The 72,089-nt window shown below is 37.8% G+C and overlaps 2 protein-coding genes across 3 annotated transcripts; one reads left to right on the top strand and one right to left on the bottom strand.

The window, feature by feature from the left end:
- Positions 1-44,528: 44,528 nt before the first annotated feature.
- LOC107761451 (glucan endo-1,3-beta-glucosidase, acidic-like) lies at positions 44,529-46,317 on the bottom strand. The gene is made up of 2 exons (XM_016579670.2): positions 46,235-46,317; positions 44,529-45,582 (listed from the first exon to the last, which is right to left on the bottom strand). Exons 1-2 carry the CDS (start codon positions 46,296-46,298, stop codon positions 44,636-44,638), a joined length of 1,011 nt encoding a protein of 336 aa, XP_016435156.2. The 5' UTR covers positions 46,299-46,317; the 3' UTR covers positions 44,529-44,635.
- Positions 46,318-61,755: 15,438 nt separating this feature from the next.
- LOC107761450 (uncharacterized) lies at positions 61,756-65,512 on the top strand. 2 transcript variants are annotated; one of them, XM_016579668.2, is made up of 2 exons: positions 61,756-61,889; positions 64,757-65,512. In XM_016579668.2, the coding sequence occupies exon 2, from the start codon at positions 64,782-64,784 to the stop codon at positions 65,325-65,327; it is 546 nt and encodes a 181-aa protein (XP_016435154.1). In that variant the 5' UTR covers positions 61,756-61,889; positions 64,757-64,781; the 3' UTR covers positions 65,328-65,512. The 2 variants fall into 2 exon arrangements, with proteins under 2 accessions (XP_016435154.1, XP_075093488.1); XM_075237387.1 differs by lacking the exon at positions 61,756-61,889 and adding an exon at positions 61,995-63,586.
- The last annotated feature ends 6,577 nt before the right edge of the window (positions 65,513-72,089 follow it).

Genomic DNA, 72,089 nt, shown 5'->3' with positions numbered 1-72,089 from the left:
ATTTTCTTAGGATCTTTAAAAACTCAACTGAGTTGACTTTAGTCAACATTTTGAGTAAACGGACCCGGATTCGTGATTTGACGGTCCCGAAGGGTCCGCGGAAAAATATAGGACCTGGGCATATGCTCGGAATCGAATTCCGAGGTCCCTAGCTCGAGTAATGAAGTTTTACTAGAAATTGTTAATCTGAAGTTTTAAGGATTTAAAGAAACTAATTAATGATTGATATCTCGGGTATCGGGCTCGTATGTTGGTTCCGAAGCCAGGTACAGGTCCGATATATCATTTAAGACTTGCCCGTAAAATTTAGTGTCAATCCGAGTAGTTTAAGGGCATTTTGGCCCGTTAGAGGAAAATTAAGAACTTAAAGTTCATAAGTTTGATTGAATTGGTTATAGGGGGTGATTCTTAGATTTAGCGTTGTTTTGGGTGTACCGAAAGTTCGAGTAGGTCCGTTTCGTGATTTCAGACTTGTCGGTATGTTCGAGCGGGGCTCGGGAGCCCCAAGCGTCAATCGGCCGAGGCTCGAGTGAAGTTGAAATTGTTGAGAAGTGCTGAAGCTGCTGCTTCTGTCATAACCGCACCTGCGGTTGGTGGACCGTAGGTGCGAGACCACAGATGCAGTCCATCTATCGCAGATGCGGCCCAGGGAAGGCTAGGACAAACCGCAGAAGCGGCCCTCGAACCGCAGAAGCGGCTCCGCAGGAGCGGGCCTATCCTAGCACTTTTTTCCCATTTCGCAGATGCGATCCTTTTCTCGCAGATGCGGGACCGCAGATGCGATCCCTGACCACAGATGTGGAAATCACTAAGGCAGTGAGTTCATTTATTACGGGTTCTAAGTCCATTTTTGCCATATTTCACTCCTCTATTGGGCGATTTTAGAGCTTTGAGAGAAGATCTTCACCTAGCATCATGAGGTAAGTGTGTTCTACCTATTTCTAGTTTAATATTTATGTCTTAGGTAGATTAAGCACTAGTATTAAGGTGAAATCATGGGGTTAGAGCAAAAACCTAGGGTTTTAATAAAATTTAGATTTAACCACGAAATTTGTTATAGAATAAATTAGAAATCGTTTATTATTGATCCTTAGGTTGTAGAGAAAAACTTCCTTCGAAAAATTTCGCAATTCGAGCATGTGTGCCCGGGGTCAGATTTTAGGAAACTTGTGTTAAGGGTGGGAAATTGCTTAAATAGCTAGAATACAATCTTGTGAGTCTATATTGACTAGTTCCTACCTCATTTAACTAGTTTGGGATCGTTCGGCTCCGAATTGAGGGCTTTGACTTGTTCTTGGTATTGGGAGTGCACTTTGGAGCGAGGTAAGTCTCCTTTCTAACCTTGTAAGAGGGAATTGTCCCCATAAGTGTAATAATTGAGTAATTTGCTACTAAATGTGGGGGATACGTACGCACGAGGTGACGAGAGTCCGTGCGTAGCTACTATGATGTTAATTGTCCGGGTAGCCTAGGACCCACATCATGCTATATTTGTGAACATCTCTATATTTTCTTGCTAATGTGATCACTTAGTATATGCTAGAGGCTTGGAAAGGGATATAAGTGAGCATATATACTTGTTGAATCCTTGTATAAGTTTATTTGAATATAAATGTGCCTTTGTGTGTTTCCTTGATATTATTTGATATTTGCGGATCGGGCCGATTGCCTCGGTATAAATAGATGCATCTATGGTTCACGCCATTCGACCCTCTGGAAGTGCACAGTTTATTTTCTGTTGGATCGGGTCGTCGACCTCGGCATAGTGTGTGCATGATATCTATGTGAAATCTTATCCATGACTTGACCAGCTAAATACTTGTAATGTAAATGGCTAATTGTAAAATTGTTAAGAACATGACATATTGCCTCTTGCTATAAACTATTGATTACTTGTGACTTCCATGCTTAGTGTAACTCTATATTGTATTATTAACCTTAGTAAGTATCAAGTCGGCCTCTCGTCTCTACTTCTTCGAGATTAAACGGGATACTTACGGGGTACATATTATTTATGTACTCATACAACACTTTTGTACTTAATTGTACAGGATCTGAGGCAGGTATATCTGGCTATCAGACTGGTGCGCGCCCCTGATTCATAGACCGAGAAATCCACGGTGAGCTGCTCCCTTCCTGCATCGTTCAACAGCTTGATGGGGTCTTTCTTTAATTTTGTTGTCTATTCTATCCCGGACAGTAGGATAGTATTATTCTTTTGTACGTTCTACTAGTTTCCCACTACTTGTGACACCAAGTCTTGGCACACACATTAGTAGACAGTTCTTTTGGGTTGTATAACTATTATTAAACATTGCTTATCGTCACTTGTTTTAATTGCAAATTAAGAAATGTTGTAACCGAATTGGGTAAGTAAAATAAGAATTTACTAATACTTCCGCGTTGGCTTGCCTGACAACGGTGTTGGGCTCCATCACGACCCTTAGAGGATTTTGGGTCGTGACACTCCTACAGTCCAAGCGCTACCACAATCATCAATATAACCGTTGCGGCATGCAACCCGATCCCATAACTGTCACTCATAACCAGGCTCTCGGCCTCACTCGGTAATCAACCTCTCCAGTCTCACCACAGGCTCACAATGTCATGAAAACAACCCGGAACAATGATATGATGAATCAATAAATAACTGAGGCTGAGATATAATACAAAAAGGCATGATCATGGCTTAGTATGGAATATTAAATGAAAACTAGTGAGATGACAGCAAGAAACAACCGCTAAGGGTCCAACAATACCGGCACAAAGCCTGAACATGATTCTAGCATGATTTACAACTCAACTACTTTATCACATGATGAAAACATGGATATCAACAGGATAGAATCACTAAACTGTACCATGGAATCACCCAGGTCACAATTCTAATGGTGCACACCCGCACGCACATCACTTGGCATGTGCATCACCTCAATACTAATCACATAACACATAGTTCGGGATTTCGAACCCTCATATCTAAGTTTAAAAGTGTTACTTACCTCAAGTCAAGCAAAATCCTACTCCTGGATGCCTTTGCCTCTCAATCGGCCTTCACATTACCCGAATCTAGCCACAAGAAATACAATACAATCAATATAGGCTAAAGGAATCAATTCTACAAGAAAAATACCAAATTATAGCCAAAATCCAAAATCGGCTCAAACCTGGCCCCCGGGCCCATGTCTCGAAATCCGACAAAAGTCACTAAGCCTGAGAGCCCGTTCACTCATGAGTCTAACCATACCAAATTTACTCAAATCTGACAATAAAATCTCATTCAAAATGTCAAAACTCCATCTCAAGAACACCTCCACTTTTTTCCCCAATGCTTCACCCCAAATCACAATTTAAATGATAAAATCAAAGATATAATCATTGGATTTAACCAAAACCAAGTGAGAAACACTTACCCTAATCAACTCCGCAAAAATCCCTTCAAGAATCACCCAAATCCGTGATCTTTAGCTCAAAATATGAAAAATGAGCTCAAACCCTCGATTCTGAATTTAACACTATCTGCCTAGATTTTCTTCTTCGCGAATGCGACCATCATCTTACATTCGCATAGAACAACTTGACTTCCTCTTCACTTTACTCTTCATGAACACGACACAACCTTCACGAATACGACCACCACCTCACGAACACGTAGAACAAGGACATGGGGTCCCCAACTGCCTCATTCCTCTTCATTAATGCGACCCTGCTCCCGCGTTCGCGATGCACACACAGGCCACACCTTCGCATTCGTGTCTGCCCCTTCGCGAACGCGAAGCATAAATCCTCATCATCACAAAAACACTCTTCACGAAAGAGGAAACCAGAAAAATGGTTCAGCAAATATCAACAATCTCACCAAGGCCAAAAATGATCTATTAACCACTCAAAACTCACCCGAGGCCCTCGGGACCTTAACCAAACATACCAACACGTCCCATAACATCATACGAACTTAGTCGAACCTTCAAATCACTCAAAACAACATCAAAACACCAAATTATACCCGGACTCAAGCCTAAAGAACTTCTAAACTTTCAAATTGCACACAAGTCATAAATGACCCGACGAACCTATTCCAACTTCCCGAAATCCAATCCGACCCCGATATCAAAATTTCCGTTACCGGCCAAAACCACCAAAATTCTAACTTTCGCCAATTCAAGCCTAATTCTACTACGGACCTCCAAATCACATTTCGGACGCGCTCATAAGTCCAAAATCAATTAACGGAGCTAACGAAACCATCAAAATTCAAATCTGAGGTTGTTTACATATAAGTCAACATTCAGTTAACTTTTTCCAACTTAAGCTTTCAAATAAGAGACTATGTGTTCAATTCACTCTAAAACCACTCCGAACCCGAACCAACTAACCCGGTATATCATAATATAGCTGAAGAACACAAAAAAAATAGGAAATAGGGAAACGGGGCTATAACTATTGAAACGACAAGTCGGGTCGTTAGATCCTCCCCCTCTTAAACAAATGTTCGTCCTTGAACAGGTCTAGAAACATACTTGGAGCCTTGAATAGGTGTGGGTATCTGATTTGCATCTCCCGCTCGGTCTCCTAATTATCCTCCTCCACGGGCTGACCTCTCTACTGCACCTTCACTGAAGCTATATCCTTTGACCTCAACTTTCGAACCTGACGCCCTAAAATAGCCACCAACTCTATATTATAAGTCAAATCACCATCCAACTGAACCGTGCTGAAATCCAGAACATGAGATGGATCGCCAATATACTTTCAAAGTATAGAAACATGAAATACTAGATGCTACTCGATAAGCTAGGTGGCAAAGCAAGCTCATAGGCCACCTCCCCAATCCTTCGAATCACCTTAAATGGCCCAATAAACTCAGGGCTCTACTTGAACTTATTCCCAAATCTCATAACACCCTTCATAGGTGAAAACTTTAGCAAGACCTTCTCCCCAACCATGTAAGACACATCACGTACCTTTATGTCATCATAACTCTTTTGTCTCGACTACGACGTATGAATCCGCTCCTGAATCAATTTCACCTTGTCCAATGCATCCTGAACCAAGTCTGTACCCAAAAGCATAGCCTCACCCACCTCAAACCAACTCACTAGAGATCTACACCGCCTCTCATATAAAGCCTCATACAGAGCCATCTAAATACTTAACTGATAACTGTTGTTGTAAGCAAATTCCGCGAGTGGAAAAAACTAGTCCTATAAACGCCCAAAATCAATGTTACAAGCGCGTAACATGTCCTCCAATATCTAAATAGTGCGCTCGAATTGTCCGTCCATCTGAGGGTGAAATGTGGTGCTCAACTCAACCTGAGTGCCGAACTCTCGCTGCACGGCCCTCCAAAACTGCAATGTAAACTGTGTGCCTTTGTCTGAAATGATGGAAACTAGCACCCCATGAAGGCAAATAATCTCTCTGATGTAAATCTCAGCCAACCACTCTGAAGAATAGGTAGTACTCACAGGAATGAAGTGTGCGGACTTGGTTAGCCGATCTACAATCACCCAAATAGCATCGAACTTCCTCGGAGTCCGTGGGAGCCCAACTACAAAATCCCTAGTGATCTGCTCCCACTTCCTCTCTAGAATCTCTATCTTGTGAAGCAAGCCACACAATCTTTAATGCTCATATTTCACCTGCTGACAATAGAGACGCCAAGCTACAAACCCAACTATGTCTTTCTTCATCCTCTTCTACCAATAGTGTTGCCTCAAATCCTGATACATCTTCGCGACATCTGGATGGATGGAATACCGCGAGCTGTGGGCCTCCTCAATAATCAACTCCCGCAACTCATCCACATTGGGCACACATATCCGGCCCTGCATCCTCAATACCCCACCATTACCAATAGCCATATCTTTGGCATCACCGTGTTGAACCCTGTTCTTGAGGACAAGCAAATGAGGATCATCATACTGGCGCTCTCTGATGCGATCGAATAAGAAAGACCGAGAAACCACACAAGCTAGGACTCGACCAGGCTTCGAAATATCCAATCTCACGAACTGGTTGGCCAAGGCCTGAACATCAACTGTAAGGGGTCTCTCACCAACATGAAGGAATGTAATTCTACCCGTACTCACTGCCTTTCTACTCAAGGCATCGGTCACCATATTGGCCTTTCCCGGATGGTACAAAATGGTAATATCATAGTTCTTTAGCAGCTCCAACCATCTTCGCTTCCTCAAATTGAGATCCTTCTGCTTGAACAAGTGCTGGAGGCTACGATGATCAGTAAATACCTCACAAGACACACCATAGAGATAATGCCTCCAAATCTTCAACGTGTGAACAATGGCAGCCAACTCCAAATCATGAATAGGGTTGTTCTTCTCATGGGGCTTCAACTGATGCAAAGCATAAGCAATAACTCTACCTTAGTGCATCAAAACACACCCAATGCCGACCCGAGAAGCATCACAATATACTATATAAGAGCCAGAAGTTGATGGCAGAACAAACACTGAAGTTGTGGTCAAGGTAGTCTTGAGCTTCTGAAGCTCGCCTCACACTCATCCGACCACATGAAAGGAGCACCCTTTTGGATCAATTTGGTCAAGGGCAATGCAATAGACGAGAAACCCTTAACGAACCGATGGTAGTAGCCAACCAAACTAAGAAAGCTCCGAATCTCTATGGCGGAGGACGGTCTGGGCCAGCTCTGAACTGCCTCTATCTTCTTTGGATCAACCTGAATAACCTCGCTGGACACCAAGTGTCCCAAGAACACTACTGAACTGAGCCAAAACTCACACTTTGAGAACTTGGCATAAAGTTTCTCCTCCCTCAGCCGCTACAATACAACCCTCAAATACTCAGCGTGCTCCTCATGGCTACGAGAGTATACCAAGATATCATCAATGAATACAATAATGAACGAGTCGAGATAAGGCCGAAAAATGATGTTCATCAAATGCATGAACGATGTTGGGGAATTGGTCAGCCTAAAAGACATCACAAGGAACTCATAATGACCATATCGGGTCCTGAAAGCTATCTTAAGAATGTACGAGTCCCTAATCTTTAACTGGTGATACCCTGACCTCAAGTCGATCTTGGAGAACACCCTCTCTCCCTGAAGCTGGTCAAATAAATCATCAATACGTTTGATTGTGACTTTTTTCAATTGCTTGTAATCAATACACATCCTCATGCCATCCTTCTTCTTCACAAATAGAATGGGTACACCCCAAGGTGACACACTAGGCCAAATAAACCCCTTATCAAGAAGTTCCTAAAGCTGCTCCTTCAATTCCTTTAACTCCGCCAGTGCCATACAATACGGTGGAATAGAAATGGGCCAACCGCCCAGCACAAAATCAATACCGAAGTCAATATCCCTGTCCGGTGGTGTGCCCGGCAGGTCTTCAGGAAACACATCCGAAAAATCTCGCACCACCAGAACTGAATCAATAGCAGGAGTCTCTGCACTAACAACCCTCACAAAGGCCAAATAAGAAAGACAACTCTTCCCAACCATCCGCTGGGCTTTCAAGAATGAAATTACTCTACTAGGAATATAATCCAATAAACCTCGCCACTCAATCCGTCACAACCCCGGCCTAGCCAACGTCACCGTCTCAGCGTGACAGTCCAAAATAGCATGATAGGGAGACAACCAATCCATGCCCAATATCACATTAAAGTCAACCAAACTAAGCAGCAACAAATCATCTCTAGTCTTTAATCCTCCAATATTCACTACACATGATCGGTATACACGGTCCACAATAATAGTATTGCCCACCGGCATAGATACACGAGAAGATGAAACTAGAGACTCACAGGGCATGTCCAGATAATGAGAAAAATATGACGACATGTATGAATAGGTGGAACTAGGGTCAAATAATATAGAAGCATCTCGATGACATACGGAGATAATACCTGTAATCACTGTGTTTGAAGCAATGGCATCTGGTCTGGCAGGGAGCGCATAGAAATGGGCCTGATTGCCACCTGATTAGCCTCCCCCTCTAGGGCGACCCCTAGCTAACTGACCTTCGCCCCGAGCTAGTTGGGCGGGTGGTGAAGTAACTGTTGCTGAAGTCAAAGGCTGACTCCTCTACTAAGATGAACCTCCCATAAGGCGGGGACAGAACCTTCTAATATGACCAAAATCTCCACACTCAAAGCAACCTCTACCGGCCACTGGGGACTGAAGGGATACCCGCTAGAAGGCCCCGACATAGATGAACCCTGAGTTGATGGTGCATGAGACGAACTCTGAGCTAGAAGGGAACTAAGAGATGAGTGGCCCTGATGAGAACTGTGAGTACCATGGCTAGATGGTGCACCACGGTGAACTGGGAGGGCCGTCTGAGCATGCCTGTAAAGACGACCTTTGCCATGATGAAACTGACCCCCAGAAGGAACACCACCAGCTACCTGAACCACAAAACCTCTTGGAATCCCTCTCAACCTGCTCCTGACTGTGGATCGACTCTATCTCCCGAATAATGTCAACAACCTCCTCAAAGATAGCACCAGACATCCTCTCTTTAGTCATAAGTATCTGCATATGGTAAGTGAGACCATCAACGAATCTCCTGATCCTCTCCCTATCTGTGGGAACCATCCAAATAGCATGACAGGCCAACTCAGAAAATGTAATCGCGTACTGTGTCACCGTCAGACCATCTTGACGTAACTGCTCGAACTGTCTACGCAGCTCCTCTCTACGAGATCGTGGCACACACTTCTCCAATAAGAGAATAGAAAACTCTTGCCATGTAAGTGGCGCTGCAACAACCGGCCTACACCTCTCATAAGCCTCCCACCAAGTGAAGGCAGCTCCAGTGAACTGAAAAGTAGTAAACGAGACCCCACTTGTCTCCAGAATACCTGATGTACGGAGAATTCTCTAACACTGGTCCAAGAAATCCTGGGCATCCTCTCCCTCAGCACCGCTGAAAGTCAGAGGCTGGAGCCTCCAAAACCTCTCCAATCTACACTGTTCATCATCAGGTATGACTAGAACCATATAATCCTGAGCAGGTGGTACCCCCGGTGTCTGGAGTCCCTGTACCACCTGCTCTAGCGTACGGGTGGCAAGAGTTTGAGTACCTCCCCGTCCTGGGGAATGGTTGCAGCAGTAGAAACAGAGACCGCCTAAGAAATACCGGTGCACACGGTTAGAATCTGAGCTAAGGTCTCTGTCACACCTCCTTTTTCTACCCTGAAAGGGTATATAAGGGAGTTTTTTCAATTAAAGTGACAATAATCGAAACGGGATTATTTATTCAAATTCAGAGTTGCCACTTGGGATAATTTATGGTGTCCCAAGTCACCGATTTAAAATCCCGAATCGAGGAAGTTTGACTCTTATTTATGGTCTGCGAACACAGAAATCCGGGTTAGGAATTCTGTTTACCCGAGAGAAGGTGTTAGGCATTCCCGGGTTTCGTGGTTTTAGCACGGTCGCTTAACTATTAATAATTGGCCTAATTGTCTGATTAATTATATGTTTTATACCTATTGTGCATTTTTAGCTTTTGACCGCTTTTTATTATTTGTTGAATTATTCTAGAACAAGTTACAATTGTCGTACACTTGTTTGTTTGGTACACATTGCGAATCGTGTCACGGAAACCATACCCACGATTTACAACATATTTAAGTTATTAACATTATTAGTTATTGTGGCCAGGTCACATAAATGTACCTAGAATTTGGAAATTATATATCACAACTACGCCATGGGAACTGTACCCATAGCCATGATAATTTTATTATAACGCGCCTAAAGCGACTAGTGCATTTAATTATTTTCCTAATCTTTGAGGTTGTTGTGATGTCAAATTTATGAACAAGATATTATTGGGGAGCAAATAAGCTAGTTAACATGATTTATTACTTGGCCAGATTCCTTATGGTCCAAGACCAACCTTATGGCCCATTCTTATTCCTTGCCAAGAAAAAAATAACTCCAATTTTTCCATCTACCCAATTAAAAGCATTTATTCAAGAAACAAGACTACATACGTCCCAATTGAAGTATAACTAATTAAAATAGTTTAAATGAAAACTAAGGCATACTACTCAAACAACGTAAAATCACAAATCAACCAACATACGCACCAAGATATCATAACACAATGAAATGAGAATAAAAATTGAGAAATGGGCCTTTTATTGATGAACAAAGCCGAAAATTACAAGTTAATTGGACTAAACAAAGCAACAATCCTTGAACTGAAACACCAAAATTGCAAACCGAAACCTCGATTTAGCACCAGAAAGCTCGAAAACCAAATGAACTCAATCAAACTCCATCAGATTCAAATTGAAAATCAGAAGCAGAAGTTGTTAAGGCGATGAGGAATATAAATAGGAGTAAGAAGACTAAATTCCTTGGTATTATCAACAACTCGAGATGTAATTTTTTGCTTAACTGCAACACCACCATCAGATGTCCCATTTTTTGAAGTAGAATCTTTCACCTTGAAATACCCTTGTCCTTTCTACCGTAACTAAGGTTCAAAATGGAAGAAAACTACAAAAAGGTCCTTGGGAGCTTCACTTATTATCTTGACCGCAAAGAAATGCCATCACCAAAAATAGAGCAAGAAATGGAACGCAGGCAAAGAATTGATCTCAAATTTAGAAAGTTTTCGGCTCAAGGTTGAGCAGATGGCTGTCGTTCTCACTTAGAGTGCAGGTGTTTTTTTTTGTTTTAGCTTGGTCTAGGAATTGAAAACTTAGGGCAGAGTTTCTATAATTGGGTATTTTATATGGAGTTGGGAAGGGATGATGGTCATTGGATTAGAAGAAAATAGATAGTTAGAATTAAATCTTACACTTAAGTGGGCTAATGGGTTGGAAAGAATGGGCTAAGGGTAATTGGGTTGGATCATGTCTTCTGGGTTTGAAATTAGGCTAAAAAGACCAAATAATACAATGTATCTATAAAAATATAAAAATCACTCTAAATTAAAATAAACTTATATTAAACTAAATACTACGCGTGAAACTAATTTTTTTTTGTATTTTCAAATGTTATAATACTATAAATATAAATATACTAATTGACTTTAACCTAAAGATGAAAAAAAAATTGTAATTTTTTATTTTATTTGCGATAAAAATAAAGTAAAGAGAGTGATATTAAACCCAAACTGAATATTTACGCTAAAATGTGTAAAATCTTGGGGAGGGTCAAAAATTACATGTCTATAGCTGCCGCTCTTTGACTGGAAACACGAAGAGTTTTCAGACAAAGAACGACGATACAGGTTTTTTGAACCGACCCTTATTTAGAGAGACCAAAAACTAAGAGAAAGGAGAATGTGACCGAGCCCTGGTATCTGAGCTGACTACATATCCTTGGCTATAAAGTAATCAGGCCACGGGTTGTGATGACCCAAGATGTCATCACTTGTTTTTAACAGGGATTTTGCATTCCGAGGCTTTAAAAACCTCTTTTAGCATCACCTTGATTTGTGTGTGCAGTCCGAGCGCGTAGCCGGAAAGTCTAAATGTGAAAATATGTGAAAAATGATAATTTTTTACTATAAAATGAATTAATTTGACTTCGGTCAATGTTTTGGGTAAACGAACGCGGACCCGTGAATTGACGATCCTGGAGGGTCCATAGGAAAATATGGGACTTTGGCGTATGCCGGAATCGAATTCCGAGGTCCCAAGCCCAAGAAATGAATTTTTAAAGAAAATTATTTTTTGAAATTGTTTAAAGGATTTGAAAATGAATCTTGATTAGAACATGTTGGTATCGGACCGGTATTTTAGTTCCGACGCCCGGTACAAGCCTTATATGTGATTTAAGATAATTCTGTGAAGTTTGGTGAGAAACGAAATCCGTTTGATGTGATTCGGACCTTAAATGCAAATTTGATGTTTAAAGAAGTTTTGAGAAAATTTCATTGATCTTGAGGTTTAATTCGATGTACATAATGTTATTTTGGTGATTTGAGTACACGAATAAGTTTGTAGGATGTTTTTGAGGTTGTGTATACGATGTTTTTGGTACACGATGTTTTGGTGAGTTTTGGATAGGTCACGGGGTGCATTTTGAACTTAAAAAAAATTGCAGGATTTTTGCTGGTGTGATCAGACCTGCGAAGGCTTGGTCGCAAATCCGAACCAGCCCAGGCCTGCCTTATCTCGCAAATGCGAGTTGTGTTCCGCAATTTCGACCTCGCAAATGCGAGGGTCCTTTTCGCAAATGCGAAAAATCCAGATTTCCTAAGGGTTTGCAATTGCGAGCTTCCCTTCGCAATTTCCAAGCCAGCAGAGGTCGGGGTTCGCAATTGCAAACCCTTGTTCGCAATTACCACATCTGAGACCTGCAACTTTTATACTTAGACGATTTTAAACTCATTTTTTCATATCCTCTCAAAATATAAACACACTAGAGCGATTTTTCAAAGGCTTCTTCTTCTTCAAATTAATTGTAAGTCATTTTTAACTCATTTTCTCAATCATTAACATCTTTTAACATGATTTCAACTTAAAATCAATGATTTTCATTAGGAAAATTGGGTGTTTTGAGTGGAACCTAGGTTTTTTAAAAATTGGGAATTTGGACCTCGATTTGAGGTCCAATTTCAAAACAAATTATATATTTGGGTTTGTGGGGGAATGGGTAATCGGGTTTTGGTTCGAACCTCTGGTTTTGACCATGTGGGCCCGGGGGCGATTTTTGATTTTTTGGGCAAAACTTTGGAAAACTCATTTTCATGCATTCAAATTAATTCATTTAGCGTTTATTGATGTAATTAAGTAACTTATGACTAGATACGAGCGAATTAGTGGTGGAATCATGAGGTAAAGCTATAGTTGGGGCTTGAATTGTGTTCGTGCCATCGAGGTAAGTGTTTGGTCTAACCTTAGCTTGAGGGATTAGGAGTTGTGTCCTATTTGCTATTTGTTTCTTGTTGAGTACGACGTATAGGCATGGTGACGAGTATCTATACGTTGGTGTCGAGCATGATTGTGAGTCTTATATTGTGATTTTCATGACTTCGTTGTATTATTCATGCCTTGGTGAAGGTTTTTATTGTTGTATAAAGTTTGTGGAAAGAATTGTGACCTATGAATATTGAGCAGCGTTGGCTCAAGTTGTATAACGAATTGTGAAAATATAAGTGATAATTGAACCTCTAGAGTATTGGCTCGAGTTGTGAAGTAAAGGTGAGAAAGAGAAGAGATCATTGTGTTGCCCCCTTGCCGGACTATTGCCGAGTTGTGGTTCCCTTGCATTGTGTTCTTAGTTGATATTACGGATGCTTAGGTTGATGATTCTTTGCGTTAGGTAAGGATTATGATTATTCTCGAGGGACAAGTTGGTTATAGCTGAGGTAGTTAGATGTTGTAACAAGTTTGATTATAGCTGAGGTAGTTAGATGTTGTAACAAGTTTGATTATAGTTGTTTCTCCATTGCCGGGACGTAATTACTTTTGATGTCGGATCCCTTGCCGGGATAACGTATACCTTATTGATCCCTTGTCGGGACTCTCGTTATAATTGTAAATATTATATGTGGATCGGGTTGCACGCCGCAACAATGATAAATGATATGGATCGGGTTGCACGCCGCAACAGTGTTGTTATATATTGGGATCGGGTTGTGCGCCGCAATAATTATTGATACAAGTGTGTTTAGCTTGGATATCAGTTTCTTTTGTTTTGCTATGAATTCTAAGTTGCCCTTAGATTGTTACTCTTGATTTACTGTTAATACTGGTATACCCCCGTAGCATGTATCCCCTCCTATCCTTACTTGTTCATTTCTGTTTTATTTTCCGATGTACATTATATATTGCACAAGTTTATTTTGTAGTTTGGTCCTAGCCTCGTCACTACTTCGCCGAGGTTAGGCTAGGCACTTACCAGTATATGTGGTCAATTGTGCTGATACTACACTCTGCACTCTTTTGTGCAGACCCCAGTTTTGTAGACTTCGGACAGCGGTGGGATTGTTGATTCTTGTTTATCAGGCGACCCGAGGTAGCCCTGCAGGCGTCCGCAAGCCTTGGCATCTCCTTCCATCTACTATTCCTGTTTTTTTTATGCATTTCTAGAGATAGTGTTGTATTTATTTTTTTCAGACCTTTATCTGTAGTGTTCTTAGACCATCTGTGAAACTGTGACACCAGTTATGGGTAGTCGAGATTCAAATAGTTGTATTGGATTCATGTTCTGATAGCTTATTTCTTTTTTTTCTTCCGCTTATGTTAAATTTCATTGTTTAAATGCGATTACTTCGAAATTGTTAATGAATATAAAATGGGTAAAAAGTTAAATTGTGCAAATAATTGGCTTGCCTAGCTCGTATTAGTAGGCACTATCACGACTCCTGAGAGTGGAAAATCTGGGTCGTGACAAGTTGGTATCAGAGCTCTAGGTTACATGGGTCTCACAGTTCACAAACAAGCTTAGTAGAGTTTGAGGGATCGGTACGGAGACATCTGTATTTATCCCCCAGAGGCTACAGAGTTAGGAAAAACTCCACATTCATTCTTTCTTGTCATGCGATTTAGTTCTCTCAGTGCTAAATTGAAACCCCTACTCTTATCCTTTCATGCATGGCGAGGTCATGTACCTCTTCTTCAGCTGAACAGCAGCTCAGACCGGTAATAGGTCAGCTACGTCTTCGGAGGCTTTGTGGAGGTTGGATAGGTTCACCAAGCTCTTTACTACTACTTTTAGCGGTGCATCTACTGAGGATTCCCAGGATTATCTAGATAGTTATCACGAGGTTCTCAGGAAAATGGGGATAGTTGAGACCAATGGAGTCGATTTTGCCACTTTTTGCTTGTCTGGATCTGCCAAGACTTAGTAGAGGGATTTCTGTTTAGCTAGACTAGCCGAATCACCAGCTTTGACTTGGGAGCAGTTAACTCAATTATTTCTAGAGAAGTTCCTCCCCATCACTCAGAGAGAGGCCTATCGGAGGCAGTTTGAGCGTCTCCAATAGGGTTCTATGACTGTTACCTAGTATGAGACCAGATTCATCGACCTAGCTCGTCATGCTCTTGTCATACTTCCCACCGAGAGAGAGAGAGCGTGAGGAGGTTCAATGATGGACTTATTCAGCCGATTCATCTTCAGATGGCTAGGGAGACTGGGAGTGAGAGATCTTTTCATGTGGTAGCCAATGTTTCTAGGAGAGTGGAGATGGTTCTGTCGTAGGGAGGTGGTCATGGGTCAGACAAGAAACCCCGTCATTCAGGCAGATTCAGTGGTACTTCGTCTGGAGGTAGGGATTCATATGGTAGAGGCTATCCTCCTAGGCTTTTTCAGTTAGCACTTCAGGTTTCTCACGGTGCTTCAGGTGGTCGTGGTTCTCAGATGCAGTATTCTGATCAGCAGTCCTACAGTGCACCACCAGCTTCTATCAGTGCACCGCCGCTTCAGAGTTTCCAGGGTCGTCAGCCCCAGTAGCCGAGGGATTGTTTTACTTGTGGCGACACGAGGCACATTACTAGGTATTACCCTCGAGCACCAAGCAGTTCTTAGCAGCAAGGTTCCCGTGCCATGGTTCAGGGACCGAGTGTTCCATAACCTGCCTAGCCAGTTAGAGGTGGGGGTAGATGTGCTAGAGGTGGAGGTAGAGGTGTTAGAGGTAGAGCTTAGACCACTAGGAGTAGAGGTCAGACAGCAGCAGGCCATCCCAGAGATGTAGTTTAGGGTGGTGGGGCCTAGTCCCGATGTTATGCTCTTCCAGCCAAGCCCGAGGCTGAGGCTTTTGATGTAGTTATTACAGGTACTGTTCTGGTTTGTGATAGAGATGCTTCAGTGTTGTTTGATCCAGGGTTTACGTACTCGTATGTGTCCTCTTATTTTGCACCATATCTGGTCATGCCTAGTGATTCTTTGAGTGATCCTATTTATGTGTCTACACCGGTGGGTGATTCTATTGTGGTAGATCGAGTCCATCATTCATGTATAGTTGTGATTGGAGGTCTTGAGACTCGTGTAGATTTTCTTCTTTTGGACATGGTCGATTTTGATGTCATATTAGGGATGGACTGGTTATCACCTTACCATGCTATCTTGGATTGTCATGCTAAGATTATGACCTTAGCCTTATCGGGTTTACCTCATTTAGAGTGGAGAGGGACTCCTGGTCATTCTACCCGTAGTGTTGTCTCTTATGTGAAGGCTCGGCGTATGGTCGAAAAAGGGTGTTTGGCCTATTTGGAATATGTTCTTGATTCTAGTGCTGAGGTTTCTTCTATTGATTCTGTGCCCGTTGTTCGTGAGTTTCCTGAGGTATTCCCTTCAGACCTGTCGAGTATGCCACCCGACAGGGATATTGATTTCTGCATTGATTTGGCTCCGGACACTCAGCCCATTTCTATCCCGCCATATCATATGACCCTGCCTGAGTTGAAAGAGCAGTTGCAAGACTTGCTTAAGAAGGGTTTCATTAGGCCGAGTGTTTTGCGTTGGGGTGCATCGATGTTTTTTGTTAAGAAGAAGGACGAATTGATGAGAATGTGTATTGATTACCGGTAGTTGAACAAGGTTACAATCAAGAATAAGTACCCATTGCCGAGGATTGATGATTTGTTTGATCAGCTTCAGGGTGCCAAGGTATTTTCGAAGATTGACTTGAGATCTGGCTACCATCAGTTGAGGGTTAGGGCATCCGATGTCCCTAAGACAACTTTTCGCACTTGGTACGGGCATTATGAGTACTTGGTGATGTCATTCGGGTTGACAAATGCACCAGCAGCTTTTATGGATTTGATGAACCGAGTGTTTAGTCCTTACTTGGATTCGTTCGTGATAGTCTTCATTGATGATATTTTGATATATTCCCGCAGTCGGGAGGAGCACGAGCAGCATCTTAGAGTGGTTCTTCAGACCTTGAGGGATAGTCAGTTATATGCTAAGTTCTCGAAGTGTGAGTTCTGGTTGAGTTTAGTTGCATTTCTGGGTCATGTTGTATCAGCAGAGGGTATTCAGGTTGATCCGAAGAAGATTGAGGCAGTCAAGAACTGGCCTAGACCAGCATCAGCTATAGAGATTCGGAGTTTATTGGGATTGGCAGGCTACTATTGTCGGTTCGTGGAGGGGTTCTCACCTATCGTACCCCAGTGACCAGGTTGACCCAGAAGGGTGCCCAGTTCATATGGTCGGACGAGTGTAAGGCGAGCTTTTAGAAGCTTAAGACAGCTCTGACTACGGCACCAGTGTTGGTTTTGCCCACAGGTTCAGGGCCTTATACAGTTTATTGTGATGCATCTCGTATTAGACTTGGTGCAGTGTTGATACAGGATGGCAAGGTCATTGCCTATGCTTCGCGGTAGTTGAAGATTCATGAGAAGAACTATCCGGTTCATGATTTGGAGTTGGCAGCCATTGTTCACGCGTTGAAGATTTGGAGGCACTATCTATATGGCATGGCATGTAAGGTGTTCACGGATCACAAGAGTCTGCAGTACTTGCTCAAGCAAAAGGAGTTGAATTTAAGGCAGAGGAGGTGGTTGGAGTTGTTTAAAGACTATGATATCACCATCCTATATCATTCGGGAAAGGCTAATATGGTGGCCGATGCTTTGAGTAGGAAGTCAGTCAGTATGGGCAGTCTTGCTTATATTCCGGTCAGTGAGAGACCGCTTGCTTTGGATGTTCAGGCCTTGTCCAATCAGTTCATGAGGTTGGATGTTTCTGAGCCTAGTCGGGTGTTAGCTTGCACGGTTGCTCGTTCTTCTTTATTGGAGCATAGCCGTGATCGGCAGTATGATGATCCCGATTTGTGTGTCCTTAAAGACACGGTGCAGCACGAAGGTTCCAAGCAAGTTACCTTAGGTGATGATGGAGTTTTGAGATTATAGGGTCGAGTTTGTGTGCCTAATGTGGATGGGCTCTGAGATTTGATTTTAGAGGAGGCCCATAGCTCCTGGTACTCTATTCATTCAGGCGCCGCGAAGATGTATCAGGATTTCCGGCAGCATTATTAGTGGTGGAGAATGAAGAAGGATATTATTGCATATGTGGCTCGGTGTTTGAATTGTCAGCAGGTTAAGTACGAGCATCAGAGGTCCGGTGGTTCATTTCAGAAGATTGAGATTCCTAAGTGGAAGTGGGAGCGTATCACTATGGACTTCATTGTTGGTCTCCCACGGACTCAGAGGAAGTTCGATGCAGTGTGGGTTATTGTTGATAGGCTGACCAAGTTAGCGCATTTCATTGTTGTTGCAGTCTTCTATTCTTTTGAGAGGTTAGCTGAGATCTATATCTGGGAGGTTGTCCGTCTTCATGGTATGCCCGAGTCTATCATTTTGGATCGAGGTACGTAGTTTACCTCCCATTTCTGGAGAGCAGTTCAGCGAGGATTGGGCATACGGGTTGAGTTGAGCACAGTGTTTCATCCTCAGACGGACGGGCAGTCCAAGCGAACTATTCAGATTTTGGAGGATATGCTCCGAGCTTGTTTCATTGACTTTGGAGGCTCGTGGGATCCGTTTTTGCCTTTAACAGAGTTTGCCTACAACAACAGCTACCAGTCGAGTATTCAGATGGCTCCGTATGAGGCTTTATATGGTAGGCGGTGCATGTCTTCGATTGGATGATTTGAGTCGGGAGAGGCTCGGTTATTGGGTACGGATCTGGTTCAGGAGGCCTTGGACAAGGTCAGGATCATTCAGGATAGGCTTCGTACAGCTCAGTCCAGGCAAAAACGACCGCAAGGTTCGTGATTTAGCATTCATGGTCGGTGAGCAGGTATTACTTCGAGTGTCACCTATGAAGGGCATGATGAGATTTGGGAAGAAGAGCAAGCTTAGCCCTAGGTTCATTGGCCCGTTTGAGATTCTTGATCGAGTGGGAGGGGTGGCTTATAGACTTGCATTGTCGCCGAGCTTAGCAGCCGTGCATCCAGTGTTTTATGTGTCCATGCTTCGGAAGTATCACGGTGATCCATCCCACGTGTTAGATTTCAGCACTGTCCAGTTGGACAAGGACTTGTATTATGGGGAGGAGCCGGTAGCTATTCTAGACCGGCAGGTTCATCAGTTGAGATCGAAGAGTTTTCCTTCTGTCCATGTTTAGTGGAGAGGTCAGCCTCCTGAGGCATCGACCTGGGAGTCTGAGTCTGATATGCGGAGCCGTTATCCATATCTTTTCCCCGACTCAGGTACTTCCTTCTTCTGTTCGATCGAGGACGAATGATTGTTTTAGAGGTGGATAATGTGATGATCCAAGATGTCATCACTTGTTTTTAATAGGAATTTTGCATTCCTATACTTTAAAAACCTCTTTTAGCATCACCTTGATTTGCGTGTGTAGTCCAGGCGCATGTCCGGAAAGCCTAAATGTGAAAATCTGTGAAAAATGATAAATTTTAACTATAAAATGAATTAATTTGACCTCGGTCAACATTTTGGATAAATGGACCCGAACCCGTGATTTGACAGTCCCGGAGAGTCTGTAGGAAAATATGGGACTTGGGCATATGCCCGAAATCGAATTCCAAGGTCCTAAGCCCAAGAAATGAATTTTTAAAGAAAATTATTTTCTAAAATTGTTTAAAGAATTTGGAAATGAATCTTGATTAGAACATGTTGGTATCGGGATATTTTGGTTCTGGCGCCCGGTACATGTCTTATATGTGATTTAAGATAATTCTGTGAAGTTTGGAGAAAAATGAAATCCGTTTGACGTGATTCGGACCTTAAATGCAAATTTGATGTTTAAAGAAGTTTTGAGAAATTTCATTGATCTTGAGGTTTAATTCGATGTTCATGAAGTTATTTTGGTGATTTTATTACACGAATAAGTTCGTATGATGTTTTTGAGGTTGTTTGTATATTTGGTTTGGAGCATCGAGGGCTCGGGTGAGTTTTGGATAGGCCACGGGGTGCATTTTGAACTTAGAAAAATTGCAGGATATTTGCTGGTGTTATCAGGCCTGCAGGCTTCGCATTGGCTTTGCAAATGCGAACCAGCTCAGGCCTGCCTTATCTCGCAAAAGCGAGTTGTGCTCCGCAATTCCTACCTCGCAAATGCGAGGGTCCATTTTGCAAATGCGAAAAATCCAGATTTCCTAAGGGTTCGTAAATACGAGCTTCCCTTCGCAATTTCCAAGCCAACAGAGGTCGGGGTTCGCAATTGCGAACCCCTGTTTGCTATTCCCACAGCTGAGACCTGAAACTTTTATACTTAGACGATTTTAAACCCATTTTTTCATATCCTCTCAAAATATAAACACACTAGAGCGATTTTTCAAAGGCTTCTTCTTCTCCAAATCAATTGTAAGTTGTTTTTAACTCATTTTCTTCAATCATTAACATCTTTTAACATAATTTCAACTTAAAATCAATGATTTTCATGGGGAAATTGGGTGTTTTGGGTAGAACATAGGTTTTTCAAAAATTGAGGATTTGGACCTCGATTTGAGGTCCGATTTCAAAATAAATTATATATTTGGGTTCATGGTGGAATGGGTAATCGGGTTTTGGTTCGAACCTCGGGTTTTGACCATGTGGGACCGGGGGCAATTTTTGACTTTTTGGGCAAAACTTTGGAAAACTCATTTTCATGCATTCAAATTGATTCATTTAGCGTTTATTGATGTAATTAAGTAACTTATGACTAGATACAAGCGAACTGCTGGTGGAGTCATGAGGTAAAGCTATAGTTGGGGCTTGAATTGTGTTCGTGTCATCGAGGTAAGTGTTTGGTCTAACCTTAGCTTGAGGGATTAGGAGTTATGTCCTATTTGCTATTTGTTTTTTGTTGAGTATGACATATAGGCATGGTGACGAGTATCAATATGTTGGTGTCGAGCATAACCGTGAGTCTTATATTGTGATTTTCATGACTTCGTTGTGTTATTCATGCCTTGGTGAAGGTTTCTATTGTTGTGTAAAGTTTGTGGAAAGAATTGTGACCTATGAACATTGAGGAGTGTTGGCTCAAGTTGTATAACGAATTGTGAAAGTATAAGTGATAATTGAACCTCTAGAGCATTGGCTCGAGTTGTAAAGTGAATACTGAAGTAAAGGCGAGAAAGAGAAGAGATCATTATGTTGCCCCCTTGCCGGGCTATTGTTGAGTTGTGGTTCCCTTACATTGTGTTCTTAGTTGATATTACGGATGCTTAGGTTGATGATTCTTTGCGTTGGGTAAGGATTATGGTTATTCTCGAGGAACAAGTTTGGTTATAGCTGAGGTAGTTATATGTTGTAACAAGTTTGATTATAGCTGAGGTAGTTAGATGTTGTAACAAGTTTGATTATAGCTGAGGTAGTTAGATGTTGAAACAAGTTTGGTTATAGTTGTTTCTCCATTGCCGAGACGTAATTACTTATGCTGTCGGATCCCTTGCCGGGATAGTGTAGACCTTATTGATCCCTTGTCGGGACTCTCATTATAATTGTAAATATTATATGTGGATCGGGTTGAAAGCCGCAATAATGATATATGTGGATCGGGTTGCATGCCGCAATAATAATAAATGTTATGGATCGGGTTGCATGCCGCAACAATGATATATGTTGATCGGGTTGCATGCCGCAACAATGATAAATGTTATGGATCGGGTTGCACGCCGCAACAATGATAAATGTTATGGATCGGGTTGCACGCCGCAACAAATATATATGTGGATCGGGTTGTACGCCACAACAATGATAAATAATATGGATCGGATTGCACGCGCAACAGTGTTGTTATTTATTGGGATCGGGTTGTGCGCCGCAACAATTATTGATACAAGTGTGTTTAGCTTGGATATTAGTTTCTTTTGTTTTGCTGTGAATTCTAAGCTGCCCTTAGATTGTTGCTCTTGATTTACTGTTAATACTGGTATACCCCCGTAGTATGTATCCCCTCCCATCCTTACTCGTTCATTTCTGTTTTATTTTTTGATGTATATTATATACTGCACAGGTTTACTTGGTAGTCTGGTCCTAGACTAGTCACTACTTCACTGAGGTTAGGCTAGGCACTTACCAGCACATGGGGTCGGTTGTGGTAATACTATACTCTGCACCTTTTTGTGCAGACCCCAATGTTGTAGACTTTGAACCGTGGTGGGATTGTTGCTTCTTGTTCATCAGGCGACCCGAGGTAGCCCTGCAGGTGTCTGTAGGCCTTGGTATCTCCTTCCATCTACTATTCCTGTTTCTTTCATGCATTTCTAGAGATAGTGTTGTATTTATTTCTTTCAGACCTTTATTTGTAGTATTCTTAGATTGTCTGTGAAACTGTAACACCAGTTCTAGATAGTCGAGATTCAAACAGTTGTATTGGATTCATATTCTGATAGCTTATTGCTTTTTGTTTTCTTCCGCTTATGTTAAATTTCGCTGTTTAAATGTTATTACTTCGAAATTGTTAATGAATATAAAATGGGTAAAAAGGTAAATTGTGCAAATAATTGGCTTGCCTAGCTCGTATTAGTAGGCACCATCACGACTCCCCAGGGTGGAAAATTCGGGTCGTGACACGTGTAGTTCAGAATTAGGAAGAGTGATGGAGTATACCGAGGTGGAGAGCCGACTGAGGTGCCGTCGAGGTTCCGGTCCGCAGTCCCGTTATTACATCAGAATCAAAATTTAAAAGACTAACTAAGTCTATCAGCTACAAGTTACAAGATTCCTATCTATGTGTCTTCTGAAACTTGATCTTGAGTCTTGGTTGGTTTTTCATGCGAACTCTGATCTGAATATTGACACTTGTTAGCTGTAGGATTGGTTCAATCTTCTTCAGCTTTTTCAGATCAAGACGGGACATGCAGAGCTTGTGATTTCAATTATGCCTTGACCAGTCCATATCTTTTCTCTGCTTCTGCACTTTGGATTCACCTTTTTTCTTTTATTCTCGATTGAGACCTCTTTTTGGTTATCTCACACTATCGACTCGCATTTTTTAGGAGAGCTTCTGCTACTTCTAACTTGACTTGACTTGAATTCTGAAATAAGTTCCCTATTTCTCTAGGTGGGCGTCTACTACTACAACAAAACAGACAAAACAAAAGAAACTTTTTCTGCCCCAGTTTGCACTAGGAAGATTTATGAGTTGTTAGCAGAACTATAAATCACCTATGCTACTGACGAGAGTAAAATTGAAGGCTCGACGAGGATGTGCGTCTCTTGTGAGTGAAACCAAGAAAATTTCGACTAGCAAATGCGTCTGCTAAAAAAACCTAAATGACCCAAACTAGGAAATGTGTCTCCTAGATTTAAGATTGAACTTGCGGAAAACTATAAACTACGCTTGACTAAAATAAAACCTGACCCAATTCTCCAGGCGGGACCCCTGATTTCGAGAAAACTAAAGATTGATAACTTAAGAAAACTAAAAATTGACCCCTTTTTTTTAGAAAAATCCAGACTTGCTTTTTTTCAAATTATCCTAGGAGAAAATTCGTCACACTAAGTTTTCTATCTTAGGGAAAAGATTCATCAGACTAAGACATTTATCCTAGGAGAAAATTCATCGGACTAGGTTTTCTATCTTAGGATAAAGATTCATCAGACTAAGATTTCTATCCTAGGAGAAAGTTCATCAAACTAGGTCTTCTATCTTAGGAGAAAGATTCATCAGACTAAGATTTTGATCCTAGGAGAAAGTTCATCAGAGTAGGTCTCTTTTTTTGGTATCTTAGGAGAAAGATTTATCAGACTAAGATTTCTATCCTAGGAGAAAATTCGTCAGACTAAGTCCCTTTTTGTTATCTTAGGAGAAAGATTCATCAGACTAAGATTTCTATTGGGAGCAAAATACATCAGACTAGGACTTTTTATCCTAGGAGGCAAAATGTGAAGATCAATGGCAAGATTTTATACACAATAAAAAGATAAATAAAGGCAAAGATTTGAGAAACTTTCCTTTGTCGGCTCTTCTGTTCTTTTCATTTTCTTCTCTTTTTGTATTTTTTTTCTTTTTTTTTTTGCTTTTTCTTGAACCACATTTCTTGCACTGCTTTGTTTCCTGTTTCACACAAAGAAAAATTGTCAGTTTTGAAAATAGTGGTGGGTTTGTGGCCTTGAGTCTTGAGCAACTTGGTTTTTGCTCGATCAGCCTGAGTCGGTCTCAAGAGACTTTTGTGTTGCCCCAACTCTGATTGTTTCACATCCAGTACTATTTGTATTTGCAGCTCAAACAGCCTTATCCCAACTGGAGATCTTTTCTTAAGTGACATTTTCTGATATCTTGAATGACTTCCTGTTTTTTGAGCAATTTGTCTATCAGAAAGAATTACCAGTTATCTTTGCTTGCACGAAGTAAGCTGACAAAGGTCTTTTGGGGAAGCATTTGCATGAATCCTCAAGGTATATTGACAGTAACAACTGAGTGTACTGGCCAAATTTACTTTATGCAACTGAAAAGCTGGTAGTAAATTTTGAAATCTTTTCTTGCTTGTTTTGACAAGGACTGACTTGGAGTGAAGGATACAATGATGCAAAGAAACAAGTATTAATAAGAAATGCCCCTGCCGGAAGGACAGACGGAAGAGTTCTTTTTTTTCAATAACTAGCCTTAATGATCATGACATGCATTTTGGACTCAACGGCCTGATCGATCAAACTAATTCAATCTTTCCTTTTACCGTACTTATGACCTTTGAAGTCGGGCTTGTTCGTGTTAATCCTTTGCATCTGCTTCACGACTCACTTTCGACTAGTGGTGCCCCGAGGAGTTTTCACCAACAAGTCTCTCTTATTTATTTTTCTCTACTTATCGTCGCCATACAGTGCCCGTGAAGGTTTTCACTAGTAAGACTCTCACTTTTTCATTTTTTCTTTTTCTTTCGCTTTTCTTATGCAAGCATCTTGACAGTGTTCTATGTCGCGTGACAACCGTTGCTCATTGCATGCTTCTCTTGGCATTCTTGAAGGCATATTGAGAGGTCTTTATTTGGAAGGATTTTGGATGGGATTGGAAAGAAAGGACGTCGTGAAGGCTCAAAATAAACTCAAAGTAAAGGGGGTTGTAGACTTACAACTCTTGTAATCGACTGTATCAAAAGTAAAATAAAAAAATTTCCCCAGTTTCAGTTATTGGGGATTTTTTGGGATTTTTCTTTTTTTTTTGTTCTTTTTTTCTTTTTTTTGAATTCCTATTTGGTTGGGCCGAATCGTAAGGCTGCCGACGTATCCTTTTTTTTAAAGGAATCGGGTCTAACGTAGTTCAAACATCTGACCTAACTAATTTTTTTTTTCATTTCTCTTTCTGTTTTTTTTCTTTTCTTTTCTTTTCTTTTCTATCTTTTTTCTTTTTGTTTTCAAAACAAGTTGCCCCAGCTTCTATTATTTTAGGGCATGGACCTTTGACAATTCTTTTCTTCTTCTTTTTTTGTCACTTGAACTTTCTAAAAGCTGCCTAGTTTGTACTCTTGGGGCATGGACTTTTCTTTTCTTTTTTTCTTTTTTTTCATTTTCTTTTTTGACTCTTGACTCTAAACTTGATTCCAAAAGAGGGTGATCAAAGAAAATAACACAGGCTCAAAAGGGTGACAAAGGGTATAAAGTGTTTGGGCAGCAGAAAAAGGGTCTCCCAACCTTGAGAACGCCAAATATAGTATCTTTTCGCCATCACACCATTGACGAACATGTATGTCTTCTTAGTGTACCATGGTCACAAGACACTTTCCATCCCTTAATGTCAAACTTTCCAACAAAGTTCAATTAATTAAACATCTTCAAGCCCGATCTTCATAATGATTTAAAGGTGAATTTTACTCAACGTTAATTCCAAAGTACTTCAACTCTTTATTCATCCTCAAAAGTGTTTTTTTTCTTTTTTTATTTTTTTTCCAGTTATCCAATTCCAGATTAAATTAGTTTCTAAGATCTGACCAAAATTTTCACATGCATGTCATGTCATTAGAACTAGCGAGAAAAGAACTAGAAATAGAATGACACGAATGGACAAACTATATTTTATTGAATAAGGATGGAAGGGTTTGACAACTAAACAAGCAACCTAAAATCTGAGTTACAACCCTAAAATCCCGCATAATGAAAATAGCAACAGAACAGACAGATAAGACTCACACAAACAGAATGGAGGGATAGAAGGGTTTGACTCAATAAAACAAATAAAATCTGGATGACAACCCTGAAATAACCCAGATAGTGGAAAAAACATCAAAACAAGCTACCATGATTCCTTCCTAGTAAGGAGAGAATGACTTTTCAATTTCTAAGCTTGACATTTAGCCACAAATTTGCTCATCAGAATCACCATGGCCTTCTCCAATTTCAGTCGGCAAGCTCTCGAGAGGATTCTCATATTCCATATCACCAGGCCTCATCCCCACAAAGTGTGCATCATGTGTAGGTAAAGGATTCTGCGTGATATTCAGGGTATCACTGTCTTGGATCACAATCAATTTTTTCTAGATCATCATTTCTATTTCTCTTTTCAAACCCCGACAGTTTTCAACATTGTGTCCCTGGTCATTGGAATGGTATTCACACCTTTTAGATTGGTAAAAGCTTCTTGCACGTGGGTCCACATGATTTGGAGGAATGGGTGCAATCATGTCATGATGCTTTAATTTCTCAAACAAGCTTGCATAGGACTCTCATATTGGTGTAAAATTATCTTTCAGCCTTTGTTCCCATTTATACCTCTGGCCTGGATGTGGTAGGGCACCTAAAAATTTTGTGGAGGCTGGTGGAGATTTTGCGGTGCTTGTGCTCGCCTTCTGGGGTGTTTTGGTGGTAGGCCAACATATTGAGGTGGAGCAATACAGTATTGTGTGTTCTGAGGTGGATAGTAATGCTCAGGGGAGTCATGGGAAACCTGATAAGGCTGCTCATACCTTCGGGGTGTTCTTCTGGGACCTCTTCTCAACCCTGTTGTCATCATGATTTCTTCATCCTTCTCATTCGTGTCACTAAAATTACCAGATTCAACCTGGACAGACTGAGTTGCAGCTTTGAGAGTTGTTTGACTTATAATTCTACTTGTCTTAAGGCCGATCTCTACCATTTCTCCCATTTTGATTGCTTCCGAGAAGGATTTGCCAACTGCAGACATCATGTTTTGAAAGTAATCTGGCTCTTGAGCCTGAAGAAAGACAGTGATTAGCTCGTGATCGTCCATGGGTGGCTTAACTCTAGTCGTTTGCTCTCTCCATTTAATGGCATATTCCCTGAAACTTTCAGTTGGTTTCTTCTTCATGTTTGAAAGGGAATTGCAGTCTAGGGCGATGTCGATGTTATATTGGAACTGATTGACAAAGTCCTGTGTCATGTCATCCCATACATACCAGCGAGATGTTTCTTGATCTATAAACCATTCGTAGGCTACTCCCTTAAGGCTTTCCCCAAAATAAGCTATTAACAATTCTTCATTTCTTCTTATACCTCTTAGTTGATTGCAATACCTTTTCAGGTGGGCTATGGGGTCTCCATAACCATCATATTTTTCAAATTTGGGAGTCTTGAAACCAGGCGGCAAGTGGATATCGGGGAACATACATAGATCTTTGAAGGCAATACTCTTTTGACCTGCCAACCCTTGCATGTTTTTCAACCGTCGTTCTAGGCTTTTCACTCTTTGGGTCATTTCTTCCTGTGCCATCTTTCGGGCAAGCTTCTCAATGTTTGCAGGTAGATCAAACAAGTACGAGTGGTACTTAAGAGAGTCGTACTGCTCTTGCTGGATAGCAAATTGTGACTCATGACAAGGCTGCCCTTGGCCATTGGCCCATGCTTGACACATTTTGGCCATTTGCTGTTTTAGTATTCTATTTTCCTCAACCACAGTAGACTCATGTAAAACCCTCTGACCCTGAGTCTCTTGAGCACTTGCAGCAGTTTCGATGTCAGTTATCATTTTTCCTTGGATCTTGTGTTGGCCGCTTACCACAAACCAACCACCTCAAACTTTTCTCACAATTCAAAACAAAAGACACGTTAGAATGGACTCAGTCAGTCCTTATTGTTATCATCATTTTTTCACATTTTGTTTTCATTTTTTCATTTTTCTTTTTAATGGTTGATCGAACCTGATGTGGGTTGCCTACGTATCATGTGGGAACATGAATCAGATCTTGCGTAGTTCGGGAAGATTAGAAATAAACTAACTTTTTTTTGGATTTTGAAATTTTATTTTTTTCGAAAGAAAATATTTTTGGATTTCAATTTATTTATTTATTTTAAAGAATTTTTTAAAAGAAAGACGTCTCAAGAAGAGAGAAAAAAATATCTTCTTGAATTTTAACTTCTTTTTCTTTTTTTTCTTTTTTTTTTTTTTGAAAATTTCGAAAGAAAAACTTCTAAAGAAGAAAGGAAATATTTTTGGACTTTTACTTTGACTTTATGAAAGAAATACTACAAAAGAAAAGAGAATTTTTTTTTTTGAATTTTCAAACAAATATTTTTGGATTTTGAGAGAGATTAAAAGAAATTTTTTTTGTATTTTTATTTAAAATTGGCGTCTAAAAGAAAGACTTTCTAAAGAATGAACTAAAGGAAAATGTTTTTGGATTTTTTTTTAAAATTGTGGTCTTAAAGAAAGACTTTTCTAAAGAAGGAAGTGATGAAAATATTTTTGGATTTTTAAAAATTGCGGTCTTAAAGAAAGACGTTTCTAAAGAAGGAAGTAATGCAAATATTTTTGGATTTTTAAAAATTGGAGTCTCAAAGAAAGACTTTTCTATAAAAGGAAGTGAAGGAAAATATTTTTGGATTTTTGAAAATTGGGGCCGGAACCGATGAGGTTTGTCTACGTATCTTACATCCGTGAGAATCAGACCCGCGTAGTTTGGTAAGTTTTGATGGAATAAAAATTAACTTATTTTGAAATGACTTTTCTTTTTTCCAAAATTTTGGCAGAGTTTCAGGATATTTCAAATACCTACCTCTCACTCTCTTTTCTTTTTTCTACTTTCTCTTTTTTTGATTTTCTTTTTTCTTTTTTTTTCATTTTCTTTCCCTATTCTAGAAGTCAGTCAACATGCAAGCTGAAATAGACAAATACACAAGTAGCACGTAAGATGCATGAGGATGATCTTTTAATTTGGGTACACCTGTCCTAGACGGACCCAACCCCTGTGTTGAGTCCCCAAAGTCAAATGCACGTGATGCAAACAAACGTTCCTACTAGGGATCCTACATGAGGCTATGTTATTCTAGGTTTAAAACCTAGGTATATTGTTCTAGACCTGGCTTACCTGAGCGGACAACTCGAGCCAGGGGGCAACGTACCAGTAACCAAAAGGACATCTGGCTTTGTAACTAATCTTATCCTCGTTCTAAATTAGGGTATAACACTAATAGAAAAGAAGTCACGCCAGCGTGCACTTCCCAAAAGATTAGAAGACAGGGGTTGCGCAGCAGTTTATATACAGTTCAAATAATATCAAAGTGGTAAAAAGCGACATTTAGCACATTAGTCTCAAACATGTAAAAATCATATAATAAATAAAGCCAAGTATAACAGTTATTATAAGCTTGAATTCTTGAACCCTGAACCAAAAGTTCTCGGTTCTTTTCCCCAGCAGAGTCACCAGAGTTGTCACACCTCCTTTACACCAGCCGAGAGGGGATATAAGGGAGTTTTTCCAATTAAAGTGACAATAATCGAAACAGGATTATTTATTCAACTTCAGAGTCGCCAATTGGGATAATTTATGGTGTCTCAAGTCACCGGTTTAAAATCCCGAATCGAGGAAGTTTGACTCTTATTTATGGTCTGCGAACACAGAAATTCGGGTAAGGAATTCTGTTAACCCGAGAGAAGGTGTTAGGCATTTTCAGGTTTCGTGGTTTTAGCACGGTCGTTTAACTATTAATAGGCCCTTTTATTGATGAACAAAGCAGAAAATTGCAAGTCAATCGGACTAAACAAAGCAACAATCCTTGGACTAAAACATCAAAATTGCGAACCAAAGCCTCGATTTGGCATCGGAAAGCTCGAAAACAAAACGACCTCAATCAAACTCTATCAGATTCAAATTGAAAATCAGAAGCAGAAGTTGTTAAGGCGATGAGGAATAGAAATAGGAGGAAGAAGACTAAATTCCATGGTATTATCAACAACTCGAGATGTAATTTTTTGCTTAACTGCAACACCACCATCCTATGTCCCATTTTTTGAAGTTGAATCTTTCACCTCGAAATACCTTTGTCCTTTGCCGTAATTAAGCTTCAAAATGGAAGAAAACTACAAAATGATCCTTGGGAGATTCACTTATTATCTTGACCGCAAAGAAATTCCATCACCAAAAATAGAGCAAGAAATGGAACGCAGGCAAAGAATTGATCTCAAATCTAGAAAGTATTTGGCTCAAGGTTGAGCAGATGGCTGACGTTCTCACTTAGAGTGTAGGTATTTTTTTTGTTTTAGCATGGTCTAGGAATTGAAAACTTAGAGTAGGGTTTCTATAATTGGGTATTTTATATGGAGGTGGGAAGGGATGATGGTCATTGGATTAGAAGAAATAGATGGTTAGGATTAAATTTTGTACTTAACTGGGCTTATGGGTTGGGAAGAATGGGCTATGGGTAATTGGGTTGGACCATGTCTTCTGAGTTTGAAATTAGGCTAAAAAGACCAAATAATACAATGTATCTATAAAAATATAAAACTAAATACTACGCGTGAAACTAATTTTTTTTGTATTTTCAAATGTTATAATACTATAAATATAAATATACTACTTAACTTTAACCTAAAGCTGGAAAAAATATTTTCTTTTGTAATTTTTTATTTCTTTTGCGATAAAAATAAAGTAAAGAGAGTGATATTAAATCCAAACTAAATATTTACGCTAAAATGTGTAAAATCTTGGGGAGGGTCAAAAATTACCTGTCTATAGTCTCCTGAAGACCTGGAATCACGAAGGGCGCAACTGGTGCCTGAGTTGGTCCCGCTGGTGCGTCCACAACTGGGACTTGATCCTGAACTGGGGCAACTGGTGGATCTGCAGGGGTTGCCCTAGTTGTTGTGCGGGCTACACATCATCCCCTACCACAACCTCAACCGCGTCCTCGGCCTCTTGCTGCCCTGACTGGTGGCACTGGTGGTTGTCCGTCCTGCCCAGTAGCACGTGTCTACGTATCTTACATCCGTGAGAATCAGACCCGCATAGTTTGGTAAGTTTTGACGGAATAAAAATTGACTTATTTTGAAATGACTTTTCTTTTTTTTCAAAATTTTGTCAGAGTTTCAGGATATTTCAAATATCTACCTCTCACTCTCTTTTCTTTTTTCTTCTTTCTCTTTTTTTGATTTTCTTTTTTCTTTTTTTTTCATTTTCTTTCCCTATTCTAGAAGCCAGTCAACATGCAAGCCGAAATAGACAAATACACAAGTAGCACGTAAGATGCATCAGGATGATCTTTTAATTTGGGTACACCTGTCCTAGACGGACCCAACCCCTGTGTTGAGTCCCCAAAGTCAAATGCACGTGATGCAAACAAACGTTCTTACTAGGGATCCGACATGAGGCTATGTTATTCTAGGTTTAAAATCTAGGTATATTGTTCTAGACCTGGCTTACCTGAGCGGACAACTCGAGCTAGGGGGCAACGTATCGGTAACCAAAAGGACATCCGGCTTTGTAACTGATCTGATCCTCGTTCTAAATTAGGGTACAACACTAATAGAAAAGAAATCACGCCAACGTGCACTTCCCAAAAGATTAGAAGACAGGGGTTGCGCAGCAGTTTATATACAGTTCAAATAATATCAAAGTGGTAAAAAGCGACATTTAGCACATTAGTCTCAAACATGTAAAAATCAGACAATAAATAAAGCCACGTATAACAGTAATTCTAAGCTCGAATTCTTGAACCCTGAACCAAAAGTTCTCGGTTCTTTTCCCCAGCAGAGTCGCCAGAGTTGTCACACCTCCTTTATACCAGCCGAGAGGGGATATAAGGGAGTTTTTCCAATTAAAGTGACAATAATCGAAACGGGATTATTTATTCAAATTCAGAGTCGCCACTTGGGATAATTTATGGTGTCTCAAGTCACCGGTTTAAAATCCCGAATCGATGAAGTTTGACTCTTATTTATGGTCTGCGAACACAGAAATTCGGGTAAGGAATTCTGTTAACCCGAGAGAAGGTGTTAGGCATTTTCAGGTTTCGTGGTTTTAGCACGGTCGTTTAACTATTAATAGGCCCTTTTATTGATGAACAAAGCAGAAAATTGCAAGTCAATCGAACTAAACAAAGCAACAATCCTTGGACTAAAACATCAAAATTGCGAACCAAAACCTTGATTTGGCATCGGAAAGCTCGAAAACAAAACGACCTCAATCAAACTCTATCGGATTCAAATTGAAAATCAGAAGCAGAAGTTGTTAAGGCGATGAGGAATAGAAATAGAAGGAAGAAGACTAAATTCCTTGGTATTATCAACAACTCGAGATGTAATTTTTTACTTAACTGCAACACCACCATCCTATGTCCCATTTTTTGAAGTTGAATCTTTCACCTTGAAATACCTTTGTCCTTTGCCGTAACTAAGCTTCAAAATGGAAGAAAACTACAAAATGATCCTTGGGAGATTCACTTATTATCTTGACCGCAAAGAAATGCCATCACCAAAAATAGAGCAAGAAATGGAACGCAGGCAAAGAATTGATCTCAAATCTAGAAAGTTTTTGGCTCAAGGTTGAGCAGATGGCTGACGTTCTCACTTAGAGTGTAGGTATTTTTTTTTGTTTTAGCATGGTCTAGGAATTGAAAACTTAGGGTAGGGTTTCTATAATTGGGTATTTTATATGGAGGTGAGAAGGGATGATAGCCATTAGATTAGAAGAAATAGATGGTTAGGATTAAATTTTGTACTTAAGTGGGCTTATGGGTTGGGAAGAATGGGCTAAGGGTAATTGGGTTGGACCATGTCTTCTGAGTTTGAAATTAGGCTAAAAAGACCAAATAATACAATGTATCTATAAAAATATAAAACTAAATACTACGCGTGAAACTAATTTTTTTTTGTATTTTCAAATGTTCTAATACTATAAATATAAATATACTAATTGACTTTAACCTAAAGATGGAAAAAATATTTTCTTTTGTAATTTTTTATTTCTTTTGCGATAAAAATAAAGTAAAGAGAGATATTAAATCCAAACTAAATATTTACGCTAAAATGTGTAAAATCTTGGGGAGGGTCAAAAATTACGTGTCTACAGTCTCCTGAAGACCTGGAATCACGAAGGGCGCAACTGGTGCCTGAGCTGGTCCCGTTGGTGCGTCCACAACTGGGACTTGATCCTGAACTAGGGCAACTGGTGGATCTGCAGGGGTTTCCCTAGCTGTTGTGCGGGCTACACCTCTTCCCCTACCACAACCTCAACTACGTCCTCGGCCTCTTGCTGCCCTGACTGGTGGCACTGGTGGTTGTCCCTCCTGCCCAGTAGCACGTGTCCTCACCATATGCGAGAGAATAGAATGATAGAAATTTAGTTGCCAGTATCAACAGATTCGCAAGATAAGAATTCAAGAATATGAAGTTTCCTAAAAGTTCTGCAGCCTCCCGAAGATAAGTACAGATGTCTCTGTACCCATCCGCGAGACTCTACTAAACCCGCTCATGACTCGTAAGACCTATGTAACCTAGGATCCGATACCAACTTGTCACAACCCAAAATTAACCGTCGTGATTGCGCCTATCGTGGAACTAGGCCAGCCTTAACTCAACAACCCAACACCAACAACAATAAGTTTGAAAAACATTAACGGAAGCATATAACATTAAAGAAAAATTGTTTGAAACATAAGAAAATCCCAAAGTGATTCAATCCAGCCCAAACCAGGGTGTCACTGAGTATATAAATGTCAAGATTAGAAAATATTGTCTACTACAGTATCTGAAGATATAAACTGAAAATACGACAAATATAAAGGAGGAGAGTCAATGCCCGCGAACTCCGTGCAGCTACCTCGCTAATCTCCAAATTCTGGAACCTCGATCAGCAACCGCCGCTACGACCAGCATCGCCTAGATCTGCACATGAGGTGCATGGAGTAACGTGAGTACACCAACTCAATATGTAATAGGTCCAAACTTTCGACTGAAAGGTAGTGACAAACTTAACCTCAACAGGTACAACAAAAATAAATGTCTAGAAACGTAAGCATGCTTTCAAGTCAATTATACAGCTCAAACAGTAAAGGAAATACAGATCTGAACAGTGTAAGGTATACAACTCAACTATCTCTACATGCCAATGCATAGACTGTATGAAATACACCATGTATTCTCACTCTCAATTGCTTAACCACTCAGTATTGTATATGGCCATCCAACCCAGGGAAATCCATTTCGAAACATATACAACACTGATTGCAAGTCACCCAGTACTGAGGAAAAAGGGCAATCCAACCCTTTGGAGAAATTCATCTCCAAGTATCAAGTACTTCGGACAAATCCATGTCCAGGGAAATCCATCCCTCAATAATATCATCCGTGCTCACTGGGGGTGTGTACAAACTCCGGAGGGGATCCTTTAGCCCAACCACTATCATAAATCAATATAACCGCTGCGACATGCAGCATGATCCCATAACTGTTACTCATAATCAGGCTCTCGGCCTCACTCAGTCATCAATCTCTCTAGTCTCACCACGGGCTCACAATGTCATGAAAACAACCTGGAACAATGATATGATGAATCAATAAATAGCTGAGACTGAGATATGATATAAAAATGCATAATCATGACTAAGTATGGAATATTAAATGAAAACTAGTGAGATGACAGCAAGAAACGACCGCTAAGGGTCCAACAATACCGGCACAAAGCCTAAACATGATATCTAGCATGATTTACAGCTCAACTACTTTATCACATGATGAAAACATGGATATCAACAGGATAGAGTCACTAAGCAGTGCCATGGAATCACCCAGGTCACAATTCTCACGGTGCACGCCTACACACATGTCACTTGGCATGTGCGTCACCTCAATACTAATCACATTACACATAGTTCGGGGCTTCGAACCCTCATAATCAAGTTTGGAAGCGTTACTTACCACATGTCAAGAAAAATCCTACTCTGTGATACCTTTGCCTCTCAAATCAGACTCCAAACGACCCGAATCTAGCCACAAGCAATACAATACAATCAATATAGACTAAAGGAATCAATTCCACAAGAAATATACCAAATTATATCCAAATCCAAAATCGGCTCAAATCCGGCCCCGGGGCCCCCGTCCATTGAAATCCAACAAAAGTTACAAAACCTGAAATCCCATTCACTCACGAGTCTAACCTCACCAAATTTACTCAAATCCGACAACAAAATCTCATTCAAAACCTCAAAATTCCATCTCAAGAACATTTCCACTTTTTCCCCAATTTTTCGCCCCAAATCACAATTTAGATGATAAAATCAAAGATATATTCATGGGATTTAACCAAAACCAAGTGAGAAACACTTATCCCAATCAACTCCGTGAATATCCCTTTAAGAATCACCCAAATCGGTGATCTCTAGCTCAAAATATGAAAAATAAGCTCAAACTCTTGATTTTGAATGTAACACTGTCTGCCCAGATTTCCTTTTCGCGAACGCGACCATCCTCTCGCATTCGTGTAGAACAACTTGACTTCCTCTTCACTTTACTCTTCACGAACGCAACACACGCCTCGCGAATATGATGCTCTACTAGCTCCAACCTTCAAGAACGTGACCATCACCTCGTGAACACGTATAACAAGGACTTGGGGTCCCTAAATGCCTCACTCCTCTTCGCGATTGAGACCCTGCTCTGCATTCGTGATGCATAGGTAGAACACACCTTCGCATTCACGTCTGCCCTTCCACGAACGCGAAAAACAAATCCTCATCATCACAAAAATATTTTTCGCGAACGCGAGGACCCTCTCGCGAACGCGAAAGAGGAAACCAGAAAAATGCATCAGTAGATATCAACAATCTCACCAAGGCCAAAAATTATTTGTTAACCATCCAAAACTAAGAGGCCCTCGGGACCTCAACCAAACATACCAACACGTCCCATAATATCATACGAACTTAGTTGAACCTTCGAATCACTCAAAACAACATCAAAACACCAAATTACGTGTAACGACCCGGCCGGTCATTTTATGAGTTACTGCTCCATTTTCCCATTTCTGCTTCTTTATGTCTTGTTCAGTTGTATTATGTGGCATCGTGTTGGTTAGTTTGGTCCGGAGAGGTTTTGTAGAGAAAGGAGACACTTAGTCTCTCAAGTTAGCCTTTTAGTTGGAAAAGTCAACTGGAAGTTGACTTGTAGGTAAACAACCTTGGAATTTAGTTTTTATGATTCAGATAGCTTCCGGAGGTGATTTGGGACTTATGAGCGTGATCGGAATGTATTTTGGAGGTCCGGAGTAGATTTAGGCTTGAATTGGCAAAATTGGAATTTTGGAGCTTTCTGGTTGATAGGAGAGATTTTGATATAGGGGTCAGAATGGAATTCTAGAAGTGATAGTAGGTCCGTTGTGTCATTTATGACATGTGTGCAAAATTTCAGGTCATTTGGACGAGATTTGATAGACTTTTTGATCGAAAGCGGAATTTGGAAGTTTTGGAATTTCTTAGGCTTGAATCCCATGATGATTTGGTGTTTTGATGTTGTTTTGTCACGAACCTAAACCCGGATCCGGTCGTGATGGCACCTCTCGTGAAGACAAGGCCAGCCGACACATTCCCATTTCAATTTTAAGCAATTAAGATAATAAATATTAAGTCTTAAACATGATAAAACCCCAAACTAAGTAGTGAACAGTACAATTTGCGGAAAACAAAACCAACACAGCCCGATACCGGGGTGTCACCAATCATGAGCATCTACAATCCAGATAAAGGCAAGAAAAAAGTCTACATAGTCTAATACAGATCTAAAAACAGAGAAAGATAAGATAAGGGAAGAAGCTCTGGGCTGCGAACGCCGGCAGCTACCTAGAGAATCTTCGAATTCGCCTGAGCTGGAAAGATCGACACTCGCTAGCGGGAACTGATGCGCCTGAATCTGCACACGTGGTGTAGGGAGTAAAGTGAGTACTCCAACTCAGTGAGTAATAATCATAAATAAAGATTGAGAGCAAAAAATCATGTAAGGCACATTACAGGCTATAAGGCAGCAGTAAAAGCCAGTAAAAAGTCATGAAACAGTGAAATTATGCAAAGCCACTTTACTTCAGTTTAAACTTCTTAAAATCCCTTTTTAAACAGTTAAACAAGTAAAAGACAGGCAACTAGGAAAGGTAAACATACAAAGAAACGCCCCTCGGGCACAATACCAACAGAATCAGCCCCTCGGGCAACACATGGAACAAGAACCATCCCATCGGGCTATATCTCACATCACAATGGGTGCCCGCACTTACTGGGGGTGTGCAAACTCTTGGAGGGTCCCCTTACGGCCCAAGCGCAATATCAAGCCATCTCGTGGCGTCATCACTAGCCTCTCGGACTCATATCAACAAGCCACCCCGTGGTGTATAAATCTCAGGCCCTTGGCCTCATAATCATAATCAGTGTTTCCTCACAACATACGCCCTCGGCCTTACTCAGTCAAAATCTCATAAGCCACTCGAGCAACAGTAAAACATGGTTCTCAGCCCAAAATATCATTTAAAATATCATTTAAGTGTTAAAGCAGAGTAAACATGGCTTAGTTATGAAAACAATAGAATATAGCATGACTGAGTTCAAGTATAAAGTCAAAACAGTGAGGAAATATCAATAAAAATCCCCTAAGGGTTCAAATAGTTGGCACGAGGCCGAAATATGGCATTCAGCTCAAACACATGATGATAGCAAATAATTTTCAATCAAATACACGGTAAAATAGTCATTCGGGACGGGCTAAGTCACAATCCCCAATATGCATGACTCTACGTTCATCATCTAGCATGTAAGTCACCTCAATATAGCACAACGATGTGCAATCCGGGAATTCATACCCTCAGGACAACATTTACAATCATTACTCACCTCTACCCGATCCAAATCTCTAGCTCGCGATGCCTTTGCCCCTCGAATCAGCCTCCGGATGCTCCAAATCTAACCAAAATTAGTGCAAAACCATTAAAATATGCTAAGGGAACAAAGCCCACTCGAAAGAATTCAAATTACAACACAAATACCGAAATTGGCCAAACCCGACCCCCGGGCCCACGTCTCGGATTCCGATAAAAATCACATTAATGGACTCCTTATTACTCCCCGAGTTAATTCATACCAAAAGTATCAAATTCCAAGCACAAACAATCCCTCAAATCCCAAATTCTAGGTCTCCAATTACAAGCCCTAGTTCTTCAATTTTAGGCTTAATTTCCATGATTAATTAGGTAGAATTCACATTAGAATCGAGTATTAACTCCATTAATCTTACCTTCAAGTGTTTCCCCTTGAATCCTTCTTCAATCCTCTATAAAAAGCTCCAAAATTGCTCAAAAATGGTGGAAAATAAACCCCAAAATCGCGGACAAGATGACTATTTAAACATTCTGCCTAGGCCTCAATTCCTTCTTCACAAACGCGGTCAACGCCTCACGTTCGCGAAGCACGAACCAACTTTGACCATATTTCCCTCTTACGCGATCGCGACCAGCCCCTCGCGAACACGATAGTTCTTTTGTTCCTCCTTCGCGAACGCGTTCCTCCTCTCGCGAACGCGATGAACAAATCGTTCTTCAAACCCAGCTGCTCAATTGCCTCTATGCGAATGCAACTCCACCTTGCGAACGCGACGCACCTCATTCCAGCACTTCGCGAATGCGGAGCCTTCCTTGCGAGAACGAAGGCTAAATCACCTGCCTGCTCAACTAACCCTTCGCGAATGCGAGGTCCTACTCGCGAATGCGAAGGCCATTTCTCTGCAACACTGATCAGCAATTTTCTGCAACTCCCAACATCTAGAAATGATCTAATTGACCACCCGAAACACACCCGAGGCCCCCGAGACCTCAACCAAACATGCCAACATATCCCATAACATCATTCAAACTTGTTCCAACCTTCGGAGTGCTCAAAACAATATCAAAACGCCAAATTCACATCGAATTCAAGCCTAAGAATTCTAAAATCTTCTAAATTATGCTTTTGATAAAAAACCCAACCAAACCACGTCCGAATAACTTGAAATTTTGCACACACATCCCAAATGATACCACGAAACTATTGCAACTCTCGGAATTCCATTCTGGCACCTATACCAAAATCACACCTATAAACCGGAAAATGTTAATAATCCAATTTCGCCAATTCAAGCCTAAATCTACTCCGGACCTCCAAAACACATTTCGATCATGCTCCTAAGTCCCAAATCACCTCCTGAAGCTATCTGAACCATCGGAACTCACATCCAAGCCTTCTAACACATAAGCCAACATCCGGTTGACTTTTCCATTTTAAGCTTCCTCAAAAGAGACTAAGTGTCTCAAACCTTACCAAATCCTTTCCGAACCCGAGCCAAACAACCCGATCACACATAGAATCGATAGACAAAGCAATAAGAAGCAGAAATGGGGAAAATGGAGCGATAACGCATGAGACGACTGGCCAGGTCGTCACATATTTTGAGTGCTCCGAAGATTGGAACAAGTTTGAATGGTGTTATGGGATATGTTGGTATATTTGGTTGAGATCCCGAGGGCCTCGGGTGAGTTTCAGGTGGTTAAACGGATCAAATCCTTGTTTTGAAAGTTGTATACTTTCTAATGTTTCTGTTGCAGACTTTTGGCCTTCTCTTTCGCGAGAGGGCTCTCGCGTTCGCGAAGGGATGAGTAGAGAGGCTGGAAATTTGGCCTTCGCGTTCGCGATGTTGGTCCCATGTTCGTGAAGGGTGAGGTTTTGAGTGCATCGTGAATGCGATGAGTTTCCCCCATTCGCATAGAGTAATGGAGCAGTTGGGGTCCTAGTCATTTGCGCTTCGCGTTCGCGCTTGGTGTGTCACGTTCGTGATGGTCTGAGAAGCTGAAGCTTCACGTTCGCATTTAGGTGGTCGCGTTCGCGAAGAAGGATTTTGTGGTCAACGTATTTTTGTGCTTTGCGAATGCGAGGCTTTGTCCGCGTTCGCGAAGAAGGAAAGGTTCACCTGGGCAGAATGTTTTAATAGCCATTGTTCGCGATTTTGGGTCTAACTTCCACCATTTTTGAGCGATTTTGGAGATTTTTGAGAAGAATTGAAGAGGAAATCAAAGGGAAACACCTGGAGGTAAGATTTATGGACTTAATACTCGATCCTATTGTGATTTCTACCTAATTAAACATGAAATTTGTGGAATTTAAAGCATAAAATTGGAGAGTTAGGGCTTGAAATTGGAGAATTTGAGGGGTTGTTTGTGGTCGAATTTTGATGTATTTGATATGTATAAACTCTTGAGAGTGTAAGGATTCTAGTTTTGTGATTTTTCTCGGACCGAGACCTGGGCTCGGGGGTCGGGTTTGGCCAATTTCGGGATTTTTGATGTATTGGTTATTTTCGAGTGGGCTTTGTTCCCTTAGCATATTTTGATGGTATAAATCTGTTTTTGGTTAGATTTGGAGCATCCGAAGGCCGAGTCGAGAGGCAAAGGCATCGCGGGCTAGAGTGTGGACTGGATAGAGGTAATAGATGATTGTAAATGTTGTCCTGAGGGTATGAAACCCCGGATTTCACATCGTTGTGCTACTTTGAGGTGACGCACATGCTAGATGACGAGCGTGGGGTCATGCACCGTTGGGGATTGTGACTTAGTCTGTCCTGTATGACTGTTAAGTCGCGTATTTGATTGAAAAATGTTAGATATCATTGTATTTTTGAAAGTATTACTCTCTCTGTTCCAGTTTATGTGAACCTATTTCCTTTTTGGTTCGTTCCAAAAAGAATGAACCCTTTCTAAATTTGGTAACAATTTAGCTTAAAGTTACAACTCTACCCTTAATGAGAAGCTTTTATAACCACATAAATACTCTGGGCCCCATTTAGACTTGTTTAGGACCACAAATTTCAAAAGTCTTCATTTTTTTCTTAAACTTCGTGCCCAATCAAACAGGTTCACATAAATTGGAACGGAGGGAGTATCATGTTTTGGGCTGAATGCCATGTTTGGGCCTCGTGCCAACTATTTTGGATCCTTGAGAGATTTTTACTACTATTCCTCACTGTTTGACTTCATAATTGTACTCACTCATGTTGTATCCTACTATTTTCATAACTCAACCATATTTACTCTGTTTTGATATTTTAAATGACATTTTGGGTTGAGCATCATGTTTTACTGTTGCCCAAGTGGCTTGAGATATTTCTGACTGAGTGAGGCTGAGGGCCTGTGTTGTGAGGATATTATGGGATCGGGCTGCGCACCGCAGCAGTGTTGTACTGATTCATGATTATGAGAGGCTGAGGGCCTGATTTGTTACGCCATGAGGTGGCTTGTTATGAGGCCGAGGGCCAGTTTGATTATGCCATGAGATGGCTTGTTATAGCGCTTGGGTTGTAGGAGCCCCTCCGGAGTCTGCACACCTCCATTGAGCGCGGGTACCCAGTGTGAGATGTGATATTGCACGAGGGGTTGTTGTTGTTTCATGTTATTGCCCGAGCAGCTGATACGAGTGATTGTGAGGTAGCCCGAGGGGCTAGTTTTGTTGATATTTTTGCCCGAGGGGCGGTTGTGGTACTTGTTTTGCCCGAGGGGCTGTTTACGTTTCTATCCATTTTCTCACTGTTTTCATCACTCATTTGAACTAATGAAAGACGTTTTAAAAAGGCTTTTACTGAACTGAGATATTTTTACGAGTTTTACTGCTTTACTGCATTGTTCTAGACTTATACTATTTTACTGTAGTGTTATGTTGTGGTTTACGTGCTTTCTTATTGCTCAGTTGTCTTTACTTTTATTACTTACTGAGTTGGCATACTCACATTATTCCATGCACCCTTTGTGTAGATCCAGGAGTCTCGGGTCACGCTAGCGAGTGCTGATTTATCTTCCAGCAGGCTTTCGGAGTTGACTAGGTACCTGTTTGGCGTTCGCAGCTCAGTGCTTCTCCTTCCTATCTTTATTCTGTTTTGTATTAACTTTGATTTAGACTATGTTATCTTTTCATATTCCTAGACGAGTTGTAGTTGCTCGTGACTGGTGACACCCCGATGTCGGGCTGTGTTTTGTTTTCGCACTATTCTATTCTACCTTACATTTTGGAATTTTTATCTTATTAATGACTTTAACTCACTTATTATAATTGTTCGGTTGGTTTTGGGGTTTGTGTCGGCTGGCCTATTTTCACGATAGGCGCCATCACGACCGGGTCCGTTTTAGGGTTGTGACATTACAACCGGATTCAAGCCTAAAGAATTTCTAAACTTCCGAAGTCCACAAATGATGCCGAAACCTACCAAACCACGTCCGAATGACCTCAAATCTTGCACACAAGTCATAAATGATCTCACGAACCTACTCCAACTTCTGAAAATCCAATCTGACCCTAATATCAAAATTTTCTCTGCCGGCCAAAATCGCGAAAATTCTAGCTTTCGTCAATTCAAGCCTAATTATACTACGGACCTCCAAATCACATTCTGGATACGCTCCTAAGTCCAAAATCACCTAACGGAGCTAACGGAACCATCAAAATTCTAATCCAAGGTCGTTTATACATAAGTCAACATCCAATCAACTTTTTCCAACTTAAACTTTCAAATAAAAGACTGTGTGTCTCAATTCACTCTGAAATCACTCTAAACCTAAACCAACTAACCCGGTATATCATAATATAGCTGAAAAATACAAAAGAAGCAGAAAATAGAAAAACGGGACTATAACTCTCGAAACAACCGGTTGGGTCGTTACAAAAGAACAAATAAGCAATTAAACAAATAATTAGATTGCATAAATAAATTTTAATAAAGGCGCTAGGCATATAGATATGAACGACATATTTCAGGAACTAACTTCTTTCATGTATTCTTCCATGCATAACAAATTTTGATTGAGACAATAGTTTTCACCTAAAATCATTGAAGAATTACAAGTTTTGTAAAATCAACTACTTTACTAGAAGCTACGATTATACTTTGAGGGTTTATCAACTACTTTACTAGAAGCTACTTTACTATTAGCCAAGTCTCCGGCACTAGAGAGATTTCTAATTGAGCCTAGGCCAGGAAATGAACCTCTTGATATAGTAGTTGAAATACTCGCTGAGCTAACAAAATTTCAGCGTGCATCACCTAAAGCAGTAGTTGTTTATGACTATGATAAGCATCGATGGTACGGTCGTTAAACAGATCATGATCTTTAGGTAAGTAGATGCTTTGGATGTTGAAGTGAATAGAGAGAAACAAACGCTGATGCAGGGTTTTGCTCGCAGTCATAGGTATATTCAGAATTTAAATTTTATGAGTTCAACTTTTTTATTTTTAAGTATTGAACCTAGTATATTCTTAAAATTATGGGTTCATATAAAAAAATACTTGGTCCACGAAGTTGTAATTTAGTACATTATGCTATATTTTGTTTAAGATGCAGTTAAACAACTTTTTTGGGTTTTGATTAAAAAGGTTTTAGCAATTCGAAAATAAGTTTAAATTTAATTCCTTGACTACGTAAAGGCATATTTACACAGTCAGATTAACCAATTACATATAAATGTTTACACAACGAATTATCAATTTAAAGAGTGGGTAGCCTATTTGAGTCGGTCAAATTACACTCTTGAAAAAGTTTTTATACCACTAATGGATTAAAATGTAATTCTTAAAAATTATAGATATTATAATTTAAGTAAATTCAAACGTGAAAGACTTAAAATTATGATAATCAAGCATTTACTCACCTTCTATTAGTGTTTCACTAAGTCTCGATTCTCATCCATTGCTTCTTTGACTCAATTCTAACTATAGTAAAATTAGTCTAATCTTTACTGTATAGTTATAGTTTGGTAAAAACTTTATTATATACCCATTGGTGCACTTTGACTTTCAAAACTCATTTTGGAAGAGGCTTAATCATTATTACTAGATGATACAAACTTAAAAACTGTACTAAAAACACATAGAAAGAAAGAATTTATTGAAATAGTCATTCATCCCAATTGCTTAAATTAAAAATAGCCGACGAATGATAATATATTCATTATTCATGTACAATATATGTATAACTATATACAATCAATATATAATCTTTGCATACGACTAGAAAAAAGTAATTATTAAATTCGACCGGCTCGTGTAAAGCTCCCGAGTTAAAACAAGAAAATCTAACTAGATCATTTTAGAAATAACTAGTCACGTGTGTGTTACACGTGTATCACTTGTTAACAATAACATATTTTACATATCAAGTGATGAAAAGCAAAATAGAACAAGTTTCAAGTTTTTTCGTTAAGATTTAATTGTTTATTTGTCTTTTTCTCTTTTAGTTTCCACCAATGACCTTTAAGACTTCAATACGATTCACTCTTCATTTTCGCATTCCTTTTAGATTAACGACGTGTTAGAGATTTATAGAATACATATATGGGAGTAAACATTACTAATACATGAAGAACAAATAAGCAATTAAACAATTAATTAGACTGCATAAATAAATTTTAATAAAGGTGGTAGGCATATAGATATGAACGACATATTTCAGGAACTAACTTCTTTCATGTATTCTTCCATACATAGCAAATTTTTATTGAGACAATAGTTTTCACCTAAAATCATTAAAGAATTACAAATTTTGTAAAATCAACTACTTAACTAGAAGCTAAGATTATACTTCGGAGTTTTATCAGGATGGAAAACTCCAAAATGCTTCTCAGTCTCGGCCCCCGTCTTAATATTTTCATCAAACATAGCAAACAAATAAGTTTCTACAGCAGTTCCAGGCTTGTGTGGAGTTCCTGCACCTGACTTCACATGACTAATCAAATTAGTGTAATAAGTTCCAGCATTATCTATACTTGCTCCATCTCCACCATCAGATGGCCATCCACTTTCCGAAACAACAATTGGCAAGTTTTCTCCGCCAGCTTTCTCAATTGCATAATAAGTTGCATCCAACATAGCGTCGAAAAGATTACGATAGCCCGATGGATCGGGATTTTGTTGTGTAAATAGTGCATAAGGGAGTGGCACATGAGCAGGGTCACCAAGATAACCAAAATACGGATAAATATTTGCTAAGACAGGCAAGTTATTCTGTTTCAAGAACCCGATAAGTGGGTTAATAAAACTGCTTATATCGTCCCTAAATACTGACTGAGAAGGTGGATATGTGTTCGTCAAAATTCCTGTCTCTATTGCCGTTGAGACCTTAACCTGAAGTTGAAATTTCGTTATCGCCTGTTGCACGTTTTGCAACGCGGGGAGAAGAAAGGGAGCAAATTTAGATGTTGCACTATTAGCAGGGGATATTTCATTTCCAACATTTATATATTTGAACTTAACATCTGGTGAATAAGCCACAATATTTGCATTAACCCAATTTGTAGCTGCATTTGGATCTGTTAAAGCTTGAAGATTATCATTAGGAATATCAAGAATTATTTCAATGTTACTTCCCTTAAGAGCAGTGAGTGTTTCAGCAATTGGATCATAAACTCTCATATTTGTTATGCCATTAGCTTTATAAAGATTTACAACATCTTGTGATGATGGTAAGTTGTTACCATTTCTTCCATAACATACTCCAATAGGTTGTGCCTCTGCATCATAAAAAAAAATGTTAGTGTAAATAAAGGAATTTATTGTAGAATCGGTGACGGAGCCAAAAATTGTAATAAGGGGATTCAAAAAGTTCATATTTGCGACCTAAAGCAATTTTCTAAAGTACTTATGTCACTACAATAAAAAGGTTTTCTATGTCAGGGAGAGATTCAAAAGTTTATATGTATATGAAAAATATTATTCTCGCATTATTTACACAGTACTCCAACAAAAGGGATTCAATTGAACCCCTTCATTAGTCGTGCCTCCCCCATTACATAAGTATCCAAGTTGACACCCTTTGAAACTGAAGCACCTATTCTACATAAGATTTTACGTTATCAATATAGTTTAATCAATTACAATAATTTGTTGACTATTTTTTTAAGCGACCAACCAATATTAATAAAAGAGGGTTACCTATAATTACATTTTAAGTAATCGAGTTATATAAATATTTGTATATCAATAGTACATAGAACTTAAATTGTATAAATTACGTAACAGAAAAAGCGGTTTGGTAAATTTCTTAATCATGCATAAAGCAAAAAGGGGATACCCCAAAAAAATATTATTATTTGAAGGTATAGAAAAATAATAACAATAAAATGTTAAAAGTAAAACCAAGATAATGAGAGGAGGAGAAAATACCTATTATTTGAAGGTATGTCATTACCATACCAACAAATACAAACATGAACAAGTTAGCCATCATGAAAAAGCAATAAGAAACAAATTATGAAATGTAAAGTGTAGGAAAAAGACTAGAGGATGGCTTCTTATATAGGGGAAAAAATGACTAGAGTGTAATATTAAAATTAGTTACTGCAATTTGGTCAAAGTTAGGAATATGTAAAGTCATTTAATATATAAACATATAAGCTTAAATCACATGTACAGAATTGGAAATTATTTGATGGACTAATTGAGAATTTGAGTTCAGATTTACTACTCTATTATTTATGAGTAGTCCCTCAGAATTTTGGAATATGACATAATAAGACTTACTATATATATATATATATATATATATATATATATATATCATGATAATATTATGTTTTTTTACTACATTGAATTTCAATGTCTAGCAATAGTTAATTTACATTTTAGATCAAAATTTAATTGAATTTTGAAATCGCGGTTTAAATGCTATGTCAATTTTAGAAATATTGATACATATTCCACGAGAATTAGCACAACGAAATAGAGAGAAAAAAGTAGTCATTCACTGCAAGTATTGAATACGTAAAAATTATTCACACAATCAAATTATTAATTAACAATAAATAGGGTGTTCACAGTAAACATAAACGAAAAATGAAGAATAATTGAAATTGAATTAAAGCGAGAAAAGAAAAAACAACTTTTTTTTGTTTTATTTGGTTTGCTTTTGATTTTAAGCACATAATAATCGACAAAAATTGAAACGGTATAATTTCTGTTATATTTGGTTCAAGTATTTAAAAATTAACTTAGATGATTTGGTTTCGTTTTACGTTAAAATTGATCCAAACCGAATGATGAACACCCCTGAGGCCTAACTACTGCTACATATTTACACTCAAAATGAATTATTTTTGAAGAAGGGAGTGGTAGTCTGTTTGAGTCAATTAAATTGCCGATGGTGTAAAAGTTTTTACACCGCTATTGGCTAATAATTTTTTTTTAAAGTAGATGTTATGATTCAAGTAAATTCAAACTTGAAAGATTTAAAATTATGATAATCCATCATTTACTCACTTTCTATTAGTGTTTCACTCAATCTTGATTCTCATCATGCTTCTTTGACTCAATTCTAATTAGTAAAGGTTAGTGTAATCTTGACTGTATAATTATAATTTGGTAAAAAGTCCACATTGGTTTTGAAACTCATTTTGGAAAATGCTTTGTTATGAATTTCGAAGGGTTATTATGCCTAAGGATATTCCAATGTCGTATCGTTTACAGAAAGCTGAATATCGAATGTATACTCGACGCACAACACCTCCTAGGAGACACTATAATAGGCATTTCCTCGTCTTTCAAATAATTTGTCGTTAAATTGCTTTCACATAAACTTATGTTTGTAACATCACAAACTCTGTTTAATTTTATAACTCCTATTTTTATTTTTATTTTGCTAGTATTACGATCCTCTGTATATACTTTCTCCCTATTTATCAGTCATTTGACAAAATAAAACGTTTAAGAAATTGCAATCAAAGATCACTTATTTACTGACCAAACAATGATTTTTTTTTCTTTCCCGGAAAACTACATAATATAGCCTCCCCAAAAAAACAGCCGATAATATACATATATATGTAGTATACATATCTTATACATAAGCAATGTATTTTTTTGTATATTTAGCTAACAAATATAATTATTTTTGGCCGACCGATCGAATGTGTAACTTAGAATTAGCATCCTATAACAACCCATAGCAGGAATTGGTAATTTTTTTGCCTTATATTAGGTTTGGCAAAGATAGCCCCAAATAATTGGCATTATTTAGCCAAATCCTAAAAAAACCTACTCTCTTTTATATTCTCTCTCAAAAAAAAAAATTACACACTTATTTTGGCTTCCCTCCCCCTTTCTCTCCTTGTATTTCTTCTTCTATCTCTTCTCTTTTGCTCTCATAGTTTAGCAAAAATTCTTGCAAATTATGCAAAAAAAAAAAAAAAAAAAAAAATCAGTGGGATAAAAAGGTAAGGTTGATCTCACATCAGAGAAAATCAGAAGCAAAAACTAAGAGAGAAAAAATATATTTTAACTTTATTTTTCTTCTCTCTTCTTTTTTTTTTTGGTTGGATGGAATGAGTGGGTGCGATTGAAATTGGTTGAAAATACCTAAACGAGGCTATATACAAAATTTGAGCAAGATTAGTAAAAAATAAGAGAGAAAAATATATTTCAACTTTATTTTTCTTCTCTCTTCCTTTTTTTGGTTGGATTGAATGAGTGGGTGTGATTGAAATTGGTTGAAAATATCTAAACGAGGCTATATACAAAATTTGAGCAAGATTAGAAGTGATTTAGACTAGTTTCAGGCAAAAAATCAGACCTAAAAATCCAACTGCGATACGTGTATATCACGTTGTACATTGTGTACATCAGTGTATATCACACACAAGGACGTCTGTGTATATCACTTTGTATATCGGTATACAACACAACTTTTTATGGACGCCGTGTATATCACATTGTATATCGTATATATAACACAAATTTTCATGAATATACACAGGTAAACATAATATACATGAGATATCACTGATGTACATAGAGATACATACGGGTTACAATAGGGGATACACATGTGGAGTCGTCTTGAATTTGAGTTTTCAATCTAAAATGTGTTATACAAAGAAGGAAAATAAAATTTTAATAATTTTTTTGATACACACATTATTATTATGTTATACACTGTGATATATAAATAATATAATTATTAATTATTGATCAAAAAAGGAAAATAAATTTTTGATATAGCATGTTTAAGAAAGTTCTAAAATATAAAAATAATAAATATAATTATGGGAGTAAATAATATTTTAGTATATAATGAAAATTAATTTTTGATGTACACAAAGAAGAAAAATAAACTTATGATATCTATTTTGATATACGCATGTTCGATGTGTTATACACTGTGATATACAAATAATATAATATTTTTATTGTGATATACATTGATATAAAGGCAGCAATAACTATATATATAATTTTATATTATTGATATACAAAAAATAATATTATTTATATACAAAGAATGAAAATAAAATTTTAATGTACATGTTGATATAGACAAAGAAGAAGAAAAAAATTGTGATATACATATTATTATTGTGATATACATTTATTGGCTATTTGATGTCAATATCTATAATTAGGGTTATTTTCTGCCAATTATATGGGTATGTTGTTATATCATGCCAAAACCTTATAAATATATGATTGAACCCATTAGAATGGAGTAAAAATTGTGTGGGGTAGCCACTTTTTAAAGTGGTATTTACTTTTTATCCAATATTTTCAATGTTTAGCAATAGTAACCACTAGTCTATTAAAATTAATATGAAAAGACTGTGTTACCCTTTCTTCTATCTCTTTCATGTTAGGGAGAAGAACTGTGATCGGCGGCACCCTTTCTTCAGACAGAATGTGATGCGTATTACACTATGCAGTATTCACCAACAACGGATCTCACAAAAATCTGTCAAACACTCAAATCATTACAGCTTGCCACCCAAATGTAAAGCGCATAGTATATGATAGAGATTCAGAAAAGTACAGTCCCTAAGGTGTACTCCATGTCTGGGCAAAAAAATGCACTTCAACCGGTCATGCAAACTTCTCTGCAAATTTTGCTACATATGTATATGTTACTTGAAATACACAATTTTGTTAGATCTAGCAAAAACTTATTATTTCTCTTATGAAATGTTTATTATTTGTTGATGGACGTAAAGCTTATGCTACAGAACGTTTGGTTTTCTGCTACGTTATGGATCATGAACCTACAGTTACAAGTTTAAAAGTTAAGGACATTTGGTCCTGAACTTCGAATTCGAAGTTCAAAAGTTAAGGACACTTGGTCCTGAACTTAGAATTACAAGTTCAAAAGTTAAGGAAACTTGGTCTTGAACTTAGACTAACAAGCTCAAAAGTTAAGGACAATAGGTCCTGAACTTAGACTTACAAGTTCAAAAATTAGGGACAAGTAGTCCTTAACTTAGAGTTACAAGCACAGAACTTAAGGACACGTGGTCCTGAACTTCGAGTTCCAAGTTCAAAAGTTAAAGACATGTAGTCCTGAAGTCCTGAATTTCGAGTTGCAAGTTCAAATGTTAAGGACATGTAATCCTGAACTTAGAGTTGCAAATTCAAAAGTTAAGGACATGTATAGCCCTTTTGGCCAAGCTGCAAAAATCAGCTTATTTTGAGAAGTGCTTTTTTCCAAAAGTGCTTTTCTCAAAAGTACTTTTGGTGAGAAGCAGTTTGCGTTTGGCTAATTAGTTTGTAAAGTAGTTCTGAGAAGCAATTAGTGTTTGGCCAAGCTTTAAAAAACTGCTTCTAAGTGTATTTTTCTCAAAAGTGCTTCTCAAAAAAGTCATTTTGAAGAGAAGCTACTTTTTTCTACTTCTCCAAAACTGCTTCTTCTTCTCCTCAAAAACACTTTTTTTTTTCTTCCAAAAGCTTGGCCAAACACCTCATTTATGTCCAAAAGTGCTTTTGGCCAAAAAAAAATACTTTTGGCCAAAAAGAAGCTTGGTCAATGTAATACCCTATGTTTATATAGGGCATATTAGTCTTTTAACATAACTTTAAAAAAAAAGCCTAATCAAGTAAAAGAGGGGCAAAAGCCCACCGGAACAAAAAGAAGAAAAGGGGTTAGGGATAGGGAGACGAAGCAATTGCTGCTAAACAAGGTTTAGAACAAAAGAAAATAGAAGATAAGGAGGAGGAAAGCCAACAGCAAAAGTACACAAGGAGAGTTGGGGAAAAAGCTTTGGTGCCGCAAAAAGGAAGCTTTTTTCCAGCCAATTTTTGTTTCAAATTTCAAGGTACTTTGTTTCACTAATTTGAGAATATATCTTAATGATTGGAATTAAATAATGAGATTGGCTAAAAGTGAGTGAACATAAGGAAGGATATGTAAAACTTTTGTTAATCTTTAGCAATCTGTGGAGGAGTCATGAATGCTTATAAAGAACTTTGTAGCAAGTACCATTCTTGCCCTCCAAATAAATTGAATTCTAATTCATTTAGAGATTGTAGTAACAATGTAAAGCAAGATATAAAAATATGATTCATCTTTCTTTTCAATGAAATACACCTATATGAATTGACAGAGAGTCAATAGTTGTATTCCAAAAAAAAAATAAGGTAAGTGAATTAATTAAACTTAACAAAATTTAACCAATTGCATTGGTAATTCATAAGGTTGATATATAAATTGGTTTTATGATAGTATAGGTAGTTGAAGAAGTTGTACGGATTGCTCGTGGGGACGCGTTTGGTATTTCGGCACAAGTATTGTGAGTAGTAAGCTTACCGCAATTTATGTTTTTATAACTTGCATGATTTACACATTATTTTTAAGATGAATATGTTACCGATTATTCTGAGTTGCATGTGGGACAAGTCTTTTACTCGATATGATACCGAAATAGTTATTTGAGATGGTTACCGTGGTTTTAAATATTTCCGTTGTCACTATATCTATTTTACTGTTACTTGAATTTTCTGTTATCAAAATGAAATTATATGATTTGATAAGAACCAAAATGCCCTGTATTGTTTTAAAATATTTTCTACGAGTATATATACGGATTACAGAGACAAGTATAAATGAAAGTAGACATTGAAGGATCATGTAGCTAACGGCGGATCCGTTAGACCTGGTGCACCTTGTAATTACAGATTACCATTATAGCCCTCGCTAGTGGGAAGGTAGAACAAGCATACCGTTACCGGTTTCTCTCGAGTAGGCACTACCGTTATATTTGACTTCTTGCGAAGAAGTCCACAGTTATACCGATTACATGATTTGTTCATTAAAACCTCCCAAAATATGAATATTGATATTATACAGTGGTTACCGAGTTTATTACGGAATTGTCAATCGTATTATACTACAAGAACAACATGATGAGACTGAAAATTGTTTATTGTTTCTGAAAGGGGCATTTTTATGATAATATCTGTTTAGTATACTAGCATATTTTCTGACTTGTACCCAAATAAAAACGGTTGTGGTTAAGTGTTATTACTCACTGAGCTAGAGACTCATTCCCTGCTAATTTTTTTTACAGAGACAGCATTTGACGCGGGCGAGGATTTTGTTAATTAGAGTGCACAGGTTGATAGTTCTTGGTGAGCCTCGCACTTGTTCGCGTGGGCAGAGACTTTATTTATTATTATACTCTTTTATTTGAACTCTTAGAGTCGCTCCATAGTCATTATTTTAGTGTCATAAGTATTTTTTTGTTATTATAGTCTTATATTGAGTATCGTTCTCATTTATTAAAGTTGGAGAAAAATTAGTATTTCTAGTGGTTAGTTGGTGGTCTAGTTACGGTGGAGACTTGTATTGGTTAATTGACAAGTTGTCAATTATTTAGTATGATATTAGGATGTTTGGTTGTTGATTTGAGACAGGAAAATTTTTGGGATGGTCCAAAAACAGGGAAAACTTCGTCTGATTTTCTGTAAATTACCGATGAGGCTTACTTGGGAGCACTTGCTCTTAAGCGCCGGTCACAATCCTAAATTGGGTCGTGACAAAGTTGGTATCAGAGCCTTAGGTTATTCTTGTGACTAATGGAGCACACGTCGGTAGTAGAATCTCAATTATGGTTATGTAGCCGGCCATTCCCATAATCGTGATTCTGCGAGGGTGTGATAGGATGTGTCTTGTCTTTCTTTCTTATTCCATCATACGTGTGTGGCGATTAGGGTCAAATAACTGAATCTATCATTACTTATCTTATTCGTGTATGACTCAGACCAATTACCCTATAATAGAATTTGGCTAGAGGTTCAAACTTCAAAGATGTCAAATTTCAACAATGGACATGTAGCCCTCTCCGAGCAAAGAAATGCTACATAAGTAGTATACAAGACTAGTGAAAGGTTCATTATGCCATATGAGGTTCTTTCTGGTAAGATGCATAATAGAGTCCATTTCGAAAATTTATACTAGTCCACCATTACAGCGATAGAGGAGTGCTATCATAAAAAAGGTGTCACACCTCTTTTTTCACTACACCCCGAGAGGGTGTATAAGGGAGTTTTTTCCAATTTAAGTGACAATCAAAATGGGGTTATTTATATTTATTCAGAGTCGCCACTTGGGATAATTTATGGTGTCCCAAGTCACCGGTTAAATCCCGAATCGAGGAAAGATTGACTCTGTTTTACAGTCCGTGAACACAGAAATCCGGGTAAGGAATTCTGTTAATCCGGAAGAAGGTGTTAGGCATTCCCGAGTTCCGTGATTCTAGCACGGTCACTCAACTGTTATAATTGGCCTATTATCTGATTTTTAATACATGTTTTAGCCTATGGTTCAATTTTAACTTTATAGTCACTTTTATTTAGATATTTTTTTAGAAAGATTCAACGTCATCTAAAACACATCTTGGATCATGTCACATAAATGCACCCGCGGTCCACGACACGTTTTATCTAACGTTGTTGAGATTTGGATTTGGGTCACATAAATGCACATCCGAGTTTAGGAAAGTAATTTAAATTACGCGCCTAAAGCAACTACGCATTTCATAATTCTTCTCAAATTTTGAGACTATTGTAAAGTGTGCATTATAGAATTAGACTAACAATTAAATCATGAATACTAAAGTTAAACTATAATCTGAATCCGGCAACTTCAACATAAAAATTGCACCATTATTTTAAACGAAATCATATATCATTTTCTCCCCAAAAATTCATACCATTGGAGATTTTCAAAACAATAATGTCCATTATTTAATTGAACTTTTTAAAATTGTAAAAACATATGATATTTAGCATACTACTGTTATAACATTCAAGCAAAATGATGAACATATTTGAAAGGAAAGGTCAATATGGATAAATCGATCCTCATTTCGACATGAATCAATATCAAACAAGAAGGGTAATGCAGAGATAACTGAACTAAAATTAGATTAACATACATCAAAAACTAGAATGAGGATGGACTTGAGACCCATGCGCGTTACGACGATATACAAGCAATGAACGCACCTTTCAATCTCTGCGTCAAACGGTAGTTCAACAATGCACTTTACTCTTTGATAACTACTCAAATACACGATAATCAATCAACGAACTCGCTCGGTGAAGCGGAATCTCGTCGGACGACACTCGAACTTCGAAAGAACTCAACGGACCTCTAGCTCGCCGGAAACTTGGCGGCAAATAAACTGAAAATGAGCTACTGTGACTGTTTTTTGCTGGTTATTGGGATTGATTTTCAAGGGATTTTGTGAATGAGATTCTGCAACTCCATGAGCTGCTATTACAGAGGTTTCATGGTGGTTTTGACGGGGGATTTATGGATGATTCACGACTGGTTTGGGGTTGGTTTCGTGGTGGAGATGAGGTTGTTGATGGGTGTGTGTAGTGTGGTTGGCGTGAGGCTGCTGAAAGTTGTTGCTGGGATGAAGAAGAGAAATGGAATGCAGATGGGGTTGTCGTATTTTTTGTGTATCGCGGCGCTTTAGATCTTTCCTTCCATTTTTTTTTTTGGATTTTAGGCGTAGGTCTATATAGGTCTAGGGTCAAGGTTTATATTTTGTGTATTTTCTCTTAGGTCCTTAGGGTCTTTTTATTTATTTTTTGTTCCAAAGAAAAGTCTAGAAAGGTCCATAGGATTAGCTTAATGGGTATTGGGTATTGGATATTGGGCTTAAGGAATGGGCTAGAAACTTGGGTCTTTATGACTAGCTATGCTTAAAATTAGCTTAATTAACTAAAAATATTATTAAAATATTAATTAGCCCTACTTAAGTAAAAATAATTATTAAAATAAGACTGACCGTTAAAACAAAACTATTCTTTGGTATTTTTTCAAGATTAAAAATGACTACAAAATATTAATAAACCTATTTTTGTAATTTTTGTTTTCCTGTATTAAAATAAAAGTGAAAGTAAAAATGAGTTGAAATAGTTATATTAGGCCTAAATTAAATATTTACTTGATAAAATATGAAAGAACTTGGGGAGGGTCAAAAATCACATGTCTACAAAAGGTACTTACCTCCATGAAAAAAAGAAAAAAGAAAGAAATCTCTATGGATATAATAGATAAACATGAGAAGAATGAGCAACAGAATAGGGGCTCTAAAGTCATCATGCACCTAGAAGATTATGGGAAACAACAAAATATTCCTAATAAAGTTCCCAAAGTTGAAACTACTAAGTTTACTATTTCTGATAGTTCAAAGGATCCTTAAAAGTTTTAGTAGAATACTTACCATGTTATGAGCTATAAGATATTTCATGAAGAGGTCCATGGAACAGGCAACTTTTAGACTAGAAAACATGGTGAATACATGAAATGCTACTATACTCTTAGAGATTCCAACAAGAAAAACACAACTAATTTGAGAATAACTTCACTAGGTGTTCATGAATCACTTTCTTTTTGACAGTTTGTGACATGAACTTGCCTGCTAGATCATTTAAGAAATTGATTTAGACATTAGGTATACTTACATATAACACCAAACTTTCTCAGTTGGATACGCAAGCAACAACTTAAGTTTAGAGGCTTGTTGAAAGGTTCGTCAATTGTTTAAACAAGGTAGTAATTGCATATATGAAGACTGAATACTTAAACCTATTTTATAGCAGTTGCACTTACCAAAAATATTGAAAATATGGACATGATAAGCGTGCAAAAACTCACATAAGAAGATCGAGATTAGAATATCTTTTAGTATGGATTTTAATATGAATCGAAGATTTAAAAAATCAAGAACGTTATCAGATATTAAGCGATCCTTTTCGGGTTGCCACACACAACACAACACAAACCCAGTTTGATCCCAACAGGTGGGGTCTAGGAAGGGTAGTCTCTACGCAGACCTTACCCCTACTTTTTCGGGTTGCCACATCTGTGGAAAATTTATAGTAGTTAGACATGTGTTTAAAACTTTTAAGATTCAAGTTAAGAGAAGAAAACCCTAGCTAACCAAGTTGTACTTGATATGGTTGACTCTAACGTACAGATGGATATGGATTAATTATCTTCTTACCATGCTACCCTCGATTATAATAGAAAGACTATTATGGTTGGTGAACTTTAAAAGCTAATTTTGTCCGAAAAGGGGATTATAGTTTTGTCCAAAAAAAAGGATTTTAGGTTTTAGAGACGAGCAAATTATATATTTTGAAGACTTAATGGGTATAGAAGAAAGGTTGTTTGGATCTCATAGATACGGTAAGGGGCACAAGAGAAGAAACACTTAGTTTGAGGGGAAAAAAAGAATTATCATAAAGAAAGGTTCTCTAATGTATTCCTAAGGATATACTAGGACTACCTCCAATATGAGAAATAGGCTTCAATATTGAGCTGACACCTGACATACAAACTATATCATATGAAAACAAATGGAGTCGAGAGGGCTAAGTGAACAATTGCAAAACCTATTGAATAAGAGTTTTATCATACCGAGTGTTTCACCATGGGGAGAACACAATAAAAAAAGGGGGGGGGGGAATAGGACCGTAAGAATGTAAATCGACTACATACAATTGACTAAGATAACAATATGCAATATGTATCCATTGTCTCGTATAGATAACTTGTTTGATTAGTTACAAGGATCCTCCCTCTTTTAAAAGATTGATCTTTAGTCTGGTTATCATCAGCTTAGAATAAGAAAGGAGGATATTTCGATGTAAGCCTCTAGAACTCAGTACAAATATTATGAGTTACTTGTGATATCTTTCGGACTGGCCAATTCTCTAGCCACATTCATAGATATAATGAATATGGTGTTCAAGTTATTTCTGGAAAAAAAGTATCATGTTCTTTATTTATGATATTTAGTATATTCTTGTAGCTAGAATGAACACGAAGAATTACTTGAAGAAAAAGCTGTGTTATAGATACTGCCGAAATATTAGCTTTTTACCAAGTTTTTGAAGCGTGAACTTTAGCTAGACTCAGCGGTGTTCATAGGACACACGATATCTAAGAATGAAAAGATGATAGATTCTGAGAAGATAGAAGCACTTCCTAAATGGCCGAGACCCATTTCTCCTAAAGAGATTGATTTTATTTTTTTGGCTTGATAGGCTACTACAAGCATTATTTGTATAGGATTCCTCTAGAATAGCACAACTACTCACCAAGTTAACATATAAAGTCACCGAATTTGAGTGAATGTAGGAATGTAAGACGAGATTCCAGAAGCCTGAGGCATGTTTGGCAACATACTAGTGTTATTCTTATTCCAATAGGCTCTAGAGGATTCACGATGTTCTGTGATACTTCGAGGGTAGGATTAGGATAGTTTCTTATGCAGAATAGTCGTGTAATAGCTTATGCTTCAATAAAGTTAAAGAAGCGCAAGTTGGATGATGCCACTCATGAGTTGGAGACGGTCACAATGATATTTCCATTTAGGATTTAGAGATACTATTTATACGAAGAAACCTATGAGATTTACACATAGTACACGAGCCTGAAGCACATTTAAAACCACAACAAATATAAATATTTATCAATGCCGATAGAGGAAATTACTGAAGATATAACTGTACTATTTTGTATTGTATGGGAAATGTAACATATTATGGCTTATGCAAAAAAATAAAAATAAAAAAGATATGGGTAATTTGGCGCATATAGTTCACGTAAGATACTTCTGTACAAAGATGCGCATAGACTAGAAGGTACACTCAATGTGAAAAAAAAATCAAAGACATTATTGGCTATTGGTCCAGACTGATGTAGAGTGCATAAAAGCTAGTCAATACGAGGATGAGCGATTGTTCAAGTACAGAGATTAGTTTTTAGCTAGTAAAAGCTAGGATATGATTGTTAATAATGATGGTATTCTCTGACTAAGTAATCAATTATGTGTAGCAAACATATATGGGTTGAGACAGGTTATTTGTGATGAAGCTCACAACTCTAGATGCACTATATATCGCAAGTCTATAAGATATAATATGACTAGAAAAAAATGGGTTGGTTGGAAAAGAAAAAAAAGAAATAAAAAAAAGAATTTGTTAACTTTGTTTCTAACTATTTGACATGTCGGCATGTTAAGGCAAGCACTTGCAACTCACAGGCCCACTACAACAACACAAGATTCTGAAGTAGAAACACAATAGAATTACAATACATATATGTCTAAATTATCTAAACCATTAGAGGTTGGCTTATATAGTAGGCACGTTTCTTGCTAGTCAAAACTCTTATAGTAAGGAAAATATGCACAGATATACATGAATGGAAATATTATCTGACTCAATAGAGCTCTATTGTCCATCATCTCTGATAGAGGGTCACAATTCACTTCACGATTTGAAAATCTTTTCAAGAGACGTTGGGCACACGAGTAGATCTTAGTACTAGTTTTATCACCCACAAACGCAAAGTCCAAATATACTATACAGATCTTGGTGGATATGTTGAGAGATTGTATTCTTGAGTTTGGAGGTTGTTGGGATGCCTATCTATCTTTAGCTGGATTTCCCTACCATAATAACGTTTAGTCCAACATTCAGATGGCACCATACGAGGCATTGTATGGTAAGAGATGTTGTTCTCCTATCGATGGTTTGAAGCTGGTGAGACTAACTTATGGGGACCTGGCTAGTACGAGAAGCTATTGACAAGGTCGAATTGATTAGGCAAAAAAAATGCTCACAACTAAAAGCAGACAAATGTTTTAGCTGGTAAAAGGAAAAAGGACTTGGAATTTTTTGTTGGAGATCGAGTTTTACCATGTATCTCTCCCATGAAAGGTGTAGTGTGATTCAAAAAAAAGGGAAATTAAGTCCTAAATTTTATAAGACCGTACGAGATAATTGAACAAGTAGGAGTTGTGACATATCGTTTGGCACTTCCTCCTGAATTATCTTTTATTCATCTAGTATTTCACGTCTCAATGCTAAGAAAATGTATATCAGACTCATCTCAAGTGCTTGAAGCACCTATTATACCGCTCAATGAAAAGTTTTCTTAAAAGAAGGAGCCGATGGCTATTGTGGATAGACAAATAAGAAACCTACATTCAAAAGAAATAGAGTTCATAAAAGTCTTATGGAGGAATCATACTATTGAAGAAGCTACTTAGGAAGTGGAAGATGTTATGCGAGTCAAGTACCCTCATATGTTTCAGACAATAGGTATGGACTTGTTTTAAATTCGGGGACCAAATTTCCTAAGGTGGGGAGAATGTAATACCCCATGTTAATATAGGGCATATTAGTCTTTTAACATAACTTTAAAAAAAAAACTAATCAAGTAAAAGAGGGGCAAAAGACTACCGGAACAAAAAGAAGAAAAGGGGTTAGGGATAGGGAGACACAACAATTGCTGCTAACAAGGTTTAGAACAAAAGAAAATAGAAGATAAGGAAGAGGAAAGCCAACAGCCAAAGTACACCAGGAGAGTTGGGGAAAAAGCTTTGGTGCCGCAAAAAGGAAGCTTTTTCCAGCCAATTTTTGTTTCAAATTTCAAGGTACTTTGTTTCACTAATTTGAGAATATATCTTAATGATTGGAATTAAATAATGAGATTGGCTAAAAGTGAGTGAAAACAAGGAAGGATATGTAAAACTTTTGTTAATCTTTAGCAATCTATGGAGGAGTCATGAGTGCTTATAAAGAACTTTGTAGCAAGTACCATTCTTGCTCTCCAAACAAATTGAATTCTTATTCATTTAGAGATTGTAGTAACAATGTAAAGCAAGATATAAAAATATGATTTATCTTTCTTTTCAATGAAATACGCCTATATGAATTGACAGAGAGTCAATAGTTGTATTCCAAAAAAAAATAAGGTAAGTGAATTAATTAAACTTAACAGAATTTAACCGATTGTATTGGTAGTTCATAAGGTTGATATATAGATTGGTTTTATGATTGTATAGGTAGTTGAAGAAGTTGTACGGATTGCTTGTGGGGACGCGTTTGGTATTTCGGCACAAGTATTGTGCCGCAATTTGTGTTTTCATAACTTGCATGATTTACACATGATTTTTAAGATGAATATGTTACCGATTATTCTGAGTTGCATGTGGGACAAGTCTTTTACTCGATATGATACCGAAATAGTTATTTGAGATGGTTATCGTGGTTTTAAATATTTCCGTTGTCACTATATCTATTTTACTGTTACTTGAATTTACTGTTAACGAAATGAAATTATATGATTTGATAAGAACCGAAATGCCCTGTATTATTTTAAAATATTTTCTACGAGTATATATACGGATTACAGAGACAAGTATAAATGGGAGTAGACATTGAAGGATCCCGTAGCTAACGGCGGGTTCGTTAGACCTGGTGCATCGTGTAATTACAGGTTACCATTGTAGCCCTAGCTAGTGGGAAGGTAGAACAAACATACCGTTACCGATTTTGCTCGAGTAGAAATTGTCGTTATATTTGACTTCTTGCGAAGAAGTCCACAATTATACCGATTACATGATCCGTTCATTGAAACCTCCCAAAATATGAATATTGATATTATACAGTGGTTACCGAGTTTATTACGGAATTGTCAATCGTATTATACTACAAGAACAACATGATGAGATTGAAAATTGTTTATTGTTTCTGAAAGGGGCATTTTTATGATAATATCTGTTTAGTATACTAGCATATTTTCTGACTTGTCCCCAAATAAAAATGGTTGTGGTTAAGTGTTATTACTCACTGAGCTAGCGACTCATTCCCTGCTAATTTTTTTTACAGAGACAGCATTTGACGCGGGCGAGAATTTTGTTAATTAGAGCGCACAGGTTGATAGTTCTTGATGAGCCTCGCACTTGTTCGCGTGAGCGGAGACTTTATTTATTGTTATACTCTTTTATTTGAACTCTTAGAGTCGCTCCATAGTCATTATTTTAGTGTCATGAGTATTCTTTTGTTATTATAGTCTTATATTGAGTATCGTTCTCATTTATTAAAGTTGGAGATAAATTAGTATTTCTAGTGGTTAGTTGGTGGTTTATTTATGGTGGAAACTTGTATTGGTTAATTGACAAGTTGTCAATTTTTTGGTATGATATTAGGATGTTTGGTTGTTGATTTGAGACAGGAAAATTTTTGGGATGGTCCAAAAACAGGGGAAACTCTGTCCGATTTTCTGCAAAATTACCGATGAGGCTTACTTGGGAGACTTGCTCCTAAGCGCCGGTCACAATCTTAAATTGGGTCGTGACAGCCAAACAGGCTAGTAGTCGTGAAGTCCTGAACTTAGAATTGCAAGTTTAAAAGTTAAGAACAGTTGGTCCTGAACTTTTATGAGTAGAAGGGTGTTTTCGTTCGGGCAGGTACAGTTTATTAAAGCAGTGGCTAAAGACTAAATATATTTTAAACAGTAGCTTAAAAGTAAATACATATGTTATTAGTGGCTAACCGTGCACTCTCCCCTGCTTGGTTAGGTTTGTCCAAGCCCAAATTCCATGTAACGGGCCGGATGAAAAACAAACAAATTGAGCCCACATTCATCCATTTTCTTGCGTAAGAATTCTTGCCAAATTCTCCTCTCTACAGTCTTCTCTTCCCGCATCTCATTCCCCCATCTTCTCACTGTTCTCCTGTCCGAATCAAGGCTGTACGTATCCATTTTTCTACACATTCTCCTCTTTATTTTTATATATAATTAGGCCAAAACTTTTTGTCCTTTTTTTTATTGTTGCAATCATGGTAATGGGTTAAGGCAGTGAATTTTGATTTATAATATTGTTGCAATTCTTAGAACAAACCCTTTTCCCTTTTTGTTGTGATATTTAATGGGTAAAACTTAAAATTTTGTAAATTCGTTTGTAATGCTGTGTTTGCTCGGCTGTGATGTTATTGTTCCTTGTGTTTTTTGCAAGTTTGTGTTTTTTTACAACTGTGGTATCCGCGCCAGCTTGTGCGCAGCTCGACTAATTCCATGGGATACTTGCGACCTCCCACCAGCAATTTAGGTACTAGGTAACTTGGTCCATGATGGCTCGTTAATTAGATGGAAGAAATCGTCTAGTGTTTTTGTCTCCATTGGGATTTGAACCTGGGACTTTATGGTTATTTTCTTTCAAAGTTATAATTGCTCAAATTTGTGATGGGTATACTAAGTTTGCTTTAAGAAGTAAGAATCAGCTATCTGAAAATCCAGATGGACTTAGTTCAAGTGGTAAAGGTTGAGGGAATTGAGACTTTGGTCACAAGTTAGATGCTTGTTTCATGCGAATTAAGCCTGTTATTGAAGTGGGGAAGGGTAGAGGGGCGTGCCCATTATACCCGAGTTTTGGAGGTTGTAGTTGGTCCTAAGAATTGGCCCCCGGCAGATTTCTCGATAAGCAAAAAAAAAAAAAGGACGGGCTTACCCCGTGCAGGAGGTGCTCCTTTGCTAGTACAGAGTAGGGGAAATTGGGTGTCTACCATACCTGGCCTTTCTGTTGAATTTTTGAAAATCTAGATGACTAATTACTGATACTTTTGTGCTCCCTCCACCTCTAACATGGATCCCCCACTGCTGTTTTTGCTTCTTCGGATTACCTATGTTTTCTTGCTGTCTGTGTTCATTATGCATCATAAGATTTGCCCCCGAGGCTTTGATCTATTCGTAAGAGTGCAGCGTGTGATGGGTGGTTTATGTTCACACCATAGGTTCCAACTCTGCCATAGATCAAAGCCTAGTATTTAAGTTAGTAGAGAAGATAGAGGGGCGGGCCGATCAGCCACCGAGTTTCGTACTGTGTGCCACTAGCCCTCGAGGATTTCTCGATTATAAGAAAAAACAAAAAATATTCACCATAACATTCGTGACTCTGTTTGCATCTGGGTGCCCATGATATTCCAAGGAATGATCCAATTTCGTTTAATAGTTGTATGTCATAACTCATAAGCTCCTTTCGTTCTATCTTATGTCAGATTAATTCCTTAAATTGCAAACATGTTTGCATTTTGTTCATTTGATGGTTGTTATGTATTCACTTCATTAATCTTTTTGGCAATTCGTCTACCCATCTAATTGTTTTTTGTGTTTATAGTTGTTCTTTTCCATGCATGATATATAACTGCTCAAACATTATGTACTTTAAGCTTAAAGTTCCAGTAAACCTTGGCACTTTTGACTGCTGAATAAACGAAAATGAAATGGCTGGTTGATGGATATGAAGTACCCTTTCTCTTTGAATGTCATACTACCATAATTCAGTTCAATCTTATTTTTGGTGAGACTTTTCCTTTTAAGATATCCAATTGTTTTGGTTGATCAAACGGGCACACATTAACCAGTGGACGATCAGCTGACCTTGTATGGTGGTAATTCCTTTATTTGTTTCCCTTTATTTCTTAATACTAGATGGTTCATTATCAAGAGGTATACACCAAAGCCTAAGAAGAGTTTCATCTTATTGATTTGTACGAATGGGTTTGTCATATGTGCTCCAAAAATAGACAAAAGCAGCAAAATCATTTGCAATTATTCTATTGACATTCACAAATTTCTCTCTTTCCATGTGGTCGCTGCTTGTCACAAGCTCTGTCTCTTCTACATCTCCTACGCGTGTTCTCCAACTCTTCAGTATACCTGAATTCTTTTTAGCCACTCTTGTTATTTGAGTTTAACTTTGAGTGGATCATGAGATGGTTGACATTCTCCCTAGTCTCTGTACATAAGAAGCACCTAGGAATGTATTAGTTTCCTTTGCCTCAGTTTTTCCTCTTTGGTTCCCATGCCTCCATCCAAACAAAAAGTTGACCTCCCTAGCTCTTTGCATGTTTCCTGTCACCACTGAAAAACATCCACCCGAAGGAAAAATAACCTTAAGTTTGCATTTCTGTTTGCCATTTTCCTGAGATCCATCTGTGCATTTAGTTGCACTGTATGTTCACTTTTGTTGTCAGATTGTTTTTATTCTGCTTACAACTCTGACCTCCCATTTCAGTTTAGAACATATTTGTTTTGGGTTATGATTTCTTGTTGTTGACATTCTTTCCTATATCCCGTTTTATCTAAGTGGAGCTGAAGAGTCTCCTTGTCGGATTACTACTTTATTATTTCTGAATGAATCAATTAGATTTCCCTGTTTCTTTTTTCAGTGGCCTATCATATTTACTTTTGCATGTGCTTGGTCTTTCTTATTAGTAAATGTTGTTGGATATGTATATTTTTTAAAGATTTTGCTGTCTAGCGTTTGTTTAAGACTGTTTATACACATACATATACAACCACATGAATCAATCCTGCAATCTGGTGACACTGGGTTTGAACAATCCTGCACTTATATTGATTGTCTAGTTATTCTCTTCGTAATGAAAACTTAACATAAGAAAAGAAGAGGAAGTGTTCCAGAAGTACGTCATGCTGAATCTGTATGATTTACTGCTGCATTTTGTTAAACGTTATGTTGCCTTTTGCCTTCATTGAGAATCAAATTTTCTCATATTGCCTCAAGTTGTCAATTTATATGACTAATGAATTGATTTCAGATACTTGTGAAGAGTTGCTGTCGCCATGGGTGAATCATTCACTATACAGATCAGCAGCAATTTAGTCAAACAACTTGCTGATGATGGTGAAAAGCTGAAGAAAAAAACAAGGAAGCCAAAAACAAAGACACAAAGAGAGAACAAATCAGCGCAAGCTAATGTGCATCAGAAGCCAATCTCTAGTGATCCTGACGTAGTGAAGGGGCCTGCTGCTACAGGATGGCCTGTTCAGCCTCCTTTATTCTTGCCAGTCCCGCCTCAACCTCAACCTGCAATCACAGAATTAGATGCTATTCGATCTGTCCTAAAAGAGAGTGAGAAGGTTTTGGAGAGGTTGCAGAAACAGGAGGAAAATATGTTGCAAGAAGTGACACAGAAGGCGAAGGATCTACACGATAAGGAGTTCAAGCTTCCGAATCAAAAGCCTATCCCCTGCTTGGATGAGAGAGATGCTTGTGTGAAATGCTACAAGGAACACGAAAAGGATCCCCTAAATTGTGCTAATGTGGTTCAAAATTTTGCAGAATGTGCTCGCAGAGTTAAGAAGCAAGTCGGCTTGGTGGATAAGTAGATTTAACTCACAAATGATATTTTACAAGTTGGTTACCAGTTCAGGGTCACTCCCAACTTCACTTGGTGGAAATAAGAAAAAGAACTCTAAATTGTTTTAACCATGTAGACTTGAAGAAGCTTATGGTTTTTGCTTTTTGTCCTCTTTCATGGCTTCTAAATTGTGGATGCAATGATTTTGTGGCACTTGCCATTTGCCAAAATGAAATTTTCCAAAACAGGTATTGCTGGTGGTTTGACCGGAGAAAACCATAAATATGGTAAATGATGGACTTGTTACTTTCTTTCTTTATCCTAAAATCTTTGTTTTATTTTCTCTTAGGGTTCTACTGGTCTAGTGGCATGAGCGTTATCCGTGGTGTGTACGTTAAGCGCATGTTATGGGGTTAAACCCGGTCATTGACTATATTTAAGTGGAGAAAGATAGACTATATTTAAGTGGAGAAAGATAGAGGTACCTTGCTTGTGCTTCTAGCCCTGGTGAACTTTTCAGTGAGAAAAAAGGGGATCTTTAGACAAGTAGATGGTTGAAATCACTATTTACTTTTCTTGTCTAGTTTATATTTGATTACATACATGCTTATACATATATTATACATGAATTATATAAATTATATATTTATCGGTTATTTTTAATTTAAGCGATTGGGTGGGTAGCTACTTATTTTTATATATCAGCAAAAATATTTCATTTATAATTATAACTAGTAAATTTGTTCGCGCTTCGCGTAGTCGCTAAGACATACTAAATAATTTTATAAATGATTTGCTGGTTTATAACAAATTTAAACTGCAACTATTCTTGTGACAAAAAAAAAACACCTAAAATAACATACATCTTGGTTAATTCATTAATTTGCTTTGGTTAGCATAATAACATGCACAAAAGTGAAAAATGAAATATGTTTAAATGTATAATGTTTTTCAATTATTCAATTGTCCTACATAAAAGAGATGGATAAAAATATGCAATTAATTCTCCTAAAGTCTTAATATAGATAAACTCATGGACTACCTTTTATACTAAGAACTTGTGAAGTAGTGAAAAGAAAAATCTGAAATTTTCTTCTTTTGGCATGTTCATAAGCAAGAAAATATTTCTGCATTTACTGTATCCTCTGGCAAAGCTGCAAGTGATTGCAACCAAAGTATGAAAGTAGCATAAATACTTTTTTAATTTTAATATTGTAAAAAGTCATGAAGGCAAAATATCCAAAAGCTTGACACCTTTCTTTTCACATAGAAAAATCAATACTTGTTTTGTGTAAACTATAGCATCTACCCGAAGCACGCGTCAAATTAACTTGTCATGTATATATTTTGCATCCATAATTTCAAACAAACATTCAAAAGACTATGTATAATAATGATGTATCATACATACATTTAAAAGATATAAACCTCATAAAGGCAGAAATATGGTTTACCCCTGAAACTTAGCACGAATAACCTTTTACACATCCAACCTTTTCAAAATGTATCTAAGACAAATGAAATATTATGTGGAGCAATTTACTGCATTAAATTAAATAATTTGCTCGATTTTACGAATAAGCTGGATCCTCTGATTACAGATAGACAAAAGAATTACACAAAAACGAAGAAGAATAAAACCCAATATCATAGTAATTTACTGCATCAGATTAAACAATTTTCTCCATTTCCCTCTCATTGGTTATAATCTGTTTGGCCAAGCTTCTTTTGAGGCAAAAATACTTTTTTTCTAAAATGAAGGTGTTTGGCCAAGCTTTTAAAAGGAAAAAAAGTAATTGCGAGGAGAAGCAGAAGCAGTTTTTGAGAAGCAGAAAAAGTAGTTTATTTCCGAAAGGATTTTTTTAAAAAATACTTTTGAGAAAAATACATTTAGGAGCACTTTTTAAAACTTAAGCCAAACAATAATTGCTACTCAAAAGTACTTTTCAAATTAAATAGCCAAACACAAACTGCTTCTCACCAAAAGTATTTTTTTTTAAAAGCACTTATAAAAATAAGTTGATTTTAGAAGCTTGGCCAAATAGGCTATTAGTCCGAGAGAGTTACAGCACCAGCAGCTTCATCATTCGACTCATATAAACTGTCAACGGATATTCGATCTGATTGCATACGAAGCCTGGCTAGACATCTTCTGCATTAAACAAAGGATGAGGAGACTACCCAAAAAATTAATGCACATTCAACTATCTACCAATAAGGGAATCTTGTTGAAACCCAAAAAAATAATAAAAAATTCTAAGCGTTTGAGTTGAAACAGTTTTCAATAAATCGTTGTCTAAAAGCATATCCCTCCTCATTGCCTTCACAGTTCTTCATTGCCGTTGTTACTCTTCATTGGTCTCTACTCTCTTCTATTACAACAATTATATGGAAAGAAAAAAGAGCAAAGCAATGAGAAGAGAAGAAGAAAAAACAGCGAAGAGAGAGAATGTTACCAAGTATCGAGTTCCATGTTTCAGTTAGAAGGTAGTGACTTATACAATGCATTTGATGGGATTTTCTCTGATTTTAGCTTGAGGGGAAATTTGTTTTGACTGATTTTTTACGGTGAAGAGAGAATCCCAAAGTCACCAGATTTTCTTTAATCCTTCTTTAATGCATCATTCAATGCAATCTGAAAATTGAAATTGGGAAGTTATTCTCAATTAAAACAACCCCTCATTTGTCTTTGTAACTCTTCAGAAAAAGGCAGTTACGGAAGAAAGAAAAAGAAGAGCATAAATTTGCAACTCTTCGTAAATAAGGAGTTATTGAGAAATAAGAAAAGAGCAACAATAGAAAAAATTCAAAAAATATGAGAAAAAAGATAAATAGCTTTCTTGGCTTATTAGATGTGCCACATCAACTCTTTCATTCCCAGCTTTATATTTATATATAGATGCTTTACTACATAAGTAGCAATACATATTTAAATCGAAAAGCAGCTATATATAAAAAATAATAGGAAGAGAGGAAGGTAGAGGAGCAACAGAAGATTAACTACAAAATACAAGTTTCTATCTGAATTTATATAAACAACGACTATAAATAAATCCTAACCTGCAAACCGAGCTGTTTACCATTTGAACTAACTGAGTTCTAAAATAAACCGAATCTGCAAACACATGGCAACATACTTTAATTTGTAAAAGTAAACATTTGATAACCTTAGTTTATTTAAAACACATAGTTAGAATGAAATGGACTTCCATACAGAGAAAATGATATATACAGGATTAAATAGCTGTTCTTTCCACTCTATATATAGTCCTTGACATACAGATAACCAAACAATTGTATGCAGAATAAGTTATTGCAAGAGTAAGTCACACTATTCGCTTGGTAAAGTTACTTATAAATTATTTTTCTACAATAATGTAATTCAAAAGTCATAAATCCAATAACATACATAATAATCTTTGCATACGCAAATATGTTGGAAGTCAATCTTTGCATTATTGATCGGGTAAACTCTTTCATATATTTCGGATCTCAGTTGTACTTGTTTATTTTTTGACATATTCAATCCACATTTGTGAGATGTTTCGATACATCAAATCTATGGAGACTTCAGGTTCTTTAGTTTCACTTGTTACAGTGACAAATGCAATGCACCATGCATAAAAATCTACCTTTGATAATTATTCGCAGAAATTCGATGTGCATGATATATATCGCTGCAAGCAGAGCATAAAAGTGTAGAGAAAGAAATTCTAACAGAGGAGGAAGTTGAACTACTATCCAATATCAATTTCTGAGACTACGATAAAAAGCTAAGGTAATCTAAACTTCATATCAGTAAACTATATATAAAAAATATTTAAACATATTATTATTGTATGCATGATTTTTAGACAAAGAGAAGTAACAGAAAGTTGAACTACTATGCAGTACCAAAATATAAGGCTACAATAAAAATCTGGTACAGTCTAAACACCATAACATTAAACTATATATAAACAGCATTTATAGATATTGTTGTTGAAGGCGTGGCCTATTTTTTCCCCCTTAGTTTGTCTAAAGATATCAGGATTCATCTAGTTGTTATCTACTGCAAGCACGAAAAAACAACATTTATAGATATTACTGTAGAAGGAGTGAGTTTTGTAGGAAGAGAAAGAAGAAGGGTAGGAGGCATGACTTAGGATTAAAAAGAGGCATATCTTTTGAATAAAGGAAAAGAGCAAGATATAAGAAAATTGCAGAATAAATTTCCTGGTTTTACAATATTGATGTGGGAAAAGTATGTTTCTGATCATTATGCTTTTGTCGCTTTGTTAAATGCATATTTCGGACTTCAAGCAGAACCCAAAGGAAATGAGCAGGCCAAATATAATAATAATAATACTAATGTAGGAAGAATCTTTATATGTAATCAACATCTAAAGACACTGTTGTCGATTAGTCTCTCTAGAAATAAAGATTGGATATTACACCGCCTTAGTGTTGAGTTTTTGTTTAAGATGAAATAGTCTTAAAATTAGAGTGAATGGGAAATGGGATTTGGATTCGGATTTGGTCAAATGATCGATCGATTGATTAATTTTTTGGACCAAATTTATTTGTTAATAGTGAATATTAACGTGATATAATCCGTGTTTGTAACGGATATTTTTCAATCCGTGTATTGTGTTGCAACACTAAGCAACAATGCAGCCTAGTGCACCTCCCACAATGGTGCAAGTGTTCCTCCCACCAAGCAAGTGTATATACCACCATGTAAGTGCTTTCTCCATGATCTAGTGCTTGTTGCACCATGGAAGGGGCAGATTTCTCTCAAATAACTGCTATAAATAGAGCATAAGTTGGAGATAAAGAAGAACACATCATAAAAAACACTTGAAACACTCTGTATACACTTAATATACACTCTGTATACACTGGATATACACTCTGCATATACTGGATATACACTCTGTATACACTGCGTATACACTGGAAAAACGAATTGCAATTTGATATTCTCTTCAGTAAGAATTCAACATTGGCTATACTTTGCATTCCTTCCTCTCAGAATTTCCATTCGACTTCTGAGTTGTCCTCCTTATTCTGCATTGTTTTTAACTACAAACAAAGCATCCATAAGTGTGATTTGTTGCCGAACTTTGTGTTCGTTGAAACACTGGGGTTTGAAGTACCGCTAAACCAGTGTGTAATTCGTTCTATCCTGGGAGGAAATAATCTATAACCTTGGGTACTAGGAGGGGATTAAATTCCTTAAGGAAACACTGTGAATTCAGTGGGCTCGAATTAATTTCTGTTTTTTATTTATATTTACGTTTATAAGCTAACGTTCTAATTTCCAGAATCATTATTTACAAGTACAGAGGAACAACAATCTTAAGGAATTTAATAATTTAATAATTTAATAATTTAATTTCTGTATTTGTGTTACTTTTATTATTCTGGAAACTATAACCTTGTTTCCAACCTTTGTGGTTTTTTGTGTACTCCCGTTTGGAGAGTTAAGCCTTCGTTGCGGTTTGTTGGAGATTAAAATCTACGTGATTTTTACTCCAGTTTTAAAACCTTCGTGGCATTTTGTTGGAGATTAAAATCTACGTGATTTTTCACTCCAGTTTTAAACGTTTATTAAACGTTTGATTGTGTCATTTTTACAGTAAAAATGGCGAATGACGGAAATCAAACTGTTCCGATGATGACTGCCAACGCATCGACAAGTCGAACTCCGGCGTTGGCACCGGCAGAGAAACCCGGAAAATTTTCCGGGATGGATTTCAAGCGCTGGCAGCAAAAGATGTTCTTCTACTTGACTACGTTATGTCTACAGAAGTTCATCAAGGAAGATGTTCCTGATCTTCCAGATGAAACTCCAGAGAATGATAGTTTTCTCGTGATTGAGGCATGGAAGCATTCTGACTTCTTGTGCAGGAATTATATTCTTAGCGGGCTGGAGGATAATCTGTATAATGTATACAGTGGCGTGGAGACGTCAAAAGAATTGTGGAATGCACTTGAAAAGAAGTACAAAACTGAAGATGCCGGGATGAAGAAATTCGTCGCCGCAAAATTTTTGGACTACAAAATGGTAGATAGCAAGTCTGTTATTACCCAAGTCCAGGAATTGCAAGTGATTATTCATGATCTACTTGCTGAAGGTATGTTTCAAATAAATACTGATATTGAAAGTAAACTTTTTAGTAATTTTACTAACGGAATTTTCATTGAAGGTCTTGTCATCAATGAAGCATTCCAAGTAGCAGCAATAATTGAGAAGTTGCCTCCATTGTGGAAGGACTTCAAAAATTATTTGAAACACAAACGAAAGGAGATGTCCCTTGAAGATCTCATTGTTCGATTGAGAATCGAAGAGGACAACAAAGCTGCTGAGAGAAGAGGCCGTGGAAATTCAACAATAATGGGAGCAAATATTGTTGAAGATAACAAAAAGAGAAAGAAGGCTTCTGGTCCGAAATACAACCCAAGCAAGAAGCGGTTCAGTGGAAACTGCTACAACTGTGGGAAAACCGGACACAAATCTACGGAGTGTCGTGCTCGGAAGAAAGACAAGCAAAGGGGTCAAGCAAACATGGTAGAAAAGCATGATGATGTTGATGACTTGTGCGCCATGCTTTCTGAATGCAACCTGGTAGGAAACCCAAAGGAGTGGTGGATTGATTCTGGAGCCACTCGCCATGTTTGTGCTGTGAGGGAAGCATTTTCTACATATGCTTCTGCTGGACCCGAAGAGACGCTCTCTATGGGAAATGCTGCTACAGCAAAAATTGAAGGATACGGTAAGATATTTCTCAAGATGACTTCTGGCAAG

The sequence above is a fragment of the Nicotiana tabacum genome, chromosome 18 (assembly GCF_000715075.1).
Source record: "Nicotiana tabacum cultivar K326 chromosome 18, ASM71507v2, whole genome shotgun sequence".
In the NCBI taxonomy this organism is placed as follows: domain Eukaryota; kingdom Viridiplantae; phylum Streptophyta; class Magnoliopsida; order Solanales; family Solanaceae; genus Nicotiana; species Nicotiana tabacum.
The sequence above is the reverse complement of the archived record's forward strand: the minus strand, read 5'-3'. Positions and strand labels throughout refer to the sequence as shown.

Bases quoted from the DNA above. Each gene is read 5' to 3' on its own strand.
- LOC107761451 (XM_016579670.2), bottom strand. From the start codon at position 46,298: ATGATGGCTAACTTGTTCATGTTTGTATTTGTTGGTATGGTAATGACA. The intron at 45,583-46,234 runs GTATTTTCTCCT...TTTATGATGCAG, and splicing joins GACATACCTTCAAATAATAG to AGGCACAACCTATTGGAGTA.
- LOC107761450 (XM_016579668.2), top strand. From the start codon at position 64,782: ATGGGTGAATCATTCACTATACAGATCAGCAGCAATTTAGTCAAACAA.